The 63,200-nt window shown below is 37.6% G+C and overlaps 1 protein-coding gene across 1 annotated transcript; it reads left to right on the forward strand.

Annotated features, from left to right (window-relative positions):
- Positions 1–20,492: 20,492 nt before the first annotated feature.
- On the forward strand, positions 20,493–59,487 carry ACADL (acyl-CoA dehydrogenase long chain). The gene is made up of 11 exons (XM_067740718.1): positions 20,493–20,769; positions 24,830–24,985; positions 25,572–25,709; positions 32,967–33,131; positions 37,336–37,402; positions 41,611–41,775; positions 42,433–42,534; positions 43,488–43,601; positions 50,848–50,975; positions 53,036–53,122; positions 58,201–59,487. The coding sequence occupies exons 1-11, from the start codon at positions 20,693–20,695 to the stop codon at positions 58,292–58,294; spliced, it is 1,293 nt and encodes a 430-aa protein (XP_067596819.1). The 5' UTR covers positions 20,493–20,692; the 3' UTR covers positions 58,295–59,487.
- The last annotated feature ends 3,713 nt before the right edge of the window (positions 59,488–63,200 follow it).

A 63,200-nucleotide genomic window follows, 5' to 3' on the forward strand; every position in this document is an offset into this window, starting at 1 on the left:
ATCACCCTGATACCAAAATTAGAAAAAGATATCAGAAAAACAGAAAATTATAGGCCAATATTACTGATAAACATAGATGTAAAAATCCTAAACAAAATACTAACAAACAGAATCCAACAGCATATCCAAAGGATCATACACCATGATCAAGTGGGGCTTATCCCAGGGATGCAAGGATTCTTCAATATCAATAAATCAATGTGATACACCGTGTAAACAAACTGAAGAATAAAAACCATATGATCATCTCAACTGATGCAGAAAAAGCTTTTGACAAAATTCAATGCCCGTTTATGATAAAAACTCTCCAGAAAGTGCACACAGAGGGAACCTACCTCAACATAATAATGGTCATATATGACAAGCCCACAGCAAACATTATTCTCAATGGTAAAAAACTGAAAACATTTCCTCTAAAATCAGGAATAAGACAATGGTGCCCACTCTTGCCGCTATTATTCAGCATAGTATAGGAAGTCCTAGCTATGGCAATCAGAGAAAAAAAAGAAATAAAAGGAATCCAAATCAGAAAAGAAGAAGTAAAACTGTCACTGTTTGCAGATGACATGATACTGTACATAGAGAATCATAAAGATGCCACCAGAAAACTGCTAGAGCTAATCAATTAATTAGTAAAGTCACAGGATAAAAAATTAATGCACAGAAATCTCTTGCATTCCTATACACACTAACAACAAATGATCAGAATAAGAAATTAAGGAAACAACCCCATTTACCACTGCAACAAAAAGAATAAAATATCTAGGAATAAACCTACCTAAGAAGGGAAAAGACCTGTACTTTGAAAACTATAAGATACTGATGAAAGAAATCAAAGAGGACACAAACAGATGAAAAGATATACCATATTCTTGGATTGGAAGAATCAATATTGTGAAAATGACTCTAATACTCAAAGCAATCTACAGATTCAATGGAATCCCTATCAATTTACCAATGGTGTTTTTCACAGAACTAGAACAAAAAATGTTACAATCTGTATGGAAACACAAAAGACCTCAAATAGCAAAAGAAATGTTGAGAAAAAAAAAATGGAGCTGGAGGAATCAGACTCCCTGACTTCAGACTTTACTACAGGGCTACAGTAATCAAGACAGTATGGTACTTGCACAAACAGAGAAATATAGATCAATGGAACAGAATAGAAAGCCCAGAGATAAACCCACGCACCTATGGTCAACTAATCTATGACAAAGGAGGCAAGAATATGCAATGGAGAAAAGATAGCCTCTTCAATAAGTGGTGCTGGGAAAACTGGACAGCTACATGTAAAAGAATGAAATTAGAACACTCCCTAACACCATATGGAAAAATAAACTCAAAATGGATTAAAGGCCTAAATATAAGGCCAGACACTATAAAACTCTTAGAGAAAAACACAGGCAGAACACTCTGCCATAAATCACAGCAAGACCTTTTTTGACCCACCTCCTAGAGTAATGATAATAAAAACAAAAATAAACAAATGGGACCTAATGAAACTTAAAAGCCTTTGCACAGCAAAGTAAATCATAACAAGGTGAAAAGACAACTCTCAGAATGGGAGAAAATATTTATAAATGAAGCAACTAACAAAGGATTAATCTCCTAAATATACAAACAGCTTGTGCAGCTCAAGATCAAAAAAACAAACAACCCAATCAAAAAATGTGCAGAGGGCTTCCCTGGTGGCGCAGTGGTTGAGGGTCCGCCTGCCGATGCGGGGGACACGGGTTCGTGCCCCGGTCCGGGAGGATCCCACATGCCGCGGAGCGGCTGGGCCCATGGGCCATAGCCGCTGAGCCTGTGCGTCCAGAGCCTGTGCTCCACAGCGGAAGAGGCCACAACAGTGAGAGGCCCGCATACTGCAAAAAAAAAAAAAAAAAATGTGCAGAAGACCTAAATAGACATTTCTCCAAAGAAGACATACAGATGGCCAACAAACGCATGAAAAAAATGCTCAACATCACTAATTATTAGAGAAATGCAAATCAAAACTACAATGAGATACCACCTCACACTGGTCAGAATGGCCATCATCACAAAATCTACAAACAATTAATGCTGGAAAGGGTGTGGAGAAAAGGGAACCCTCTTGCACTGTTGGTGGGAATGTAAATTGATACAGCCACTGTGGAGAAGAGTATGGAGGTTCCTTAAAAAAGTAAAAATAGAACTACCATGTGACCCAGCAATCCCACTACTGGGAAGATACCCAGAGAAAACCATAATTCAAAAAGATACATGCACCCCAATGTTCATTGCAGCACTATTTACAATAGCCAGGATATGGAAACAACCTAAATGTCCACCAGCAGAGGAATGGATAAAGAAGATGTGGTACATATATACAGTGGAATATTAATCAGTCATAAAAAGGAATGAAATTAGGTCATTTATAGAGACATGGATGGACCTAGAGACTGTCATACAGAGTGAAGTAAGTCAGAAAGAGAAAAACAAATATCATATATTAACGCATATCTGAGGAATCTGAACAAATTGGTATAGATGATCTTATTTCCAAAGCAGAAATAGAGGCACAGACATAGAGAACAAACGTGTGGATACCAAGGGGGAAAGGTGGGGGTGGGATGAATTGGGAGATTTGAATAGACATATATACATTATTGATACTATGTATAAAATAAATAACTAATGAGAACCTACTGTATAGCACAGGGAACTCTACTCAGTGCTCTGTGGTGACCTAAATGAGAAGGAAATCCAAAAGAGAGGGACTATATCAATACGTATAGCAGATTCACTTTGCTGTACAGTGGAAACTAACACAACATTGTAAAGCAACTACACTCCAACAAAAAAGTAAAAAAAAAAAATTAAAAGGCAAAGAAACAGATTCTTCCCTAGAGGCTCTAGAAGGAACACAGGCCTTCCAACACCTTTGACTTTAGCCCAATGAAACTTATTTCAGACTCCTAATTTCCAGAACTGTAAGGTAATAAATTTCTGTTGTTCTAAGCCACTAAATTTGTGGCAATTTCTTATACCAGCAGTAAGAAGCTAATATAGAAAGACAGAAGGTGGGTGCAGTAAACCACTGGCTCTCAATTAGGGCTCTACCTTCCAGCGACTGATTTATGAAATCTGATATGGGAGCAGGCTATTTTTCTTAATGTTCCTCATGAGTATCTAGTAGTAATAGTCAACTCACAGTTGGATGAAAGCTTTTGGTAGATAAATGAGAGACCAGAACTCTCTCTCTTAAAGTGTCACACAGGAGGCAGAACTTGCAGGCAGAAACTACATTTCAGTGCATCATGGTGATTAGTTATAATTTTTTTAAGTTGTTAAATCCCTCTGCCGTTTGAAGTTGAGTATTGTAACTAAATACGTTGTGTATGAGGTCAAAATCAAAAACAGTATAATCTTGTACTCACAGAAATTTTACTCATAAAAGTACAATTTTGTGAAGAGCATTTTACCTCTTCAAATAATTACCCTCTTCATAAATTACAGATGGAAGCACTTTGCCAATGTTCTTTAAGACTTTTCAGCGATTTACCTTCGTACATGCCTAAAACTGTCATTTAAACTTTTTGTATATTTTTTGTTTGATATTTAATTATGAAAAAACAAAACCCCTTTCTGCATAAGTCCCTCTACACTCTACCTCTATATATCTCAAATGTATTCATCCTTTCCTTTTTAGCTCACTTACTTATTGGTATTCACTCATCAAATAGAATTAAGTGGGTTTTTTGTTTTTGTTGTTGTTGTTGTTGTTGTTTTGCGGTACGCGGGCCTCTCACTGCTGTGGCCTCTCCCGTGGCGGAACACAGGCTCCGGATGCGCAGGCTCAGTGGCCATGGCTCACGGGCCCAGCCGCTCCGCGGCATGTGGGATCTTCCCGGACGAGGGCACGAACCCGTGTCCCCTGCATCGGCAGGCGGACTCTCAACCACGGCGCCACCAGGGAAGCCCTAGAATTAAGTGTTTAGCATGTGCGAGACTCCCCTATACATTCCTTGTACTTGTGGAGACACACAGACAAATAAGTTGTAGTCCCCACCATCGAGAAACTATTTCCTCTACTTTATTAGCAATTTGTAAGTACCTTTATAGCTGTGCCTTTTACATAAGATTATGGTTGTTTATGTCTATGTCTCTCCCATGACAGTGAGTTCTTGTAAGCAGTGAGCAGGTCATGTTCACCTTTGTGTCTGTGGAATTCAATAAATGTGTACTTACACTTAAAGGAGAAGAAAGTAAACACACAGAAAATTCACTCTACAAATCAAATTTTTAAAATGAGAATATGGAAAATCGCATTCTTTTGGGAGTGTTTTACCAGATGGAGATGGCAGATATGGCAGAGTCAGTGCTATATGATCACCAATTATTTCTTTTTCCTCCTGAGCACAAAGGAAAAACATATTTTCCAGCCTCCTCAATCTAGCCAAGAAAGGCCACCTGGGATCGTGTGACTAGTTATGACCCATGGAACATGGGTCAAAAGAATGTTGGCTACTTCCAGCCCTGGTCTCTAAAGTCAGTCTCCCTTTAGACTTTCCCCTAAAGTCCTTAGACTTTCCTATCTTTTCTTCTTTTTTGACAACCCTAGAGGCCGCAAGTCAAGGATATTAGTGTTATAAAATTAAAAAGTCTGGCTACCTAAAAATCTGCATGTAGTCAACCCCCTCTCCCACTACCAATTGCAAGAAGTGTGATAAAAGCAAACAATGAACTTTTATTGTATGAAGTCCCTAAAATGTTAGGGTTGTTTATTACAGCACTTATGCCCTGGCTAATACAGAAGAGGATGGCTTTCCAGGCAAAGAGGGCCACATGAACAAAAGCAGAAAGTCAGGAAAACACATAGAATGGATGGAAAACATAAGGGAGACAAGAATCAGAAATCAACCCTGATGAAAAACTGAGAGCCAGATGCCAGGAAAGCCTTGATTGATGAACTAATCTGAAGGAAAATGAAGAGCAATAATTTTCTAAAAGTGACACAATCAAAATATTTTTGAATATTTTAGGAATTTAATTTTAGTATATTAGGAAGTATAGCTTGGCAGAAATGTGATCTGGACAAAAATTTAAGTTCTTTTAATGGGATGAAATCCCAACGTAAGTTAGGCTATTAAAAAAAGATTTTTTTATCACTGACTCACGTAACTAAAAAGTCAGGCGTAGTTGAATCCAGAGGTTCAACTCAGGACTCAGGACTCAGTCGCTCTCTCAGTTACTCAGCTTTCCCCTGTAATGGTTTTATTATCAAGCCATGGTGATCCCAAGCAACTCTGATCTTGCTTTCCATTAGCATCAAGCCCAGCAGAAAGAGATTCTTTCCCAACTCTCAGAATTGAGTTGATTTTCATAGGACATGATTAACATGTGCAGCTCTGAAATAATCACTCTGCTCAGGTCCAGGTCACATGCTCTTGGATGCAAGAGAATAGTAAACCTATTGTATTCATTACCCATTGCTGTAACAAACAACCACAGAGCTTCAAGGGCCTATAATGATAAGCATTTATTGCTCACAGGCCTGGGGTCTGCAGGGAGTTGGCTAGGAAGTCTCTAGTCCTTCTCATGGCTTTCCATGGAATGCAAAAGAGGAAAGCTTCTTGAGGCCTTGATTCACTCTCACACAATTCTGTTGGCCAAGGAAATTACATCAGTCAGGGAAATAAATTCCAACTTTAAAAGAGAAACCCCAAAGGTACATACTAAAGCGTGTGATGCAGAGAGGGATGAAGAAATGGGACCATTGATGCAAACAATCTACCACACCCATCAAACTCCATGGGCAGAGTGGGAGAGGGATGTTTCTTCAAAGAAAACATACATCCTGTTAATGGAAAAAGTGATGAATAGATTCTGGTTGGCAAAGTCAACAGATTGCTACTTCTAACAGACACATTGCAGTGGAAAACAGAGTGTCTGAAAATAGATGCGATATTAGTTTCGTAGGGCTACTGTAACAAATTACTATAAACTGGTTGGCTTCAAACAACAGAAATTTATTCTCTTACCGTTTTAGAGGCCAGAAGTCTGAAATCAAGGTGTCAGCAGGGCAATGCTCTCTTCAAAGGCTCTGGGGAGAATCCATTCTTTGCCTCTTCCAGTTTCTGGTGGTTCCTGGCATTTCTTGGCTTGGGACTGCAGAACTCCAATGTATGCTTCCGTCTTCTCATGGCTTTCTCGTCTGTATATCTTCTTTTCTTATACAGTAAGCCCCCTACATATGAACCTTCAAGTTGCAAACTTTCAAAGATGCAAACATGTGTTCTCATGTCCAATCACGTGTTATTTCACGTGTCTGGCCTGCATTGTCACACGCATGCATCCTCTACAAGTGGTTGTGCTTTTGTGTACTTTACAGTACTGTATAGTGTACAGTAATACAGTAACTTTATTTCAAGCCCAGTATGTCCGGAAGCAAGTGTAAAAGCAGTGGTGATGTAGCTGGTACTGCTAAGAAGTGCCAAGCGATAACAGTGGAAACAAAAGTGAAAATAATTGAGAGGGTGGAGCGAGGCGAAAAGATAGTAGACATCACTCATTCTTGTAACACGAATCGTTCAACCATTGGCACAATTCTAAAGAACAAAGACAAGATCTTGGAACGTGTGAAGTCTGCTGTGCTGATGATTGTGATAATAATATCAAAGAAGCATGGAAAAGTGATGGAGGAGATGGAGAAACTTCTCAGTGTGCGGATGCAGGATCAACATCAGCGCTGAGTCCTGCTCAGCTTAATGCTGATGCAAAAGAAAGCTAAAAGCCTTTATGAAGACTTGAAGAAGAACCATAGTGAAGAATCAGAGGGCATATCTTTTAATGCCAGCCATGGCTGGTTTCATCATTTCAAGGCTAGAGCCAACCTTCATAGCGTAAAGGTAAGTGGCGAGGCAGCAGATATGGTAGCTGCCTGGGAATTTCCTGAAATTCTTCGAGAAATTATTGATGAAGGCGCATATTTACCCAAGCAGGTTTTTAATGTGGATGAGACTGTACTGGAAGAGGATGCCAGACCAAAGTTACATCAGTAAGGAGGAAAAGTTGATGCCAGGCTATAAAGCAGCAAAGGATAGGCTAACTCTGTTGTTTCGTGGCAATGCTTCCAGCGATATGAACCTGAAGCCTCTCTTAGTTTATCATTCAGAGAACCCAAGAGCCCTTAAAAACATAGCCAAGGGCTCCCTTCTTGTTGTGTGGAAGAGTAACCCTGGGTTACACAGGCCATTTTCCAGGACTGGTTTTTCACCACGTTATCCCATAGGTAGAGAAATACTGCTTGGAGAAGGACATCCCATTCAACAGTCTTTTGTTGGTCAACAATGCTCCGGGCCACCCCCATTCATGGATGACTTTCATCCCAACGTCAAAGTAGTGCATCTGCCACTGAATACTACGTCGCTCATCCAACCTATGGACCAGGGAGTTATAGCCACTTTCAAGAAATATTATTTACGTCACACTTTTCATCAGGCAGTAAAGGCGAGTGACGAATCAGGAACAACCTTGTGACAATTTTGGAAGGACTATAACATCTACAAGACCATAAAAAACATTGATTTTGCTTGCCGTGAGGTTATGGCCGTCACCACGAATGGGGTTTGGAAGAACCTTTGCCCACAGTTTGTTCATGATTTTCGTGGATTTGAGAAGGTGGATGAGGAGTCCAAAGGGGTCTTCAGCAACCGCGAGAAGCTGGAGCTAGATACGCAAGAGGACGACTTCATTGAACTCTTTGCTGTGCAACACAAGGAGCTTACTAACAAAGACCTGATGGAATTGGAGGCTCAGAGAAAGGACAAAGAGAGACAAGAGGAGGAAGAAATAACTGAAGAACAAAAGAGATTCACGACGCGGGAAATGGCAAGGAGATTTTCTTTATTTGAGGAGGCACTGTTAGTTTTTGAGGCACAGGACCCAAACGTAGAACAGTACACGAAGTTCGCAGCAGCTGTTCAGAATGCAATCCAGTGCTACTGTGTCATCTATGATGAGAAAAAAAGGGCTACTACCCAGACGTCACTGGATCATTTTTTAAAGAGGGTAGATAGAATTGAATCCAGCAAGGAACCAGAACCGGTGTCATCAACATGAGGTGTGAGTGAAATTGCAGCTTGCCCTCCATCTCATTGCTGATGAACCTTCAACTCTACCATCTCCCACCTCATCTCCCTCTTCCAGTCAGTAACTCTTCTTGCCTGTTCTCTCGATGCCAGCCCCTATATGCCAGCTAGTGTACTGTACTACTGTACTTTTCAAGGTACTGTATTGTGAGATTAAAAATGTTTTCTATATTCTTTATGTTTGTTTTTATGTATTATTTGTGTGAAAAGTATTACAAACCTATTACAGTACAGTACTATATAGCCAATTGTGTTAGTTGGGTACCTAGGCTAACTTTGTTGGACTTACAAACAAATTGGACTTACAGACGTGCTCTCAGAATGGAGCTCGTTTGTATGTAGGGGACTTACTGTACAGACACCTTTTTGAAAAACGAAAACAAAAACAATGCTTTAGAGCAGTTTTTAGGCTCACACAAAACTGAGAGAAAGGTACAAAGAAAAGTACATATACCCACTGCCCCCGCACATGCATACCCTCCTGCATTATCAACAACCTGCACCAAAGCAGTACATTTGACAAACGCACATTGACACATAATTACCCAAAGTCCATAGTTTATATTAGGGTTCACTCTTTTTTTAAAATTTTATTGGATTATAGTTGATTGACAATGTTGCATTAGTTTCAGGTGTACAGCAAAGTGATTCAGTTATACATATACATATACTCATTCTTTTTCAGATTCTTTTCTCATATAGGTTATCACAGAATACTGAGTAGAGTTCCCTGTCCTTGTTGGTTATCTATCTTATGTATAGTAGTGTGTGTATGTTAATCCCAAGCTCCTGATTTATTGCCCGCCATGTTACCCCTTTGGTAACCATAAGTTTGTTTTTGATATCTGTAAGTCTGTTTCTGTTTTGTAAATAAGTTCATTTGTATCATTTTTTAAAAATTAGATTCCACATATGAGTGATATCATATAATATTTGTCCTTCTCTGTCTGACTTCACTTAGTATGATAATCTCTAGGTCCATTCATGTTGCTGCAAATGGCATTATTTCATTCTTTTTTATGGCTGAGTAATATTCCATTGATTGTATATATATATATATATATATATATATATATATATATATATATATATATATATATATATATATATATATATATACACACACACTACATCTTCTTTATCCATTCCTCTGTTGATAGGCATTTAGCTTGCTTCTATGTCTTGGCTATTGTAAATAGTGCTGCAATGAACATTGGGGTGCATGTTTCTTTTCAAATTATGGTTTTCTTCAGATGTATGCCCAGGAATGGGATTGCTGGATCATATGGTAGTTTATTTTTAGTTTTTTAAGGAACCTCCATACTGTTCTCCATAGTAGTTATACCACTTTACACTCTCACCAACAGTGTAGGAGGGTTCCCTTTTCTCCACACCCTCTCCAGCATTTACTGTTTGTAGATTTTTTGATGATGACCATTCAGACCGGTGTGAGGTGATACCTCATTGTAGTTTTGATTTGCATTTCTCTAATAATTAGTGATGTTGAGCATCTTTTCATGTACTTTTTGGCCATCTGTATGTGTTCTTTGGAAAAATGTCTATTTAGATCTTCTGCCCATATTTTGATTGCGTTGTATGTTTTTTTTTGACGTAGAGCTACGTGACCTGTTTGTATATTTTGGAGAGTAATCTCTTGTCGGTCACTTTGTTTGCAAATATTTTCTCCCATTCTGTGGCTTGTCTTTTCACTTTGTTTATGGTTTCCTTTTCTATGCAGAAGATTTTAAGTTTAATTAGGTCCCATTTCTTTATTTTTGTTTTTATTTTCATTACTCTAGGAGGTGGATTAAAAAAGATATTGCTGCAATTTATGTCAAAGAGTGTTCTGCCTATGTTTCTTTCTGAGTTTTACAGTGTCCAGCCTTACATTTACATATTTGATCCATTTTGAGTTTATTTTTGTGTATGGTGTGGGAGAATGTTCTAATTTCACTCTTTTACATGTAGCTGTCCAGCTTTCCCAGCACCACTTATTAAAGAGACTGTCTTTTCTCCATTGTGTATTATTGCCTCCTTTGTCACAGATTAATTGACATAGGTGCATGGGTTTATTTCTGGGCTTTCTATCCTGTTCCATTGATCTATATTTCTGTTTTTGTGCCAGTACCATACTGTTTTGATTACTGTAGCTTTGTAGTATAGTCTGAAGTCAGGGAGTCTAATTCCTCCAGCTCCATTTTTCTTTCTCAGGATTGCTTTGGCTAGGGTTCACTCTTTAAAAAAAATAAATAAATAACATAAATTGTTTATTTATTTGTTTACTTGGCTGCACTGGGTCGTAGTTGTGGCATGCAGGATCTTCATTGCTGCATGCAGGATCTTCGCTGTGGCATGCGGGGTCTTTTTTTTAGTTGCGGCATGCAGGATCTTTAGTTGAAGCAAGTGGAATCATAGTTGTGGCAAGTGGGATCTAGTTCCCTGACCAGGGATCAAACCTGGGCCCCCTGCATTGGGAGCATGGACTCTTAACCTCTGGACCACCAGGGAAGTCCCTAGGGTTTGTGCTTGATGTTAAACATTCCATGGGTTTGGACAAATGTATAATGACATGTTCATCATTACAATATCATACAGAATATTTTCACTGTCCTAAATATCCTCTGTGCTCCACCTATTCATCTCTACTTCCTACCAATAATTACTTTTCTTGAGATCATATACTAGAAGAAAATTTTTTAAGGATAACATGAGCCAAGGGGTTTACAAACATTACACTTAGCTTCACAACAATCCTCTGCAGCATCCCTATTTCCCAGTAGAGAAATATGAGATCTGAGATAAGCAACTTGCCCAGGGTAGTACAAATAGTATTTGGTAGAGTAGATAGAGCCCGTTCACTCTTCTATAGCAGCTCTTTACTTAACATACTTTCTGTCTCTTTCTCCCCAAGTTCCTGCCTCTGTCTTACGCTCCCTACCCCTGCTTATCTTCTTTTCAAGATCAAAATTCAAAATAATTGGAACAGTGGATAATTAGCTCGTGAACAGACACATGACTTATCTTCACTGTACTATCAGCATCTGACTTATGTTTATTTATCCATTGTCTGCTTCCACAGACAAGCTCCACAGGGTCAAAAAACACATTTTGTTCATTTTTGTCTCCCCACCTGGAAAAGTGTCTGGCATGTAGGCAAGTATAAGGCTTCTCCAAAATATCTGCTGAATAAATGAATGCATGGATAAACAGATGAATGGAACAGAAAGTCTAGAAATAGGTCCAGATATATTGGGTTGGCCAAAAGGTTCGTTCAGTTTTTTCCATAAGATGGCTCTAGTAGCATTTAGTTGTCTTTAACTTTATTCGAAACAATAGACTGTGACAGATTTCATATCAGTGTGCGTTTAAAAAAAGACATCAAAATTGGTGAATTTTTTGCAGCCATTTTAATATTGAAGACGGAAGAAAAAAAGCAACATTTTCGGCATATTATGCTTTATTACTTCATGAAAGGTAAAAACACAACTGAAACGCAAAAACAAAATATACGTGCAGTGTATGGAGAAGGTGCTGTGACTGATCGAACATGTCAAAAGTGGTTTGCGAAGTTTCGTGCTGGAGATTTCTCACTGGACTATGCTCCATGGTTGGGTAGACCAGTTGAAGTTGATAGCGATCAAATGGAGACATTAATTGAGAATAATCAACGTTATGCCACGTGGGAGATAGCCGACATACTCAAAACATCCAAATCAAGCGTTGAAAATCATTTGCACCAGCTTGGTTATGGTAATTACTCTGATGTTTGGGTTCCACATAAGTTAAATGAAAAAAACCTTCTTGATCATATTTCTGCTTGTGATTCTCCACTGAAACATAATGAAAACATTCCATTTTTAAAACAAATTATGACAGGCAATGAAAATGTATTATGCCATTTATATATTGTATTATACTGCACAATAATATAGAACATGAGACCATGGGGCCAGTGAAACGAACCACCACCAACCACACCAAGGCTGGTCTTCATCCAAAGAAGGTGATGTGTGTACGGTGGGATTGGAAAGGAGTCATCTATAATGAGCTCCTCCCAGAAAAACAAACGATTAATTCCAACAAGTACTGCTCCTAATTAGACCAACTGAAAGCAGCGTTCGACAAAAAGCGTCTGGAATTAGTCAACAAAAAATACATAATCTTCCATCAGGATAACACAAGACCACATGTTTCTCTGATGACCGGGCAAAAACTGTCACAGCTTGGCTGGGAAGTTCTGATTCATCCGCCGTATTCACCAGACATTGCAACTTTGTATTTCCATTTATTTAGGTCTTTACAAAATTCTCTTAATGGAAAAAATTTCAATTCCCTGGAAGACTGTAAAAGGCACCTGGAACAGTTCTTTGTTCAAAAAGATAAAAAGTTTTGGGAAGGTGGAATTATGAAGTTGCCTGGAAAATGGCAGAAAGTAGTGGAACAAAAGGGGGAATACATTGTTCCGTAAGGTTCCTGGAGAAAACGAAAAATGTGTCATTTATTTTTACTTAAAAACAGAAGGCACGTTTTGGCCAATCCAGTAATGCATAGGGGAATGCAAATGATAGAAGTGGCATTTTAGATCAGTAGAACAAATGGATTATTCAGTAAAATGTTGCTGGGAAAAATGGTTAGTCATCTGGAAAAAAAGATGTATCACTACACCAAAATAAGTTTCAGAGAGATCAAAGATTTATATATAAAAGATCAAAGAGAGATCAAAGATTTATATATAAAAAAATGAACGGAAACAAGCATCTGGACAGGCTGACGAGCTCCAAGACCGAGTAAGTCCAACAGTGTGCACTGGGCAAACCTCCCTTTTGAGCATGAAGTGCTATTTGGGCATTTTGCCAATTGGTTCTGAGGTAGGAGATAGATGGGCCCCTGGGCTGGACAGCTGGTGTTTGTCAAGTGGAGTGAAATTGAAGCTTTGTTCCCACTCCAAGGGCAAAGATAGTGACAGAAGCTTAGCTCTACTGAAGTAAAGAGATAAAATATGCTCTCCTGAGGTCAAGGAAAACTTCCCTGTCTGCACATGCGTAGGAAGGCTCCTTGGGGGTCAAAGAGGGAGGGGGTGCCACCCCATAATAAGTGCGGACATACACCCACAGGCCTGGGCGGTGGGATCCATCTTAGCAAAAATTACGCATGCATGTTGGGGAGGGTCCTAGGACCAGTCAGGTGTGAAAACAGAAACAAGATAATGGCCAAAGGTAAACAAAAAGCTGGAGGGACTATCCTATATAAGGGATTCAAATCACCTCTTTACTGCGCTCCTCCTTATTAGCGGGGATGCCCATACCCCTTCTCTCTGGGTGTGTATTTCTGCCTTGCTTCTGTCTTAAATAAACTGTTTCTCTGTGTGCTCTCCCATGTGTTGTGCCTGTTTATTTTTTTACAGTGTTTGTCTCCTTGAAACTTTCTTGCTTTCAAATGGGGGAAAGAGCCAGGGCCACTTTGCTTCTAGCCTCTAGCCCCTGGTGGTCTAGTGGCTAGGATTCCTGGCTTTCATCAGGCTACCCAAGTTCAATTCCTGGGTAGGGAACTAAGATCTCTCTTCAGGACCACTCAACGGCTGTCTCTCCGAGATCAGTTCTGATGTGTGTCTGCCAGTTGCCGGCATCCAAAATAAAGCAAATTTTCCTTACCACCTACCTTGCCTCTCTATTGGCTTTTGAGCAGTAAACAGCTAGACCCCACTTTCGGTTACAAGAGGACACATACACTTCTAATGAGCTGTATACAAAATAGATATAAAAGACACAGCAACCCTAGAATATAAGTTTTATAATCCTCTTTACATTTAAGTGATGATTTATTTTTAAGAATGTGTACAACTAATATTTTTATTATGAGTATGGCCTAGAGGAAAGCAAGTTAGAAGTAGGTCAGGGTTCAAAGCAAGGTTTAAACAAATCCATTTTTAATCCTGACAATTAGATTTTCTATAAAAATTATGTTCGTTAAAATAAATTGCTTTTTTTTTTAAGAAAAATGTTATGAAACATAAAACATCAACTAGTTTTGAAACTATTGTCCTCTGTAAGGAAAAAAAAATCAGACAAATTTAGAAAAACAAATTCCAGATCAAGTTTTCTTAATGTGTCAAGATATTCTTCAAATCAATAGCAGATAATAAAATAATAGTTCCCAATCACTCAGTTTTTGCACATTTATAAACAAATACCTAGTGACTACAGTTAGAGAAGCTGGCATTTTCATCAGTAAATAACATTTATTAACACGTATCAGAGGAGAAGCATAGCAGTCCCTATCTTCAAACATTTACCCTCTAATTAAGAGGCATGGCATACACAGACAACAGTTGTTAAACACACAAGGTAGTATATCTTTGTATAATATAAAATAAGTACTATAAGAGTCAGAGAGGGAGTGCGAAATATGGTTAGAAGCTGTTTATTCCTTCACATACTCCAATGTGTTACTCCAAGGATATTTATATTTCAGTTGGGGAACTAGGAGTAATTTATTTTCTTCTTTGAACTTGAAAGTTTTTTTTAAATGTGTTTTTTAAAAGTTGCTCTTCTTTTTTTGTATTATAGGGATATTTCTGGGAATTTCCTGGTGGTCCAGTGGTTAGGACTCTGTACTTTCACTGCCAAGGGCGCAGGTTCAATCGCTGGTCGGGGAACTAAGATCCTACAAGCAGGATCTTTTGGCCACGGCGTGGCCAAAAAAAAAAAAAAAAGGTGTGTGTGTGTGGGGGATATTTCTCAATGATAACAATAATAATTACTATTTATTGAGTACTTATTATAATCTTGTCATTGCTCTAACCATTTGACCCCCATTATCTGAAAAAATGCTCACAACAACGCCATGATATGAAACTTCTTCATTTACAGGTGAATAAATGGAGGTTCAGAGAGCTTATGTTGTAGCTATGAAGTCTGTACCTCCTAGTAGCTGGCCTGTTCCAATCAGTCTGTTGTGTACAAAGGGACCTTCAGAATATTCAGACGAGCCAGAGTAGTTTCCCAACATTTGGCAGATTCCAGCTGAGCCCCGCCCTTGCCTCACCTTCCCTTTTCTTTGTCTTTTAATTATGAGATAAGCTCTTAACTTTAGCTCACTTCTTGGCTCTATTTTCCTTAACTTTCCAGCTGTCTGACATATGACCCTGTGACACTGCCCTATTCATCATCATAGCTAGATGAATGTTAAAGCTTCCAGAGTTGGACAACTCTGTCCCTTCACGGTCTGGAATCATGTGTTCTCCTTTGAAGAATGAGTGCTCTGCCCTCACAAAGGTAAAGAAAGCTTAAAGTCAAACATTCACAGAGATTGCCTATACTAGACCAGAACATTTAGCCAGAATTAATACTTAATTTTAGAACCTGGACAAATAAACTCTTTTGCACCTTAGCTTATATTGGTATTAGTTTAAAAAATCCCTAGTGTTGATTACAAACTCCTTGGAATGAAGGACAAGCAAGGGCAACATTTTCTTAAAAGATATTAATCAAGTGTCTTTGCTTTCTCTAAAATGGGAAGAACACGCTACTGAAAGAAATGAACAGAGAAGAGAGTTAAAGCTAACACTGGGGCTTCCCTGGTGGCGCGGTGGTTGAGAGTCCACCTGCCGATGCAGGGGACACGGGTTCGTGCCCCGGTCTGGGAAGATCCCACATGCCGCGGAGCGGTTAGTCCCGTGAGCCACGGCCGCTGAGCCTGCGTGTCCGGAGCCTGTGCTCCGCAACGGGAGAGGCCACAACTGTGAGAGGCCCGCGTACCGCAAAAAAAAAAAAAAAAAAAGCTAACACTGGTAACCCTTCCTAACCCTGGGGGAAAACCACAACACAAGGATGATCTGACGTGTCCAATAAAGATATTGGCATAAATATTGGGACCTAGAATGAGCAACTGCTGCAAATCCGTTTTTGAATAAATGACAGCTAACTAAGTCTGTAGGATGGGTCAGGTTCTATCGGTTTTATTTGTTTCCCTGGCAATTCGGGAAGCATATGGCCTCTCCTAAGAATTAAGGTAAGGAAAAATATTGAATGGTAGTAATGATGTTACTATATACTGGGCTCCTGCTGCTGCCAGGCTGGATGCTTTACATATTTTGCCTTGTTTTAGCCTCACAATAACCCTGTGAGGTAGATCCTGTTAATATCTCCATTTTACAAATAAGGGAACAGAGACATGGAGAGATTTAGTAACTCAGAGAGAGGTTTCCAACCTTGGTCTTGGTCTGTGGAATTCTATAGCCCATGTTTTTTCCACTATTCCCTAAAAATAAAGTGGGAAAAAGAAGTAAGTCAAGTTGGTCACCCGAAGTGTCACTTCCCTCCCTGGAGCTGCTCCTACGTTTATCATACTCTGTCTTGTATTTTAAATCACCTCATACAAGTCTCATTTTCATAACTATATTTCAATCCCTTTGAAGGTAGGGATTTTATCTTGTATGACATTGTATCCTCAATTTTAGGAGGAACTCAATAGGTATTTAAGAGATAAGAGAATGAATGAATGAATGAATTTCACTCTCCTAGGCTTTAAGAACAAAAGAGTACTTTTATCTCTTACCATATCAAATCTAAATTCCCTGGTGTAATTTTTTTTTGCCACTCTGTGTGACTTGTGGGATCTTAGTTCCCTGACCAGGGACTGAACCCTGGGCCTTGGCAGTGAAAGCATGGAGTCCTAACCACTGGACCGCCACGGAATTCCCTCCCTGGTGTGATATTTAATAATAATAAAAATATTGGCCAATAATAACTGAATAGTTCCTAATTTTGTTTTACGCTCTTCTAGATCCAAGTTCAAGATATATATGCATCAACTAGATAGGGCCCTGACTATTCTGGCCCTAATTGACCTTTCAGTTAATAATAGCATGCCTTGTAGAACTCTCAGGTAAAAGATGTGACTTATTCCTGCCAGGGAGATATAAATGGCTCAAAGAATTTGTGGAATTCTGGGTAATTTGCCTGAATTATCTCGGTAGTTTGTTTAACCTTTCATTTCATTTTAGCCCAGATCATGCTACATTCAGAAGCATATTGTTCTTATTTCACAAAAGGAAACATAGTAACTTTACAACAGACAAATCTGGTGGACACCATCTTAATGAAATTAAGAAATTAAAACTAAGGTGGTTCAAATTTACCTCACCAAGAACGGGATAATCTAGCATGAAGGGCAGTCTGATGCGATGTACTGAGAGGGACATCATGTTACTGAAGTACCAATTCTCCTGTGAGCAAACCTCAAAAAACCCAAACTAAGTTATTCCTACAAAATACCTGGCTTTTACTCCAAACAATGTCAACGCTACGAATGATAAAGTCAGAAGGAACTGTGCCAGGTTAAAGTATACTAGAGAGACATGGGAACAAAAATCCTAGACTGGATTTGTCAAAAGTTCAGAAACAGCCAAAGTAAAACCAGTTAATCACCAAAGCAGTAGTTAGTAGAAGTTTATTGTGCACATACCAAAAAGACAGTTCTCGAACCAGGAGCATTCCAACCAAAATGGGGTGTGTTGTTATAAGGCATCTCATATGGTTGTTACGGAATGTAAGTTTGTGTGCAGAGAAAGGTTTATTGTCCTGCTCGTTTTCACCATTCCTGCCCGCAGAGGCACTGCCATCACCTCAACCCCTGGGCCCCAGAAGCTGCTGAGGATGACTGCTATATTACTGCCACATAGGTCAGAGGCTGCACTGAAATCCTAGGCAACTTCACCAAGGCCAGCTTTGATGTCATCTCCAAGATCTACAGTTATCTCACCTCACCACCTCTAGAAAGAGATCCTGTTCTCCAAGTCTCCCTATCAGGAATTCACTGATGTTCTAGCAAAGTGCAGAGGACCCAGGCTCAAGCTGTGGCCACCACAGAGTATTTTTATATGAGAAAAGTAAAGTGAATTAAGCCTAATTTTTAAAAAAATCACTGGTGAGACATATTAAGAAAACAGAACCCTGGACCTCATCATCAGATATTCTGATGCAACAAGTGGTGCTGCTGTAGTGATACTCAGACCACACTGAGGCACACTGAAGCAGTGTTGTATTATTATTCTCACTTTTCAGAGGCTCAGCAAGACCATGCAGAAAAGGGTCTCATGGCTCCATACTAGCAGGTTACTTGATCAGCTAATTATCATTTTGAAAAACAAGTTTGGCCCATGAAGCAAGTAAATACCCTGGCGCAGACTGCTAATGGTTGAGGTGGCTTAAGAAGGCTGGCAAGTCCAGAATTCTAGCAAGTCTACATGGAGTCCTGTGCTTCCCCGGCCAACTAATAATATTCACATGCTTCTGTATGGAATTAAAACTTTCTTTTTTTTAAACTTCTTTATGCTGCGTTCAGTTAGTTCTTGATTTCTAACACAAGTGTCTCTTTCACTTGTACCATTTCAGTCCCTTGATAACTGGCCTCGATTCTTAGAATGGCCTTAATGTTTTGCTTTACCTCCTTAGAAATCCACTCTGCAAACTCTTTAGAGTTCAAAAACTTTCACAGATTTCCTATTACCAAAAAACCAAATCCATAAATTTCAAAAGCTCAGACTTCATTAAATTGAAATGTAGATTATTAAACAGTATTTGATGACTTGAGGTAAAAGGAAATGGCAAGACATGAATTCAAATAAAATACTATTGGAGAACTGAACTAAAGGTTTTTATTTGCATACTGAATATATTTTAATTTTTTCCAGGAAGTGGCTACTAATTTTTGTAAGAAAAAAATGATAACGCCACACTTCTTTAAAAGTAGTATTTGCATAGTCATATATACGAAGTAAATCAATCTCCAGTGTTAGAAAATAAACTTCATGGAACAGTATGGAGGTTTCTTTAAAAACTAAAAGCAGAACTGCCATATGATCCAGCAATCCCACTCCTAGGCATATACCCGGAGAAAATCATAATTAGAAGAGATTCGTGCACCCCAACGTTCATTGCAGCACTGTTTACAATAGCCAAGACATGGAAGCAACCTAAATGTCCATCGACAGAAGAATGGATAAAGATGATACAGTACATATATACAATAGAACATTACTCAGCCATAAAAAAGAATGAAATAATGCCATTTGCAGCAATATGGATGGACCTAGAGATTATCATACTAAGTGAAGTCAAAGACAAACATCATATGATATCACATATATGTGGAATCTAAAAAAACGGTACAAATGAACTTATTTACGAAAGAGGAATAGAGTCACAGATGTAGAAAACAAACTTACTGGGGGGAAAGGGGAGAGGAAGGATAAATTGGGAGATTGGGATTGACATATACACACTACTATATATAAAATAGATAACTAAAGAGAACCTGCTGTATAGCACAGGGAACTCTACTCAATACTCTGTAATTACCTATACGGGAAATGAATCTAAAAAAAGAATGGACATATATAACTGATTCACTTTGCTATACAGCAGAAACTAACACAACATTGTAAGTCAACTATACTCCAATACAATTTTTTTTAAATGGAGTACAAGCTATACAACTTTTGAATTGGTATGTTTTTCACCTGAAACTAATATTGTAAACCAACTATACTTCAATTTAAAAAAATAAAGAACTCCCCCCACAAAAAAAGGAAAAGAAAAGAAAAGAAACTTCACGTAAGTTTGTGCGTTTGTGTTTGGGTCCATTTTTGAGGCTCCATAGCTTAAACTCATTCCTCAAAGCGGTTCAGAATTCTGAAAAGAGCAGAGTTACCAGACCCTTATCACTCTGTCATGCAACAACCATTGCAACATCTCTGAGCGTTCCCAAGCAGCATGCCTTGCTCCTTTTCCATACCATATACAGAAAGGTATTCATCCCACTGGAAACATGCAGATCCTACCCAATCAGCGGGTGACAGAAGTCCGTTTGCTCTCTGGCTATAAAAACAGACAAGCAGGGTATATGCCCAGTAGTGGGATTGCTGGCTCGGATCAGCTCGCTGCTTTGTGACCACCTAGAGGGGTGGGATAGGGAGGGTGGGAGGGACGGAGACGCAAGAGGGAGGGGATATGGGGATATATGTATATGTATGGCTGATTCACTTTGTTATAAAGCAGAAACTAACACACCACTGTAAAGTAGTTATACTCCAATAAAGATGTTAAAACAAACCAGACAAGCAACCCACGCTCAGGGTCGGCTTTCCCTGGCTACCAGGAAGTCGGCCAGCTGTTCTTGCAGCGACCCTTCTCTTTAATAAACTCTATCTTCCTCACAAAAAAAAAAAGAAAAACAGAAAAGAAAAAAAAAAAAAGAACAGCTTAGATATACAAAAACGCCGCAGGGAAAAGTTGAATCGTTTTGCGTTCAGAATCTTTCCATTGGTAAGATTCTAGAGAGGGGCGTGTCCCAACGCTCGGCGACACGCCACCCGCCGGACCACAGGGGATCGCGGCTCCGGGCTCCGGAAGGGCGCCCAGGGTGCATTTACTAGAGCGGCTGCGCGACGTTTTTCCGGCGGGACTGCACGGAGGAAGGTTCAGGGGACAGTCCGCTGGCCCGGCGCCTGGCCTTGCGCGCTCGGAGTCACCGAGAAGGCGAGTCCGTCGCCCCTGCCGCCCCTCGCTGTCCCAGCCATGGCCACACGCCTCCTCCGCAGGGCCCTACGCTTGTGGGGCGGCCGCTGTGCGCCGAGCATGCCGCCGGCATCGAGGTGAGTGCCCGCCCCGCTTCAGCTGCTTAGGCCGGGAGGCTGCAGGGCAGGGCTGCGACACGCACACCGCTCCTGGGGGCTGGGAACCAGACGGCGCGCGCTCAAGCGGCCGGCTGCATCGGCCCCCGGGACTTGGGCTGAGCTGTTGGGGCGAGAGAGGGTGGGAGAAGGCGCTGGGCCTCGCCCCTTGGCTCCCAGAACCTGGGTCGGACCCACTGGCGCGAGCGCGTGGGCGCCGGCCTAGGAGCTTCAACTTGGTGACAGCCGAAGTCGGGGGGGGGGGCGGGCGTCCCTAAATTCTGCCTCTCTGGCCCCAATCCAACCCGTCTGGTTCTGAGGCCTGTGGTCGGCACCGTGAGTCTGCATTTCGAAGAGTTCCTGCGAGGCGAGGGCGGGGAGTCACCCCTTGGCCACAGTTGCACGAGTTGGAGCTACGACCTTTGGCCCAGTTAGATCTGTGGCAAAAAGGCACCGCCCTATAGTGAACTTGGGAGCTGGTATTCCACCGCCTCCCAGATCTTGAGAAAAGCACTTGCAGCGACGCTGACCTAGAGAAGTGCCATGGAGAAGACATCCTGGAACAGGAAAGACCTGGCGACAGCCCGTTAGACGATGAAATTAACTTGAGATTTAACAAATCCTTTAATTAAGTAAATGCAGAGGAATTAATGGAGAGAGTTTCTAAGTGGCTCAGTGACTATTAAGGTAGTGTTTATAAGATCAAAAGCTTCCTGTACCGTCTGACACCTCAAATACAGTCATTGGATAAACAAGCTGGAAGCACCGAGGATTCCCTATTTAATGAGAGTGACAGGATGGATAAATTAGCTCATGGCGGCCTTATGGTAACTCTAAGATGCTATGGGAGCAGGAAACAAAACTGCTGCTCGTGAGGAGGGCTGCGAAGGCTTCACCGAGGAGTGACTTTACATTCAGATACACATACTTTTCTAAGCTCTTCCCCGAACTTCATAAGACAGTGGTGCTCAAATTTTTTGGTATCAGGACTCCTTTGTGCTGTTAAAATTAGAGGACCTCCAAGATCTTTTGTTTATGTGAGTTTTATTTATGGACATTGATGTCAATAGATATCTACAAAACTGGGAAATTTTACAAATATTTAGTTTACATAAAAGTAACTCATTACATGTTAACATAAATAACATCTTTAAGAAAAATAACTTTTCCAAAAAAAAAGTGAGATGAGTGACATTGTTTTACATTTTTGTAGATCCCTTAATGTCTGGCTTAATATTAGACAGTCTGATTTTCATACCTGCTTCTGCATTGTCAATTGTGATGCTTTTTTCGTTGAAGTATAGGAAGAATATTGGAAAAAGGAGGACCTGAGGGACCCTCTGAATAGGTCAGAGACTCTAGTTTTATTATAACAGACTTCTTAAACTTTAATGTGCATATGAATCACTTAGGAATGTTATTAAAATACAGTCGACCCTTGAACAGCATGTATTTGAATCGCGAGGGTCCACTTACATGGGAATTTTTTTCCATCGTAAATACTCCAGTACTACACAATCCATGGTTGGTTGAATCTGAGGATGCAGAACCGTGCTTTGGAGGAAGCACAAATGTGGAGGGCTGACGGTGGGGTATACATAGATTTTCAACTGCATGGAGGTTGGGCGTCCCTAACCGCTGTGTGTTTCAAGTGTCAAATGTACAGACTGATTTATTTGGCCTGGGATGAGGCCCAAAATTGTTTCTTTATAACCAGCTCCCTACCTGAAGGTGCTGGCAGAGACTGTCTCCCTTTTATAATGTAAATGAGGTTTTAAAAATAATGATAATAATAATAATTAGAGCCTAGCCTGTTAGATGAGTAGCAGTTTAATGCTTTCGGAAAACAATGGACAATTTATTCAGTACAGATTTCCTGGTTTTTATGGGGAGAAAAAGGGCTGATTTATTTTGTATGGGTTCCTTAGTCTTGGCAAAAAATAGATATTCCAACAAACTTACTGCCAAGTGTTTTGATTTTCTTCTCTCTACATGTTCTCTCTTGAACACTTTTGACTAATCTGAAAATCTCTGTTCTTTCTGGCACTTGTTTCACTTTCCTTTGTCTTGGTGTGTTTTACTTAGAAATGTTCCAAAGATTTCTTTAATGTTACATGGGATATAAAATTTTAAGATCCAGGCAGACTTGGATATAAGTTCCACTCTATTATTTACTAATTATGTTGACAAATGATTCAGTGTCTTAGAGCTCCAGTTCCCTAGTCTCAGCACATTTTTTTCCTTGAGGAAAAATCCCAAGTATGGACCAATGTGTGCATTATAAAGAAACTGGAACGAGTCATTTCAATATAGGATGAAGTAGATTTTAGTCTCTTTTACTGTAACATTACAGTGGTGTGCAAGGCCCTTGCTCACTGTTGTATCCCAAGTTACCTGAATTGTTCCTAGTACATATTAGGCACTCAGAAAGTATTTGTTGGCTGAATGAATAAATAAGCTATTAAAAATGATGATTTGGCTGACAGAGTAGCAAACCAGAAAAACGTGAAGATAAAAGGCAGACCAGGTATAAAAAATGTAATATTAAAAGTTCTCAGCTAAAGGTTACCACTTAAAAGACATTTCAGATTGTATTAACAAATAAAACTCAACTAAAAGTTGTATATAAAAGATAAGTCTAAAGCAAAATGACACAAAATACATATTAAGTGTATTAATCAGCTCAGGCTTCCATACCCAAATACTATAGACTGGATGGTTTAACAACAGAAATCTATTCCTCATAATTCTAGCGGCTGGATAGGCCAAGATCAAGGTGCTGGCCACTTCATTTGCTGGTGAGAGCTCTCTTCCTGGCTTATAGATGGCCCCCTTCTCCCTATGTCCTCACTAGGCCTTTCCTTGTTGTGTGCACACAGAGCTATATCTCTCTCTTCCCCTTCTTATAATGTAAGCCAAGCCTCTTGGTTTAGGACTCCACACTTATGACCTCATTTAACTGTAATTACCTCCTCAAAGCCATATCTCCAAATACCATTACATTGGGAGTTTGAGCTTCAACATGAATTGGGTTGGAGGAGGAGGCAGGCACAATTCAGTCCATTGCATTAAGGAAAGATATATAAACTGGAAAAAAATAATACATTTCAGGGGAAAAAAGATTGAAATAGCCTAATTGCCAATAAACAAGACTGGGTCTTTTCTGGACTAAGAAGAAGAAGAGGAAGAGAAAGAAAAGGGAAGGAAAGGACAGGATAGGATCAGATCAGGTCAGGGTCCAACTAAGGAAGAGAGAAACCCAAAACAATATGATGCAAAACAGAAAAACATCTTTTGGCGATATTAATATATATGATAAAAAGTTTTTTTATATGTGAGCTTAAAAATGTACAAAGTGGTACACAGAGTTTCAAAATCTTTTCAGGCGTACCCCCGGCCGGGGCAGGGGGCGATCTGAAGACCATTGAACAAAAGGAACTACAGAGCAGTCTCTTTTTAAGCTTAATATGGGGGGTGGGGGGGGTGCGGGGAGAGAAAAGGTCAGTTTCCAAAGATTTTGAATAATTCTGGACTAATCCCTACAGAGACTGGTGGGCACTTTGATTTTGCTTTACACCCAGATTGTAATGTGGCAATAAAAGTCAACACAGTTTGCATCCTATACACCTGCCATTTGAAATTGTATGATTCTGGATAAACTATTAATGGAGGGGGTTACATTATTTTAAAAACTGTACATTACATGAAAACTTATCAGTATTATTCTATTGTACTATTTGAATTTTACATTATTTAATCGGCATCACCATACAGTACTATGCTATATTCTACTTCAGCTCAAACATGTGATTAGTTCTGGCATGACATTCTCTTTAGGGATTTGGAAGTAAAGACTGAGTTGAATAAGGGTAAAGTACTTCTTAGTCTCATCCAATCGAGATAGATCCTAAAGTGCTGCTGCTCAAATTTGAACCAGTTTGTCAAATTGCAGACTCTTTCCTTCATGTTGTTCAGTGACTTTTAATTTGGATGTGAAGAGTAACAATTCACTTAATTTTCTTAATGTATGTATATTTTTAAGATGTTCTCATTCTGGAGGGGAGGAACGTCTAGAAACTCCTTCTGCTAAAAAATTAACAGATATAGGAATTAGAAGAATCTTCTCTTCAGAACATGACATTTTCCGGGAAAGTGTAAGGAAGTTTTTTCAAGAAGAAGTGATTCCTCATCACTCAGAGTAAGTCGCACATTTTCTTTGAAAGTAATGCACGTTAGAAGTCCAAGAAGGACCATTTCCTAGAATGCTCTTCGTTGTTGTCTAGAAAAAGTACTGTGTTCAGGGCTTTATTAACATTTTTACCACTCTTCAGTATAATACTGTAAGATTACAGGATTCTTAAACTAGTTCAAAGCTTCTTAAATGAGTTTTAAAATATACAATTAAAAAATATGTTGACCTAATCGACTGCCAGTTTTTTCTCCTGCAAAAAATGGGTTTATGGTCCACAACCATGGTGATCTATGTGCAAGTCGCTGCTCAGCAAGGGAAGGAGAGCACTTTCATAGAGAGGAAAAGGAAGTTGGGAGGGCTAGAGTAAACAAAGAGTCCAGGGCTTTTCAATGACTGAGTCTTTCCTGGGAAAGAGGAATCTTTCTTTTACTTGTTGGGCCCTGCTATTGTCACAGTGTGTGAGAGCACCCCCTTTTTAATTACCTTAAATTAAGGGACCATTCCTGAACAAAATCATTCATAAATTCAAAATGTGGCCATTTAAATAATATGAAAAACATTTTTCTGATTTTAAAATGTTTGTTACTTGCAGATGGGAGAAAGCTGGAGAAGTGAGTAGGGAGCTTTGGGAACAAGCTGGAAAACAAGGACTGCTTGGTGTCAATATTGCAGAGCGTCATGGTGGCATTGGGGGGGACTTGTACTCGTCAGCTGTTGTTTGGGAGGAGCAGTAAGTATGGAAGCATTTGAAGTTGAGTCTTGTTTCGTCAGTTCACTTTTCTGAGTGATGATTTTAAACAGTTTTCTAATCTTCTTATAAGATTGAAAATCGTCTTTTAAGTTGTTAAAATAGGTGCTTCATTTCTAATTGACCCATGTGTCTGTTTCATACATGAGAACAAATGAAGATTTCAGTTGATAAATGGGCAAAAGATTTGAACCAGCAATTCATCAAAAAAGAAATGAAAATAGGTTTTTTAGATGAAAAAAGTTTATCCTTACTACCAATCAGATGCAAATTAAATTAATCTGGAGGTATCATTTTGAGTACAAAAGTTAGTGAAAATGAAAAATCATAATAACCAGTGCTGACAAGGTGGCAGTGAAAGTGACGCATTCATATACTCTTGGTGATGTTATATATTGGAACAATAAATGCCTTGGAGATTAAAAGCATGGATACATAAAAAGTGAAAGTATTTCTGCTCTTAAATATTGGGTTGGCCAAAAAGTTTGTTTGTTTTTTTTCCATAAGATGGCGCTAGTAGCACTTAGTTGTCTTCAACTTCATTCAAAACAATTTTGTTAGATTATATTGTGACAGCTGTCATATTAACGTGCATTTAAAAAAAGACATTAGGGCTTCCCTGGTGGCGCTGTGGTTGAGAGTCCGCCTGCCGATGCAGGGGACACGGGTTCGTGCCCCGGTCCGGGAAGATCCCACATGCTGCGGAGCGGCTGGGCCCATGAGCCATGGCCACTGAGCCTGCGCGTCCGGAGCCTATGCTCCGCAACAGGAGAGGCCACAACAGTGAGAGGCCCACGTACCGCAAAAAAAAAAAAAAAAAAAAAAGACATTAAAATTGGTGAATTTTTGTGTAGCCATTTTAATATTGAAGGTGGAAGAAAAGAAGGAACATTTTTGGCATATTATACTTTATTATTTTATGAAAGGTAGAAATGCAACTGAAGCACACAAAAAAAGATTTGTGCAGTGTATGGAGAAGGTGCTGTGACTGATTGAATGTGTCAAAAGTGGTTTGCAAAGTTTCGTACTGGAGATTTCTCGCTGGACGATGCTCCCTGGTTGGATACACCAGTTGAAGTTGATAGTGATCAAATTGAGACATTAGTTGAGAACATTCAATGTTATACCACCTGGGAGATAGCCGACATACTCAAAACATCCAAATCAAGGGTTGAAAATCATTTGCACCAGATAGCCTCATCCACCAGAGGGCAGACAGCAGAAGCAAGAAGAACTACAATCCTGCAGCCTGTGAATCAAAAACCACATTCACAGAAAGATAGACAAGATAAAAAGGCAGAGGGCTATGTACCAGATGAAGGAACAAGATAAAACCCCAGAAAAACAACTAAATGAAGTGGAAATAGGCAACCTTCCAGAAAAAGAATTCAGAATAATGATAGTGAAGATGACCCAGGACCTCGGAAAACCAATGGAAGCAAAGATCGAGGAGATGCAAGAAATGTTTAACAAACACCTAGAAGAATTAAAGAACAAACAAACAGAGATGAACAATACAATAACTGAAATGAAATATACACTAGAAGGAATCAATAGCAGAATAACTGAGGCAGAATAATGGAAAAGTGACCTGGAAGAAAAAATAGTGGAATTCACTGCTGTAGAACAGAATAAAGAAAAAAGAATGAAAAGAAATGAAGAGAGCTTAAGAGACCTCTGGGACAACATTAAATGCAACAACATTCGCTTTATAGGGGTCCCAGAAGGACAAGAGAGAGAGAAAGGACCCGAGAAAATATTTCAAGAGATTATAGTTGAAAACTTCCCTAACATGGGAAAAGAAATAGCCACCCAAGTCCAGGAAGCGCAGAGAGTCCCACACAGGATAAACCCAAGGAGAAACATGCCGAGACACATAGTAATCAAATTGGCAAAAATTAAAGACAAAGAAAAATTATTGAAAGCAGCAAACGAAAAATGACAAATAACATACAAGGGAACTCCCATAAGGTTAACAGCTGATTTCTCAGCTGTTAACAAGCCAGAAGGGAGTGGCATGATGTACTTAAAGTGATGAAAGGGAAGAAGCTACAACCAAGATTACTCTACCCAAGGAGTAATCTCATTCAGATTCGATGGAGAAATCAAAAGCTTTACAGACCAGCAAAAGCTAAAAGAATTCAGCACCACCAAACCAGCTCTACAACAAATGCTAAAAGAACTTCTCTGAGTGGGAAACATAAGAGAGGAAAAGGACCTACAAAAACAAACCCCAAACAATTAAGAAAATGGTAATAGGAACATACATATTGATAATTACCTTAAATGTGAATGGGTTAAATGCTCCAACCAAAAGACACAGGCTTACTGAATGGATACAAAAACAAGACCCACTTCAGACCTAGGGACACATACAGACTAAAAGTGAGGGGATGGAAAAAGATATTCCATGCCAATGGAAATCAAAAGAAAGCTGGAGTAGCTATACTCATATCAGATAAAATAGACTTTAAAATAAAGGCTATTACAAGGGACAAAGAAGGACACTACATAATGATCAAGGGATCAATCCAAGAAGAAGATATAACAGTTGTAAATATTTATGCACCCAACATAGGAGCACCTCAATACATAAGGCAACTGCTAAGAGCTCTAAAAGAGGAAATCGACAGTAACACAATAATAGTGGGGGACTTTAACACCTCACTTACACCAATGAACAGATCATCCAAACAGAAAATTAATAAGGAAACACAAGCTGTAAATGACACAATAGACCAGATAGATTTAATTGATATTTATAGGATATTCCATCCAAAAACAGCAGGATTACACTTTCTTCTCAAGTGCACATGGAACATTCTCCAGGATAGATCACATAGTGGGTCACAAATCAAGCCTCAGTAAATTTAAGAAAATTGAAATCATATCAAGCATCTTTTTTGGCCAAAATGCTATGAAATTAGAAATCAATTACGGGAAAAAAACTTAAAAAACACAAACACATGGAGGCTAAACAATATATTACTAAATAACCAGGAGATCACTGAAGAAATCAAAGAGGAAATCAAAAAATACCTGGAGACAAATGACAATGAAAACATGACGATCCAAAACCTATGGGATGCAGCAAAAGCAGTTCTAAGAGGAAAGCTTGTAGCTATACAAGCCTACCTCAAGAAACAAGAAATATCTCAAATAAACTATCTAACCTTACAGCTAAAGGAACTAGAGAAAGAAGAACAAACAAAACCCAAAGTTAGCAGAAGGAAAGAAATCATAAAGATCAGAGCAGAAATAAATGAAATAGAAACAAAGAAAACAATAGCAAAGATCAATAAAACTAAAAGCTGGTTCTTTGAGAAGATAAACAAAATTGATAAACCATTAGCCAGACTCATCAAGAAAAAGAGGGAGAGGACTCAAATCAATAAAATTAGAAATGAAAAAGGAGAAGTTACAATAGACACCACAGAAATACAAAGCATCCTAAGAGATGCTTTGGCAACTCTGTGCCAATAAAATCGACAACCTGGAAGACATGGAAAATTCTTAGAAAGGTATAACCTTCCAAGACTGAACCAGGAAGAAATAGAAAATATGAACAGACCAATCACAAGTAATGAAATTGAAACTGTGATTAAAAATCTTCCAACAAACAAAAGTCCAGGACCAGATGGCTTCACAGGTGAATTCTATCAAACATTTAGAGAAGAGCTAAGACCCATCCTTCTCAAACTCTTCCAAAAAATTGTAGAGGAAGGAAAACTCCCAAACTCATTCTATGAGGCCACCATCACCCTGATACCAAAACCAGACAAAGATACTACAAAAAAAGAAAATTACAGACCAATATCACTGATGAATATAGATGCAAAAATCCTCAACAAAATACTAGCAAACAGAATCCAACAATACATTAAAAGGATCATACACCATGATCAAGTGGGATTTATCCCAGGGATGCAAGGATTCTTCAATATACGCAAATCAATCCCTGTGATACACCATATTAACAAATTGAAGAATAAAAACCATATGATCATCTCAATAGATGCAGGAAAAGATTTTGACAAAGTTCAACACCCATTTATGATAAAAACTCTCCAGAAAGTGGGCATAGAGGGAACCTACCTCGACATAATAAAGGCCATATAGGACAAACCCACAGCAAACATCATTCTCAATGGTGAAAAACTGAAGGCATTTGCTCTAAGATCAGGAACAAGACAAGGATGTCCACTCTCGCCACTATTATTCAACATAGTTTTGGAAGTCCTAGCCATGGCAATCAGAGAAGAAAAAGAAATTAAAAGAATCCAAATTGGAAAAGAAGAAGTAAAACTGTCACTGTTTGCAGATGTCATGATTCTATTCATGGAGAATCCAAAAGAGGCCGCCAGAAAACTACTAGAGCTAATCACTGAATTTGGTAAAGTAGCAGGATACAAAATTAATGCACAGAAATCTCTTGCATTCCTATACACTAATGATGAAACATCTGAAAGAGAAATTAAGGAAACACTCCCATATACCTTTGCAACAAGAAGAATAAAATACCTACGAATAAACCTAACTAGGCAGACAAAAGACCTGTATGCAGAAAACTATAAAACACTGATGAAAGAAATTAAAGATGATACCAACCGATGGAGAGATATACCATGTTCGTAGATTGGAAGAATCGATATTGTAAAAATGACTATACTACCCAAAGCAATCTACAGATTCAATGCAATCCCTGTCAGATTACCAATGGCATTTTTTACAGAACTAGAACAAAATATCTTAAAATTTGTATGGAGACACAAAAGACCCCGAATAGCCAAAGCGGTCTTTAGGGAACAAAACGGAGCTGGAGGAATCAGACTCCCTGACTTCAGACTATACTACAAAGCTACAGTAATCAAGACAATATGGTAGTGGCACAAAAACAGAAACACAGATCAATGGAACAAGATAGAAAGCCCAGAGATAAACCCCCGCACCTGTGGTCAACTATCTATGACAAAGGAGGCAAGGATATGAAATGGAGAAAAGACAGTCTCTTCAATAAGTGGTGTTGGGAAAACTGGGAAGTTACATGTAAAAGAGTGAAATTAGAACACCACACACAAAAATAAACTCAAAATGGATTAGAGACCTGAATGTAAGACCGGGCACTATAAAACTCTTAGAGGAAAACATAGGAAGAACACTCTTTGACATAAATCACAGCAAGATCTTTTTTGATCCACCTCCTAGAGTAATGGAAATAAAAACAAAAACAAACAAATGGGACCTAATGAAACTTCAAAGCTTTTGCATAGCAAAGGAAACCATAAACAAGACGAAAAGACAACCCTCAGAATGGGAGAAAATATTTTCAAATGAATCATCGGACAAAGGATTAATCTCCAAAATATATAAACAGCTCATGCAGCTCAGTATTAAAAAAAACAAACAACCCAATCCAAAAAATGGGCAGAAGACCTAAATAGACATTTGTCCAAAGAAGATATACAGATTGCCAAGAAGTACATGAAAAGCTGCTCAATGTCACTAATTATTAGAGAAATGCAAATCAAAACTACAGTGAGGTATCACCTCACACCAGTTAGAATGGGCATCATCAGAAAATCTACAAACAACAAATTCTGGAGAGGGTGTGGAGAAAAGGGAACCGTCTTGCACTATTGGTGGGAATGTCAATTGATACAGCCACTATGGAGAACAGTATGGAGGTTCCTTAAAGAAGTAAAAATAGAATTACCATATGACCCAGCAATCCCACTACTGGGGTGGTGGGATGAATTGGGCGATTGGGATTGACATGTATACACTGATGTGTATAAAATGGACAACTAATAAGAAAAAAAAATACATTAAAGCCGAGTGGAAATGTAAAGAAAATTCCTAGAAAAAAGAAAAATCATTTGCACCAGCTTGCTTATGTTAATCACTTTGATGTCTGGGTTCCACGTAAGTTAAGCAAAAAAAACCTTCTTGACCATATTTCTTCATGTGATTCTCTACCTAGACGTAATGAAAACATTCCGTTTTCAAAACAAATTGTGACGGGCGATGATAAGTGGACACTGTACAATAATGTGGAATGGAACTGATCATGGGGCAAGCGAAATGAACCACCACGAACCACACCAAAGGCCAGTCTTCATCCAAGGAAGGTGATGTTGTGTATATGGTTGGATTGGAAGGGAGTCATCTATTATGAGCTCCTCCCGGAAAACCGAACGATTAATTCCAACAAGTACTGCTCCCAATTAGACCAACTGAAAGCAGCACTTGACAAAAAGTGTCTGGAATTAGTTAAGAGAAAACGCATAATCTTCCATCAGGATAACACAAGACCGCGTGTTTCTTTGATGACCAGGCAGAAACTTTTACAGCTTGGCTGCGAAGTTCTGATTCCTCCACCGTATTCACCAGACATTGCACCTTCGATTTCCATTTATTTAGGTCTTTACAAAATTCTCTTAATGGAAAAAAATTTCAATTCCTTGGAAGACTGTAAAAGGCACCTGGAACAGTTCTTTGCTCAAAAAGATAAAAAGTTTTGGGAAGATGGAATTATGAAGTTGCCTGAAAAATGGCAGAAGGTAATGGAACAAAAGGGTGAATACGTTGTTCAATAGAGTTTATGGTGAAAATGAAAAATTTATCTTTTATTTTTACTTAAAAACCAAAGGAACCTTTTGCCAACCCAATATAAAAAATAATATCTAGTACAAACATCATTGCCATGTTAGATCATAATCCCCCAGGTTTGGAAGCAATCTAAACGTCCAGCAGTAGGACAATGAAAAAGTATATTGTAGTACATAAGCAGTTTGTAATATTTTGCAGCTATTTATTGTGATAAATTTTGTAAGTACAAAATTTATACCATGACTGCAGTTATATTAGAATACGTATATCCTTATGGCAAAGGTCATTTGCTAAAATGAAAATAGTTACTATGTTAGGGTAATACAGTTATAGGTGATAAATTTTTTAAAATGTTTTGTCTTTTATTTCATTACATACGTGATCATTGAGCTCTGCTAGAGCACTGTTACTATGTTAGAACCAGAAATTAAAAGGTTAGTTAAAACAAAAAAAAGAGAGAGAAAACCTTCAGAAACTTCATAGGTTTGCAAGGAGACAATCTATTACCACATAATGTGATAGGACCTTTAGTACTTTGTTGTTGTTTTCTAATTGAGAAATCAAAGAACTGAAAAGAGAACAAAATAACTATGTTGTGCCTTAAACTGTCTTCTCTTTTTTCTTTCTAAGAGCATATTCGAATTGCACAGGCCCAGGTTTTAGTCTTCATTCGGATATTGTCATGCCCTATATTGCAAACTATGGCTCAGAAGAACAGATTAAGCACTTCATCCCCCAGATGACTGCAGGGAAATGTATTGGTGCCATAGCAATGACAGAGCCTGGGGCTGGAAGGTAAATCAACATTTGGTTGGTTTTGAAATGCTGGAAGCAATGCCTTAACAGCAAATGTTTTCTCAGTACCTGCTTTATACAACACTCTGAGTGATATGCTAAGACAGATACAAAGATGAACACATTGTCATTTCCAACCTTAGGTAACTTCAAATTCCAGTAGGAAAATAAGGCCTTATCATATACAAATAACAACACAGCAGATTGTATTTTATGTTGTATGTGAGATATTAACATAGTGTGATGTAAATAAAATGTTAGAATGTGTGTTGAATTGGGGGCATGTTGAATTTTAGATGTGGTGTGACATTTCACATGGAAATGTCCAGCAGGCTATTAAAAATATGGATTTGGAAGTCTGGATACAGGCTGGGGGTGGCAGTAGGATTTAAAACCATTCATAGATAAGAAAGAATTGAAGCAATGGAAATGAATAAATCATTTAGTCATTTGATGGTTACTTAATAAGTGCCTTCCGTGTGCCAGGTATACAGTGGTAATCAAACCAGATGTGGTCTGTGTGCTTGTTGAGGAGAAAGACAAGAAACACGTAAACAAATATATTTAAATTATGATAAGTACTATGAAGGAAACAAGGTGCTGTGTTAGAGACTCATGGTGCATGTGTGTTTGGTGGGGAAGGGAAAAACTCATATTTAGATATGAATGCTAGGGAAGACCTATAAAAAGTGGTTATATTTAAACTGAGATCTGACCATTGAGAAATTTGCAAGAGCAGCCAGGTGGTGGGACCTGATCCTCAAGGGGTAAAGTGAAAGGATGAAAAGGAGACCAAGAAGGAAACCTTGGGCATTGCATTCCATTTGGAACTGTACAGAAGATGTAGTGACAGAGACAGAAGGATTGAGTTTGAAGGAAATCTAGACAACTGCTATTTCATGAGCTTGAGGGGAAGTGAGTTTGAAAAGGCAGTAGGAGAGGAGTGAGAAGTTAGTAATGTCAAGGCCACAGAGACGTTGAGAATTGAGAAAGAGTCATGGCAGCCAGTGGTGATCTTTTGATTGTGATTTCAGGAGAGAGGAGAGGCAGAAGTTACTTTCGAAGGGAATGAGATGGGTATTGAGAAAACAGAGGCAGAAAAGACAGACTGATTTTTTTTTCCAGAGTTGTGTGTTATATGGCGAAAGAAAGTGGAGAGAGGGGACAGTAATTTGACAAGCCAGCATGGTCAGGGAAATGGCTTATGTTGAAGAGAGCAGTGACTAACAGGCCAATGGGAAACAGGCAGTGCAGAGGAAGAACTTACAGATGTGGCAGAAGCAGTAATTGAAAATTCAAGACTTGTTTCTGCAAGATCAGGCCCCGATATTTAAAAATTTTTGTCAGTGCTGTTTATTTATTTATTTATATGGCTGCGATGCGGCATGCAGGATCTTAGTTCCCCGACCAGGAATCGAACCTGCACCCCCTGCAGTGGAAGTGCAGAGTCTTAACCACTGGACGGCCAGGGAAGTCCCAGTGCTGCTTATTTTTAAATGTCTTAGTATGCCATAGTGTTACTTGGCAATTTGCTTAAATTGTACTTATCTTTCCCAGATATAAATCTATAATTGAAGGCCAATATAGAAATTTAATTTTGCCAAGATAAAAGGTTTTTTTGGGAATTCCCAGTGGTTAGGACTCCGCGCTCTCACTGCCAGCGGCCTGGGTTCAATCCCTGGTCAGGGAACTAAGATCTCACAAGCTGCACGGTGAGGCCAAAAAAAAAAAGTTGTGTTTACTTTGTTGCCTAAAAATGTGACCTGAAAGAAGTAGGAGTTTAATCGTCTTCCTTTGCTTTTAAGATAACTCTCTAAGATAACTGGCCTAATGACCAATATTCTGATTGCATCTTATTAGCTCACGATCAGTATGTTTTAGTTCCAACCCACTGTATGTCAGCTCTCACCTAGAGGCAAAAGTATCAGTGAGAGATCTTGATTTATCCCCAACTTAAACACATACCCACATGCTTGCTTGATTTGTGTTTTCTTGAAAATTCTCTGTGCTTCTGTAACAAATTACACAAACTGGGTGGCTTAAAACAACAGAACTTTATTCTCTCACGGTTCTGAAGGCCGGAAGCACAAACTTGGTATCAGTGGTCCCAAATCAAGGTATCAGCAACCCCAAATCAAGGTATGAGCAAGGCCACAGTCCCTCCAGAGGTTCTAGGGGAGAATCCATTCTTTGATTCTTCCATCTCCTGGGGTCTGCCGACATTCCTTGCTTTGTGGCATCATGACTCCAATCTCTGCCTCTGTGGCCATGTTGTAATGTCCCTCTTTAGTCTGTGTAATCTCCCTCTGCCTCTCTCTCACAAGGACACTTGTGATTGCATTTAGGACCCATCTAGATAATCCAAAATTATCTTCCCATCTCAAAGTCCTAAATGAATCACATCTGCAAGACCCTTTTTCCATATAAGGTAACATTTAACAGGTTCCAGAGGTTAGGACCTGCTATCTCTAAGGGTCATTATTTAGCATGATACAGAGAGTGATAAAGTGCCATGGGATATATAATATAAAGTCCATGTACAAAAAGGAGAATCAGAAAATTTTCACAAAATAAGTGATGTGGACTATTTAATATATGATGCTCTTCATTGTAGGATATCTTTGAAAATTGGAAGTGGAAACTACCTAAGTCTTCAACAATAGCAGATTGCTTTAAAAGATTCGTGATGAATCCAATGCATTTGGTTTCAGGTCCCTTCCCTGATCTTTGGTCATGATTGAGTTTGTCAATGTCCCCCTTAATTTCTAGTTTTAGAAATCATACTTCATTACTTTATAGTGTATAAGAGAAGGATATCAGATATCTACCCCCTTGAGTTCTAAGTGGTTGTATCACCATGGCATGAGGTCTAGAAAGGCATGAGGCAGTAGTCACAAATGGGGCAGTTCATGGGACCTATGGAAGCCCTGGGACATGTTTAATTTGGTTAATCTATTTAATTTAAAAACAAACCTTGAATCAACTTTAAAAGCCAGAAAAATGTACATAAACATCCATATTCCTGGATTTTCTTGAAAATTTGGAACATCTGACAATACTATGTTTTTCTTATTTCTGATTCCTTATTCCTGTTGGCTGGGACATAGCCCTTTAGATGGGATATGAGTTCTCCAGTCTTTTAGATGCACCACCACTTCCAGTTGTCTCCCTGAAACCATCTATTTTTGAATCCTACCTGCTGGATTTCCTACTGTAAAAAAATCTCTCTTAAATCTCTCTTAAAAGATAAATGAAGAAGGCTGTCAATGTTTCCAAAAAGTGAGACGGAATACTTATTTGTGGAAATAAAGAATATTCTTGTGTGTTTAAAAATATATATCATAACAATAATTCATATGATGAAATTCTGTGCCACTAATAAAAGTTTTCTTATAGACAAACATTAGATATTATTAAAAGATCAGGATCATATGTATGGTTCCAATTTTATAAAAATACGTATATGTGTGTATCTGTTTCCATAGAAAAATACTGGAAGGTTGTATTTTTTAAATGTTTATTACAGAAGGTAAAATTTTTTTTTAATTTTTTCATTTTTCTCCTTTGTTTTGAATATTGCCTGTATTTTTCATATTTAAATTATGAATATTTGTTTAGTTTATATCTAGAAAAATAACCTATTCTACTTGTAGAGCAGGCTTGGTAGAGGACGTGGCATTTGAGACATAGCTGCTGGGTGGCTTGTGGGATCTTAGTTCCCTGACTAGAGATTGAACCTGGGCCCTCAGCAGTGAAAGCATGAAGTCCTAACCACTGGACCACCAGGGAATTTCTGACATAGTCTTTTAAATAGCTAAGCTGTTGAACAGTAGAGATAGGGGAAGGAACCAAAGTGAACAAAGGCAGGAAAGGTACATGGGCAAATAATCTGAGGTATATAGTAGGCATTGAAATGTCTTCTGAGTCCAGTTTGAGGGTCTTGGATGCTAGTTGGGCCTTGTTATGCTCTATAAAATCTGGTCAGTCTATGTAATCTCAATAAAATATTCATTTGTATAAATAGTTTAGCATATGTCAGACATGACTTTTCAGTGCATTTGTGTGAACGTTCCTAATATTAGTTAAATGTCAATTTTTATAATGGTGTAACCAGTTTGAATTATCACAATAGATACATACTTACATAACATTTGCATAGTTCATTTATTACCAATTAATGAATTTTTTATCCTCTCAATTATAGTGATTTGCAAGGAGTGAGAACAAATGCCAGAAAGGATGGAAGTGACTGGATTCTCAATGGAAGCAAGGTGTGTAAAGGTGGGCTTCCATAGCCCTCCTCCCCGGAGTCATGCTGTGGGTAACAAGGCCTCAAAAACTACTCATCATTGAGTCTCTCAGATCTAGGGACTCACTCAGGAATTGAGTTTACTTGAGTTGGCACAGGAATTGAACTGCTTTGTTTTGGAGACAGTAAGAATTGTACAACATTTATGTTACGTGAGATCTATTCCTCTTCTATGTTCCTTTTGCATGCCCCCTCACTAACATGAAAAACGTTTTAGCTTCCAAACAGCCCTTATCAAACCAGAAAAGGAAAAGGTGAGGTTCACATTGTCCAAATAGGGGACAAACAGTTAATAGTTAATGAATTTGATGTTGATAAGAAGTGGAAGAAAAGACTTATAAATAAATATCAAGAAGAGTTTCAAAAGATTTTAGGAAAGATATTTCTGATGGAATTTGAGAGCCCTTCAACGCTTCTGAGCCTCACATCAACCCACTGATAAGATTGGAGAGCACCTCTGATTAAGGTTACAGACAGGCTCAGAAGTAAATATATCCTTCAGAATCTAATATCACTGATGGCAGAGGTTTTTGTTTACCTAAAACTGTGTCTGGTATACACTCAGTAACTATTTGTTGTTGACTGAATATTAAGTGAAGAAAAGATATTCATTGTCTACACTAAGGAAATCTTGCTAAAAATGTTTCAAAGCCTGGTGAAGAGCTAATTTTTGTTTTTTTTCTTCAACGTTTAAAAAATATTTCTTATTAGTTTTAGACTAATACCTTTGCATTTGCAAAATCACAAACTTGAATGTTGTGACACTTAAATTGCTATGAAATTTTCTAAACAGTCACTTTCCGTACTTACATTGTTAAGGACTAATAACAGTTTGTGGACTGACAAACTGTTCATCAGTCTGATGAATATGTTTTGAGTAGCCCAGTTCTAAAGACCATTCCATTATCTAGTTTCATAGTTATTATACAGAAAAACAATGTCTGTGATGTCAAATAAATTTGGAAAACATGCTCTACTTCTCACTTTCTGAGAGGCTGATACGCATCATGAACTTCTAAGAGTTGGATATAGTATGTCATTTGCCCTAGGAAATTCTCTTTTTATAGACTTATCTTGAGTTACTGTTGTTTTTCAAATATACTTTATGAAATATTCATCTACATTATTCATACTAAGGATTATAATAAAGCACTAACTGTGATATATAGTCAATTAACTCTTTGCACACAGAAGGCTTGTTTTGACAGAAGAATAGGGTATTTGGTCAAAAGTGAAATGGGAACTACACTCTTCTATGACTCCAGCTTTCTAAGCAGGCCCAGTCTGCTCAATTAGACTCTTCAGTGGGAACCACCCAGGAAAGTACCTCTGATTTTCAAAAATTCTGTTAGGAAAAACAAAAACTTTAGAGGAAGCAAAAGTAAAAGAATGAGTGAGTAAATATACTACATCAATAAGATGATCTAATATGCACTCATTAAAGCATCAACACAAAATTTTTAGTGGTATAGGAAAATAATTATATTAAGTGAAAAGATGATACTAACATTTAAGTGAAGTATGCATATAAAATAATTTCAACTATATTAAAAGAAAAAAAGGCCAGAAAGGAAGTTCACAATGATATTTATATGATGGACTCATGGAAGATTTTTTTTCCCTTTTTCTTTATAACACTTTTTCTTTATGTACTATTTACACAACATCTACAAAGAGCGTATGGCATAGGCATTCAATACCAAAAAATAAAATAAAAATAAAAAAAAATTGACCTCAGTAGGGTTAATCTCAGCCCTATTAAAAGTTTTGACTGTCATAATTAGGAAAGAAATCAAGAAAGCCCTTTCTTACAAAGAGAATTCTCTTATAATTTTATTAGGAAAGAGGATCAGTCATGGTAGAAATACTCACATTAGATATTAGTAACATAAAGGTACTAATTCCTGGGTGCTCTGTGATTAAAAACAAACAAAAAAGCACTATTTCAGCAATTCAACTGTGGCAACTACACAAATGGTCATTATTATCTTAGACAGTTAGGAAATTGGGAGACCTGAATGGTTTTTGAGGAAGAGAGTGGTGTAATGGAGAAACACTGTAGAAAAAATTTTTACCATAATTTTTTTTTTTTTTTGGCCCGCTGTGTGGCATACGGGATCTTAGTTCCCTGATCAGGGAACACACCTGTGCCCCTGAAGTGGAAGAGCAGAGTCCTAACCACTGGACCGCCAGGGAATTCCCTAGAATTATTTTTGAGGAATATATTTTTCTCATTTATTCAACAAACATCCTTGAAGGCCTCCTATATGCCAAATACTATACTAAGCACTGAGGATAGATATATGAATAGGAAATAGCCCCCGCCCTCAAGGAGCTCCTAGTACAGAGAGATGTTGAGAGTCTTTTATTATTGTGTCACTTACAACCATACCATCAACATTGCCTTCATTTGCTGTCATGTAGATAACACTAACATCACTGGCCCACTTCCCATTATTTGTAAGAATCAGTGCTCTGGATTTTAGAGCATAAATCTTATTATAAAGGACATGGATGGTAGGTGATGAGAGTAACCAACACCATTTTATACCTGTACTATTTCAAAGGGACAGAGACAAAATTAGATCATTTGAATATAGCTTGGAAAATGCTAAGATGATGGTAAATTCAGGATGCTATGGGAACACTTAACCCAGCTTGGGGAATTTGGAAAGACGTTTTGTTTTTGTTTTTTTCAGCCGCGCTGCGTGGCTTGCAGGATCTTAGTTCCCTGACCAGGGATTAACCTGCGCCCTCGGCAGTGAAAGCGTGGAGTCCTAACCACTGGACCGCCAGGGAATTCCCTGGAAAGACTTTTTGGAAGAGGTGATGTCTGAACTTTGTCCAGGTTGAGTAGGATTCATTGTAGCAGAGTTGGGAAAGAGCCCCCCAAGTAGAGGAAACAAGATTTCCAAAGACCCATAGATGAGGAAGAACTTAGAATATGGGGGACAGCAAGTAATGCAGTAGAGTTAATCTACAGAAAACAAGTGAGGGGAAAATTGGATAAGAGATAAGGCAGGAATGTAAGCTAGTGCCAATTTGTGATGAGTTTTATATGCCCTGCTAAGATTTATAATTTATCCTGAAGCTATGATGAGGTATTCAAAAATTTTCAGATGTGAAAGTAGTATGATTAGATTGCATTTTTGAAAGATCCCTCTGACATCATGATGGATAATAGAGTTGCACAGAGATCAGTTGTAGGAACTTAACCAGGAAATGATGAGGCCCAAAATAAGGTAATGGCAACAGAAGTGAAAGGAAGTGAATGGATTTAAAAAGTGTTGAAATGGGTTAGAGAGAACTAGATGTCAAATTGAATACGAAGCAGGATAATAATGTGATTTACCGTTCACTGACACAGGGAAAATAGATTGATACTCAAGATTAAATAGGAGTAGGGGTGATTAAAGAGGAGTAGGGTATTCCTTGAGTCATCAGGTGGAACTATCCAGGAGCAGGTATGTATACAGGTCTGGAACCTAGCAAGAAATTTGGCTTAGATAAAGATTTGGAGTCATCAGCATATGGATAGCAACTAAAGCCATGGAAAGTGGCTGAGAGGACCCAGGAAAGATACAGAGTGAAAAGATAATTATTCATATTTGCTCTGTGTATATTTGTTTTCTGAATAAATATTATCTGATAAACTAATATCTCTGTTATTTTATCCCTTCTTAATCAGCATCTTCCTTATTTAGGCCATTTGGAAAGAGGTAGGCCATCCATCATGAAATCGAAACTATGCCTTTTCAAAAACGGATAAATCTGAAAGTACAAATACTTTAATAGTATCGTGCCATTCAAAGGAGATTCTGTTTTCTCACCTGAAACTTCTTTCTAAAATATGGTTTATCATTTTTATAGGCAATTTTGTTTTAATTGGAAAAGAACATAATAATGTTAATTATTATTATTATTTACAATACTAATAGTGGGAAGAAAATGAATAGAGTTCATTCTTTGAAGCATTGGATAATTTCCCCCTACTCTTTACTAACCTCATGTATGAATAATCAACACTGCAGATATTCAGAGAGAGTACAGAGAGGGGTATGAAGCATGTTTTGTCCGGTTTAGTCTTATTGAGTATACTTTCCCCTGATCATGACTTACACATGGACCTGAGTTATTGTGGAGCATCACAGTATACTTGGGGTTTTTCAGGTATTCATCACTAATGGGTGGCTAAGTGACGTTGTGATCGTAGTGGCAGTCACAAATCGTGACGCTCGCTCTCCTGCCCATGGCATTAGCCTTTTTCTGGTGGAAAATGGAATGAAAGGATTTGTCAAGGGACGAAAGCTACATAAAATGGGACTAAAAGCCCAGGTAAGTCATAATGTAAATTTGTTTTCATAATATAAATCATTTATAAATATAATTCATATTTATTATTTATAAATAATTGAGTTTACTCAATTATGCTTTATATATGGAACTACATATAGCACAATCATACCTTCCTTCCTATGCTGGATTCTTAAAATATGCTTTTCAGAAATGATTATGGAAATTTATTCCACTGTTTATGCAACTGTGGTCAGCAATTGAAGTGAATCAGGGTAGTTTGAAAATCTGCTTTAGAAAATTAACTGCATGATAATACCCTCTATTTTTGAAATTGAAGAAAATTATGAAATAAGAACAGAAAATATTTTTTCTACTATTTGGTAATTTTTCATTACCAAAAAGAAAAACATCTTTTACTTGATATGCATTAGAAATCCTTAGTCCTCAGTACCTGCAGAATTGGACGGTATTAGAGCTAGAATGACAGTGTATTGCAGTGGGAAAGCCACTTTTGGAATCAGATAGACCTGGGTTTGAATCCCTGGTTTACGACTTACCGGTTGTGATCATTAACCACTCCAACTTGGCTTCCAGTTTGTTTTGTTTTTGTTTTTTCAATGGAAATAATAATCACCTCATCAGGTTATTGGGAGATTTCAGTGAGATAATTCTGTATTCAATTGTATGATCTCTTAGGATACTGCAGAATTATTCTTTGAAGATGTACGTTTGCCAGCGCGTGCCCTACTTGGAGAAGAGAATAAAGGCTTCTATTACCTCATGCAAGAGCTTCCACAGGTCAGAAGTATTAAAGAGTCCGTCTTTTGATTAGATAATGGACTGGAATAGAATAATACAGAGCTATATAAATCCATGCATACAAAACTTGTGATATAGCCAGTCATTTGAGTATAACTTGAAGTTGTAAAAAAACGTATATGACTTTTTTAGGCTGGACATGTGAATAACTGAACTCAGGGATATCCAATCAAAGCTTATAAGTGAATCAGGAAAATAAGATTTTCAGTTCTATGATTCCTTCTTGGAATGATTTTAGTGGCTTAACTACAAATCAAGAATTTTTAGCTCCTGTAACGAAATATCAGCCAAAATATGTACCAGGTTTTTTTTGGGGGGGGGGGGTTGTTCCTTTTTAATAATACCTGGGAATCAAAGGAAGCTGTTAAGTTCAGACTAAAAAGTTTTAGCCACATAGGGTCAGCCCTCACTTCCGTGTTTTTTGGAGTGTCAGCATAAGCATGTCTGGTGACAATCTCAGCATGCACTAAACATGAAATGGGACAAGGACTAGGGTCACTGGCACAGGATAGAATGTGAAGATCACCAGCAAGAGGGAATTAAACTGACTCTGGATGCTTTGCACTAATTCAACCTATGCCCTTTAAAAATGTTGATTTCCTCAGGTATATCAGATGTGTGGTATGCAGAGATCAATAAATAAAAATCGACAACTTTGGAATTTCTTTTCCCATAGATGAGTCAAGAGAAGAGGAAAATAAATTACTTATATACCTATATAAAGACAGTCATTCATAAAAATAAAATTTTTTTTAGAGACATACATGTGTCAAAATAGTCTTAGAAATCTCAGGGGGAGTCTTTTCTTATAAAGAGTTAAGAAATAATCTTTAGGAGTTTTATAAAGATTATGCAATTTATTTTCATTGAAATCATGTGAAAATCACTTGTGTAATTAGAATAATGTTCAAGACCTAATTTTGGGGTTCTAGGAAAGGCTACTGATTGCTGAGTTGGGAGTTTCAGCCAGTGAATTCATGTTTGAAGAAACCAGGAACTACGTTAAACAAAGAAAAGCTTTTGGGAAAACAATCGCACATATACAGGTAAGCTTGTCATTAGTATTAGATAGTATCAATTTACTCATCTGAAATGGGTCTAGGCTAAACATGAATATGGAGTAATTTTCATACAGGTGGTATCGACTGAAAAAATATGCACAATTTAAAAGTTGAGAATTATGTTTTATTTGGTGCACAACACTAATCATGTAAGCACGAAATACAGCCTCTCAGATAGCTCTGAGGGACAGTTCCAAAGAGGTAAGGGAGGAGCCAGGGTATATAGGAGTCTTGCAACAGAAACCCGGTGGTCGGAACATCAAAAGATCACTGTTAATTAAAGAAAACCAGGCTTCTCAAAGTAATGAATTTATCACTTTTCTATGTATGGGAAGATCCAAGAGTCTGTGCTCACTGAAATCACTCCTCTGATATGCACCTTAACTATCTAGGGCCAGTATCCTGCTTTTCTCCATCCTGACTCCCCTCAGGGTGCACATTTGGGGGCTGCTGCAGTGGCTGCTGGCTTGATGGCTGCAACATCCATTGTTTATCTATGTGGCAGGCAACATTTTTCATCCACGGTGACATTAGAATCCATGGAAGTGGATGAGATCACTTAGGGAGAGAGTAGAGATTAAGACAAAAGAGATCCTAGGACAGAGTCCTGAGAAAAAAATTCCAAGATTTAAAGGTAGAATAGGAAACTAAGAGCCTACAAAGAAAACTGAGACAGCTAGAAAGGAGAAAGCAAATCGGGCAAGTATTGTCGTAGAAATCAAGAGAAGAGAGGATTTCAAGTGGATGGAAGCTACTTAGAGGGAAAATGAGATGAAGGTCAAAGAGTGCGCATTGGACATAATGATATGGAGGTTATTTCATAAGAGCCATTAATGGACTGGTGTGGTGCCAGACCCCAGTGAGTAGAGCAGTGAATGGAAATGAGGAAGTCAGGATACTGATGAGTGGCAACTCTTTCCTGAGTTTGGCTGTGAAGTAGCTGAGAGAAAGGATGGTAACTAGAAGGCAAGAAGAGGAGGGTGAGGAGGGAGGGAGGGAGATATTTGGAGATCAAGTGAAATATTTGGAGATTATTAATTTTTGTTATTATTATTAGGATGAGAATGCTAGAGCATATTTTAATACCTAGACAAAGGATTTAGTAAAGAGGGAAAGATTGTAGGTATGGAGAGCATAATTAACTGCATATGATCTTTGAGACAGTGTGAAGGTGTGGATGCCAAAGTTTCAATACATGGAAAGACAGGCCTTCCCATCCTGACAGGAGAGGAAGGATGAAACAGGAAGGAAGGAGGAAAGGATGAGCAAGGGTTCAGCTCCGTTGGTAGAAAATTGCAAAAGCTCTCTTCCAGAGACTTCCGTATCTTTCCTTATCAATAGGGAAGAAAGAGATGTGAGTGAATGGGGCATGGAGGTAAGGAAGGTTTGAAATACCTTCTTCAGAGTGAGAGACTGAACTAACTAGAGACACTTACAGTAAGCTTCCTGGCAGTATTGAGGACCCAAATCAGGTTAGTGATCATGCACTTATAGCGGAACCTCCTGCTTTTTTGTGTATTAGCTTTACTAAAAGGGTTTTGCTCCCCAGGTTCAAGCACAGAGAAGGTGGATGATTGTGTTTAAACTTCCTGGGTTTTGCCGAGAAGTTTAAGTTATTTGCAGAAGAACTCAGTATATGGTAGCCATAATCACTAAAATATCAATCAAATTTTAGACCCTCTAGTCTCTCCTTCAAATGAAGGAACAGCTTTTAAGTAATGCAGTCATCAAAAAAACTGGAGTTGGAAGTCTAATTGAAAGTTTCTAAGTGGAATGTCTTGGCTGAAAGGTGTTGTGAAGGGAAAGGGAAAGATGAAATACTTTGGTAACTTTTTAGGACAGCATTATAGAAGTTAAGTTCAGGTGTGGTTTAACTCCTAGTACAGCTACTTACGTCTCTGTGGTCTATGCAAGTTGTATTATCTCTCTCAGAAGTACTTTCTTATTGTCAAGATGTGAGTAATATGAGTAGCTACCTCATAGAGTTGGTATGAAGGTTAGGTGAGATAATACGCTTCTAATAAAGTGCTTAGAATATTGCCTGGCAAAGCGAGCTTTCATTAAAGTTAGCTATTACAGTTGACCCTTAAACAACACAGGTTTGAACTGCACAGGTCCATTTACATGTGGATTTTTTTCAATAAATACATTGGAAAAACTTTTGGAGATTTGTGGCAACTTAAAATGTGCAGACGAACTGTATAGCCTAGAAATATCGAAAAAATTAAGAATAGAGGTATGGCACGAATGCATAAAATATGTGTAGATACTAGTCCATTTTATCATTTACTACCATAAAATATACAGAAATTTATTGTGAAAAGTTAAATTTATCAAAACTTATGCACACAAACACTTATAAATCATATGCAGTACAACTGATTACACTAGGCTACCATAAAGCAATCATATTTCTGTTTCTTTGTTATCGATGCATGAATCTTCTTACTGATAAATAAATCACATTTCTTTTTCATGTAATTTTTTCAGTTTGAGAAATGTTGATATACATGATTTGTTTCACTGAGCAAGTATGTATTGATTGCCTTCTGAAGGTTGTGTGTTCAAATGTAATTTGATAGGCATGACTCTGGAAATACACATTATAACCTCCTAGCAACACAAAGAGAGTGATACTACTTGGTATCACTCTGACTTTCCCAGCTGTATCCGAAGTGGAATTAATGTCATTTGCTTCTCAAAATATTTATTAAAATACTCATGCCTTTAGCCCTATTCTGGATACTATAAAAAGTGAACCAAACAAACATATTTTTCCATCCCCTTGGTAATCTACACTTCCTGCGTTTATGAACTTCATATAAAATCACAACAAAAATGACTATAATATTACCGAGATTGCCTGTATAGCTCAGAACATTAAATGTTATTTGACATTTAACCATGAAAAAAAACTAGAAAATCGGTATAATATTTACACATAGGAGAAAAAGTTTCTTCCAAAATATTTATTTATTTAATAATATATATGTGTGTATATGTATTTTGATAGCAAAAAGAAAAGAAATATTCTTAATCCTTTTCAAAGCAAGTGCCGTTTTATTGCTGCCTTCTTTCAAAGGTAGTTTACTAAAATTTCACTAGGTGGCAGTAGCATTCTGCTTCCACACGTATCTATAGCATTGGCGGGAGCCGTATTGTTTTCCAAGTAAATATGTGGTTCTGAGATTTCTGAGATATTTCTTCTAATCTTCTTGTTTATATAAATAAGTATCTTTGAATAATATTTTCATATTCAATCTAGATATGTATTCAGAGAAGATGAATAACCAGTAAGTGCTTATACCTCCTGTTACAGAGCTGGATATACAATGGTTCCAGTATTAAATTGAAATAGGAGACCTTTAAATGTTATATATTATATTTGGCCAAATCTCATTTTTATGACCATATAACGATTCAGTTTCCTTTCTCTTTGATATTCTTGAATTTTGAGCCTTTCTGACCACTTGGATGCGTTTCACGAAATTTATTTTCTTTTTTTTTTCTTTTTTTTAGTAGAGCTTGAGTTTTTAACTTAATTGTGATGCTATTTATTTATTTATTTGCGGCTGCATTGGGTCGTAATTGCTGTGCGTGGGCTTTCTCTAGTTGTAGCGAGCGGGGGCTACTCTTCATTGCGGTGTGCGGGCTTCTCATGGTGGTGGCTTCTCTTACTGCGGAGCACGGACTCTAGGCACGCGGGCTTCAGCAGTTGCGGCTGGTGGGCTCTAGAGCTCAAGCTCAGTAGTTGTGGTGCGTGGGCTCTAGATCGCAGGCTCAGTAGCTGTGGGCCACGGGCTTAGTTGCTCCGCGGCATGTGGGGTCTTCCCGGACAGGGGATCAAACCTGTGTCCCCTGTATTGGGAGGCAGATTCTTAACCACTGTGCCACCAGCGAAGTCCCTAAAATTTACTTTCTTTTTAGAACGGAGACCTACCATACTTAAGCTGCGATGGTTACAGGATTTTCATGTTGTCTCACCCATACTCTCCATAGCTGCTGTCAAGTCTCACGATTTTCTATGGAATGGGCAATACAATAGTAAAATTCAGATATTAAATAATGATAATGTCTGTCATTGATTGAGGTTCCCTATATGCCAGGCACTGTGCCACATGGATTGTCTTTTTTTCTTCGCAACTCCATATAATAAATATTATATTTATCCTTATTTTACAGTAAGGATATTGAGGCATGAAGAGGTTAAATAACATGCACAAGATTAAAAAAGTGTTTGAACTCTGGAACCTACACCCTTAATGCATTCACTAGTTTTACTACCCAGAAATCTAAGGTAGATAGACTTTTTCTGTTCTCGCCTCTTTCACCCATGGACAATGAAGTGAAAGTTCAGTGTTCTTTTCTAACACAAGCTTTAGTTATTTCTTGTGTGGTATGTGCTCTTGATTCTAAGGGGACAAAGTATTAGGAAAAAAATAGGAGAGGCAACAAATAACATTTCTTCTTTACATTTCTCCAAAAAGGGAATATTTCGTTCTTAGACCTTGAGTGTGGGGTTAATTAACTATAAAATCAGGTAGCAAACCTAAGTTGTTGTAGTTTATACTTGAGTTGTAATATATTAGAGTACACCTAATGGTGATGTTTAAATGGAATACTGGGCTCAATAACTTCTCCAAGGGGTCTTCCAATTCCATAATTCTATGATTCTAAGAACTGTGTTATTCAGAGCTCTTAAAGAGATGCCATCTGATCCACTTTGCAACTTTAGGGAAACTTTTATAAATAAAATGCTAGCTGCAGTATTATCTATGAGTGACTATTAATGAATGTTAAAAAATGTTGCTGTGAGCATGCTGATCGTTCGCCAAAAGCACCTGCTAATAATGTGTGGTACAATTATTACCTACCATTCATTAGAGAACAGTTTCTGAAAGCATGATGCAGTGTTTGCAGTGAAGAGCAAAGACTAAATCTGTTTGGTAACACCCAACTCAATGCCAAGAGTATGTAACTATTTTATCTCTTATCCCCCCGAGAGTAACTTACGCACTCTTGCTGGCATTAATTCTGTCAAACCTGTTGACCTGAATGCACTGAAGCAAGAATTTTCTAAATGAGCCCATTCTGGTCTGAAATTTAACTTCAGCTTCTAGAAGCTCCTAGCATTTCCATAGAAACACCTCTCTTATGAGATAATTGGGCTTAGAGATCTTGAATCTCTCATATTGTAAATAGTAATTTCTCAAGTGTGCCATCGCAGGGTGGGGAGGCGGTGTGCAATAGTATCTTGAGACTTGTCAGATTCCCCCGTATGTTCCAAATGAAGTGTCATGGGCAGTGTCATTGACCTACACCAAGAGTAAGCTAAGACCTCAGTTTCAGGGATTTTCATGGACTATATAGTCATCTGTGTTCAATATATGGAAGGGTATTCCCCCGCTTTTTCATTTCCTGTTACATCTTCAGATTCTTCTGTGACTACACTTGGATGTGTGGGGTGGGGGTGGGAAAATCTGTGCTGATTAAAGGTTAGAGATTTGGCCTCATTAAATAGAAATGGATAGAAAGGGAGATAGAAAAAGTAAGAGAAAGTATGCGAGAGGAAGAAAGTTTTGGTAAACGTGGCATGTTCTAAATTAGAGGCCAGGATACAAGAGGTGGAAAAGTGTGGTGCCAGCCTCCCCACTGCTTGGCTTTAGAATCATTAGATGCCAGTCACATTGTCTATTTCTAGAACAGGATGGAGTAAGCCCAAGGGAAAGGCAGTCAGTTTGGGTTTTCCATCAGCGTAGTAGTTATGTTGATACACATATGAGGAGTCTGTCCCTCAGAGCTCCTTCTCCAGCTGACAACACCCTGGTCTTGCCTGGTCCTGGGTCTTATTATACTCCTTTTCTACTCTTTTCCAGAAATGGTATGAACCCAGACTGTCTCCACTACAATGATGCTTTTAAGGGTTTGGTTTTGTGGTTTGAGATTGCTGTAACAAGTAGCAAAGGCAGGTCAACATCCTCTGAATATCTGGTCCAGGAAGCCTTCTTTTGAGAATGCAATCATGGCTTTGGACTTGCCATTGTGTACGTTGGGTGCATTCATAATTTCTAGTTTGAGTTTCACTGTGCCACCAAGTTAGTGCCACTGTCATTAACTTCCATGCCTTTTATTAGCCACAGTGAAGGTCTCACTCATAAATTCCAAGCAGAATGATCAAAACTCTGTTCCTATCTGAATTTCCACAAGGAAGATAGAGCCAGCTGACCATAGCTGAGCCTTGAACTTGAGATCAACTAGAACGGGGTGTATTTTTGGAGGTTACCCAAAGTGGAAAGCCAGTAGTATTTCAAATTCAAGCCAGTTTCCTGAAGGTGGTTCAAGAGTTGGTGCCAAAGAGACCACATGAAAACTCAGAGTTCAAGGTGTGAGAGCCAAGAGTCAGGAATGCAAGAAAATTTGATTGAAGTTAGAGCAATCAAGAACAATTGAGGATGGTCTAGATAGAATGATTTCCAAGAATGCTATTGGTTGTCTGTGGCCAGCAGGAGGAGGTATATGTATATGTTATCGCTGACAATTCCAGACCGTTCAGTTCAAGTTAGAGACTGTGCAAGCTATTGAAAGAGATAAGAGGGAGGGCAGGGAAAGGTGGAAGAGGTTGGGGGGTACTGGACTTTGATGTCATGAGTGTTCTAATTCTGTTATTCTCCCATTGAATTCTACAGATCTAGATTAAATACTTTGCAATATAAAATAATAATGTCTAATAAATATTTTTGATGTTGTCCCTCCAGCTTGTTATTTTATTACTTTACTCCCAGACAAAAAAGCAGAAAATGTGTATACTTAATTTCATTAATAGAGAAAAATTCTTCATGGATTTAGATTCTGGACAAAAATAGGTGTTTTCAACAGCTGTACCTAAAGGACTGTACCTCAAGATGGTGTTCACCCATTAAAGTCATGCTGTTTTTCGAAAAGTTCCCTAGATGGTCTAAATTTTTTAACCTAAAACATGAAATGTTATTTATCTATTTATCTACTTTTGCATCTTATCTTTTAGTACAAGTTTTCTCAGCAATGAAATATAGTGGGTTTTTAATTTGAGCAGTTTAGTTAACATATGCCTCTTTTTGGAGGAAAAAAACAGTAATTCCACTTTTGTTTTGCTCTAAAGATATTTTACTGTATAATTTTTGATATGCTAAATGACTCAAAATATGCTCTTCTCCTATGCTCATCTTTTCCTTTCATTTCCTTTAAACTCAAGACAGTGCAGCATAAGCTAGCAGAATTAAAAACACACATTTGTGTAACCAGAGCTTTTGTGGACAGCTGTCTCCAGCTGCATGAAACGAAACGTCTGGACTCTGCCACTGCTTCCATGGCGAAATATTGGTATGCGTGCTATGGTAATTAAAATGTGGTGTTTGCACAGATTGTTATGGAATTCTTCCAACTTGACACTCAGCCTTGAGGGTCTTAAAGGAAGAAGGCTATGTAAATGAAAACTAGCAATAAGAACCACCTTTTTAAAAAATGCTGAAGGGCCCCATTAAACATATAAATTTATAATGTGCTAAAACTTACTCAAGTTGGTTTTTAACTTTTAGCTTGCCATTGAAACTAAAATATTAAGAGACTAAAATAGGATGACTGATTAGTTCATTCAAATAATAGTTTAATCTCAAATTATCTGAAGAGTGTCAGTATAGTGAGATCACAAAATTACAGTAATACTTAGAGTCCTGAGATAGAGTCCCAATTCTTTCATTAAATAACTGCAATTAAATTAAATTATTTCTGGGCCAACATTTTGCTATCTGTGAAATGAGTAGATTGGGCAGGATTTTTCTATTTAAGATGTTTTCCATATCTAAGAAAAATTTCTGAAGATTTGACTGTCCAATCAAAAGTTGTACATGCTCTATTAAGCAAAAGGAAAAAAAAATGTAGTATAGAATGACTTTCATTTGTATTAAAGATGATTAGCAATGGTATTAAAGATGTGTTAATGAAAAAAGACCCCTATAAGGCTTTTGTGTATTTTAGGATTTAAGAACATAGTTTAAATCAAATTCTGGAAATGGATTTTGTTTCCTCTTTTAAAAACAAACATTCTCACATCTCATTAGCCCAAAAATAACCTGGAAAAAATTCCTGTCATTATTCATTAACTTGTGTTCAGTCAGAAGTAGAACGGGGAAATATGCAGAATAGTGGTTTATGTAATGATTCCAAAATAATAAAGTTGCCAGGTTGAAAAGTCATGTGGAATTACTAGAAACTTGCACTTTTGTGGGAGACATTTTGCATTTACATTTAGAGCAAGTTTTTTGACTAGTGGGAAAAAGAGTAAAAATATTTTAGATATTTTTGGTAACAGAGATATTTGGATATCTGTTGGCCTTTTTGTTTTTTGAAAACACCAGGTTTATAGACATACTGGTGTTTCATATTGGAGCAGAGGGAGCAAGTAGTTTTAACCCAGCAAATATTTTACTAAAATACTCGCCAAATACAAAAATGTATAGAATTCCAAATATCATTGCCCCCTGAATCTTGTCTGTTAATCATCATATTGTTACTGTATTTCTCAGGAACATCCTGACCTGTCCTATGGCTTGAGTTAAAAATTAGTTTTTATAGGAAAATGTGTCTATGCTTACCTTTTCCTTATATTTCCCACTGTTGAAAGTAAGTTGAAGAGATTTTGAACTAACTTGTATTTTATGTTAAGATGAATAAAGTTCCTACCAGCCATCTCATGGATTTTAACAATAGTTAAAATTGTTGTGATAAGATCAGAAAAGGGTATTTCTCAAGCACCTCATGTTAATATACATATACTTCAGGAATAATAATTCCCAAATAATCTTTAATAAGTTTCCTATATGATAGTAGGTACTTTAATAGAGGTCTGCCCTCTTAGGTTTTCACTTTTACTTTCAGTTTATTTCTGAAAAAAATTTTTTTTCAGTTACTAAAATTCAGAATTGCAACCTTTAGGTAGGAAGTGACACATTTGAAGAAAAAAACACATATTACACAAGGCAAAAGAAAATAGATGACTGTATAATTATTCAGTTAACTTAGATCACATAGAGAATCTGCATAAATTAGAACAAATTCAAGTTTTTACTATATTCTTTTCAGGCTTAAGGTAGCCAACACCTAATAAATAGTCTAAGCTTTCTACATTTTGTTTCTAGACTTAACAGAAACCCAGCCAGAAGTATAATTGATGAAGAAAGTGTTTGTTATATGAAAATTCTCTTGAGATTTATTTCACGTGGAATTTATATCAATCTTCTCTGGTTGGCTAATATGCCTAATTTTAATTGTTTGATAAATGTAAGCATTTAAACAATCATAAATAATTTGTTTCCTGATTGTAAAACATCTCATGAAAACTCATTTCAAATGTTCCTTTTCTGCTTTTTATTTTGGTCATCTAGGGCATCTGATTTACAGAACAGTGTAGCTTATGACTGCGTGCAGCTGCATGGAGGCTGGGGATACATGTGGGAGTACCCAATTGCAAAGTGAGTATGCCTGTTGTGTTACACTCTTCTGGGTGGTGTGAAGAGGAAGGAAAATTTCTTTAACTGTCCTTTGTCCATTGAGTACAAAGGGAAAGGAGGTGCAAAATCTTTGTATTTTTCAGCTGACTATGGAGTGTGTTCAAGTAGGTAGAAACAGCTTCATGTTATCAGCTCACCACTAGGATTTTGTCATATTTTTAAAAAGTGAAGATGTACTGCATTATACAATATACTAAATATAAATAAATATAAATATATAACATACTAAAGCTTTACTTGAATCATTATACAGAGGGATTAATATCCCTTTTTTATTGTTGAATAATATTTTATTATAATTGATTATGGTTAAGTATTCAGGTTTTTTCTAGTTTTTTACTGTGACAATGCCGCAATAAACGCCTTCATACATTTATCTTAGATACATGTGTGTTTGATTACAACAGGACAAAGTCCCAAAAGTAGTACTGCTAGTTCAAAAGTATGCATATTTTAAATTTTAATGCATTTCCAGATCATTTCCTCCAGTTTGAAGCAACTCGTACTCAAATGAACAAAGTCTAAGGATGACTTCTCCTCCTAAGCTATGAATGTTATTGCCCTTTAAACTTTAAGTGAATCTAATGGATAAAAAATAGGTTACTATTCTTCCTTTAATTTACATTGACTATTAATCATTTTATTTTGTTTTATTTTATTTCATTTTACTGTAGTAAGAGCACTTAACATGAGATCTACCCTCTTCACAAAATTTTAAGTGTTCCATACAGTATTGTTAACTGTAGGCACAGTGCTGTACAGTAGGTCTCTAGAACTTATTCATCTTGCTTAACTGAAACTTTGTGCCCATTGATTAGTAACTCCCCATTTCCCCCTTCCCTTAACCCCTGGCAGCCACCATTCCTCTTTGAGTCTATGAACTTGACTATTTTCGATACCTAATATAGGTGGGATCATGTAGTATTTGTCTTTCTGTGACTGGCTTTATTTCACTTAGAAGAATGTCCTCAAGGTTCATCTAGGTGGTAACATGTTGCAGAATTTCCTTCTGTTTAAGGTTGAATAGTATTCCATTATATGTTATACTACAGTTTCTTTATCCATTCATCTGTCCATGGACATACAGGTTGTTTCCACATCTCGGCTGTTGTGAGTAATATTGCATTGAACATGTGAGCGCTAGCATCACTTGGAGGTCTTGATTTCAATTATTTCAAATAAATACCTAGAAGTGGGATTTCTGGATCATATGGTAGTTTTATTTCATTTTCTGATGAATTTCCATACTATTTTTCATAGCAGCTGAGATGCACCACTTTGCATTCCCTCTAACAGTGCGCCAGTATTGCAGTTTCTCCATATCCTCGACAACACTTGTCTTTAGGCTTGTTTGTTAATAGCCATCCTGACAGGTGTGAGATGATATTTCATTGTAGTTTTGATTTGCATTTCCCTGGTGATTAGTGACATTGAGCATTTTTTCATATACCTTTTGGTCGTTTGTATGTCTTCTTTCAAATTATCACTTTTTTAAAACTAAAAAAAAAAAAAAATAGACATTATAGAAAAATTAACCTGCATATAAAAAGGATCTGAGTTGTCGTGTCTTAAAATTTTTATTGTCTATTTTGCTCTAAAAATAAATCAAAAGTATTATTTTTTTCTAAGTAGAATTTGTACTTCCTTCAACTTTAAAATAAATATAGCCTTTTTATTGTATTATATATGAATATTCTTGTTATCATTTCGAAGCAGTACCAGTTTGTCAGTAGGCAGCATCCTCTTCCATATTTCTTCCTCCATCTCCATAATTTCTTCTTTCCCTCTTCCTATAGTCTTTTGCCTCAGTAATCTCTCCATGGCATTTCTCCTCCTCATAGCAGAAGATATATTTTTCCTCTTACTTGGAAATATTTTCAGTTTATAAAATTTTCTCAGGGAAGTTTTTGCTATATAGAGAGAAGTCCAATTTAGTTTTGAATCTGAGAATGAGAATGCTATGAGCTTCCAAAAACTTCTTATAATTTTAATCTAAATACAGAGTATCTAAAAGAGAAAAATTATCAAACTAGTATTGAAACGTACTTTCAAATTTATCATTTTGGCAAGCATAATTGAAAACATTTGATTTGCTTATAGTCCTTAATGAGGAAAATAAACATTTATTCAAGTTACATTAAAAACAGAAGCTCCAGGGGCTTCCCTGGTGGCGCAGTGGTTGGGAGTCCGCCTGCCGATGGAGGGGACAGGGGTTCGTGCCCCGGTCCGGGAGGATCCCGCATGCCGCGGAGCGGCTGGGCCAGTGAGCCATGGCCGCTGGGCCTGCGCGTCCGGAGCCTGTGCTCCGCGACGGGAGAGGCCGCGGCGGTGAGAGGCCCGCGTACCGCAAAAAAAAAAAAAAAAAAAAATACAGAAGCTCCAGCATAGAGCTTCTATTAGGTATAATTTACTAATTTTCTGTAGCCACTGGGAAGCTCAGAAAGCTTTAATCACAGGGTGTATATAATTTATAACCTTTTATAAAAACTCAGCAACAAGTAGGGTTTTTCCTTCCTTCAGAATGCAGGCATGAAGTAGCTAAATGATTTCCTTTTCTTTATCAGTCCTTGGACTTGGATTTTGGTATATCCTTCCAGAACTACTTCAAACAGGCCTTAATCAAAAGCAGATTTATTTTTTTTTATCTTTGTATAGTCATGAAATCAAAGTAAACACTGAGTTATGCCAGCACAAATTAAATCATCTCTGGAATTTTTCCTGTGTGTTTTCATGTTTTATTCATAATATTAATCCACCTTATTGACAATATTCAAAATGCTAAGAAAGTAAAATAATAATGGGTGTTTATATTTTTCTACTTAACTGTGCTATTATAACTGCTGCAGGGTATGTAGACATGTCATGGCTCAGTGCTTGTCTAGTTTGGTTCGGTTCCTAAGAAAGGCATGTTAGGTGAAGAGGAGTCAACCATCTACATGGTCCAAGATTAGAGCGTAGCATAAGTCTTGGTCTCTGTTTTCTCAGAGGCAATTCCATCAGGTCAATAGCAAGCAAAAATTGTAACTTGATGGCTTATTTGAAATCCCTAGTTTCAGTTTGAGAGACTTGACATTTCCTTTCAGGAATAATAATGCCCTTGGCCAGCTTGTTGGTTTGAAGACTGTATGAATTTTTAAACTAGACTGCTATTTCTCTCCCCAAAGACATAGGGAAGGAACTTTTCATAAGATAACGAGAGAAAGTAGTAGGATAATATCAAAAAAGCTAATTAGATACATTAGGCAGTATGTGGATGAAGTGTACAGACTTTGATGAGATAGAAAAAAAAAATCATTCTAATTGTGTTTTTTTATCCTAAAATTAAGCTATGTGTGTGTTGCTGAGTCTTGGTTTCACAGATCAAAGAGGTGCTTTTTGCTTTTTGGTTTTGTTTTATTTATTTGTTTTCTGTTTGTTTAAAAATAACCAGTCTTAAGCATGTGAGTTTACTTCAGTCTTACTCATTAGGCTTGGGCCTATGACAAGTGAGGCTTAAGTTTTGCCATTTCAAGACCTGTCTGCAGTGTTAGGAAGAGCAGCCTGAGATAGCTTCATCACTGTGGGGTTAAACATTCCTTCTGCTGCCATTCTCTGTTAATATTAGTTGATGACTGAATTTAATTAGTAACCTATAAAAGGGCTACTGATCTCTGTCCATTACCTGCTCCATTGGAACTTCTTTAATGTGAAAAAAAATATGCCCAACCTGATCCAAAAATGTCTAAAAGCATTGAGATTGCTGAAGTAGGCTGAAACGCCAGGTAAGTCCTCTAAATGAAAGTGCTAGATTTTGTGGGCAACAATGGAATCTGTTCAAAAGAAAAAATATATTTGAAAACACATATGTCTCTAGATTTCAAGTTTCATAAGAAAGCAGCTATTGAGACTCTAAAATTCCTTTGTAATACAAGAAGTCAAATCAATAAATATTTACTGAGCGCTCACTGTTTGTAAGGTTCCGTGGTGAACGTGGACAAGGAAAAGTTCAGAATTGGTCATGTTCCTAGAGAGCTTGCACATTTAATTTGTCTCAAATTAAATTAAAAAAAATTTAATGCTTGAAAAAAATGCCTTTGAATTTGTCTACTAGAAAAGTCCAAAACTCAGTAACTAATCTTACATTTCTGGGCCAATGAAAATGTTGAGATGTAATAAAAAAGATACTTGCCAAAGTGGCAGGATACCTACCTTTTCATTCCAGGCTGCCAATGATCTGTTATGTGACCATTAAATAGCAACCATTAATTAGTATATGTATTAACTTTTCAGCATCTCAGTTCCTTTACCTGCAAAACAATAATAATATTTATCCTCCCTAATTCCAGAGCTGAGAGGATAAAATGACATGAGAAAAGGTAAAACCAACTATATAGTGTTATGGTTGCTGTCATCATTACCAAAAGTGAATTCCTTCTTGTTTTTTTATGGCAGTATACTCAGCCACTCAGTATTTCAACCTCATACATTACTGGAGTGACTGTTAATCATTTCCAAAAAATAAGTTACTTGTTAACTTTGTGAAGTAATATTTTCTGAAGCATCAGTTTATACTGCCGATGGCAGCAGTAGTGATGGGAATCTAAAGGATGTTAGAAAATATGTACTTTCTTTTCTCTTTTGCTTTTTATAAAACCAGTAGATTTCAGCTTTTGGGGAGAAACATTAAAGGTAACAAGATATTAAGACATTCCATCCATTTCTAAATTTACAATTGCCCTTTTTGGAATGTTATTATATGTGCTGAATTTTACAAAATTAAATCAAAAGAAACATACTTAGAAATGTTATTTTGAATTTGTAATCTCTTCAAGCAGGCTAAAACAAAACTATACAAATGATCAATATCTTAATAGAATTTTATAATTATACCAATCTAGGGTGGATGCCATACAGAAAAAAAAGTAATTTACAAAGAACTTTTATTGTTTGGATTTCATTAAATGAACACTTTAAAGCAATTAATAGTTACCTGGTAAGACAAAATTTATAATTTCTAATATCTTTTGTTTATTCATTCAATCTTCTTCTTATTTATCCAGAGCTTATGTGGATGCCCGAGTTCAGCCAATCTATGGTGGTACCAATGAAATAATGAAGGAGCTAATTGCAAGAGAGATCGTCAGTGACAAGTAGACATCTGCCCACATCCTGGAATCCTATTACAACTAATCTGGTTTTAAATCTACTCAAGATAAAATACAACCTGGAAAGGGAGGGAACACTAAACATGTTTTTATATGTTCTTTCTACAGAGAAAGAAATCAAATACAAGATTAACACAGTGGGAGGAGAAATCTTTGAATCGAAATATCCTAAAGTTTTCTATTATAAAGGTTGGTAGGATCCTAAACCTTTCCAATTAAAAGGTTTAACTTTTCATTTTTTCTATAGCTAAAAGGCAAAGATTTTCTGATTCTAGAAGCCTTAATGTTTCATTTATCCTTAAAATTCTAAGAGCATAGTCACTTAGATCTTTAAAATTGAGGCAGAAATAATTTTGTTATTATACTATAAAAATGGGATTAATAATATTTACAGCACATTGACTTTAGAAAGGAAAAATAAATATAATTTACAATGCAAAATATGTTTAGCTATCTCTTAGTCCAAATTCCCCCAAACAGTGGTTTCTACCACCCTATCCTAAACCTCTGTTTTTAAGTAATGAAACACTTTCTTCAAGCCAAAGCTTATGCCAAGTCCTTGTGAAATCCTGTTGTGTGAAGAGCTGCTCTGGTTGAAGCAGGAAGCCTTCCTACCTTATAGCCTTAGAATCACTAGACTCAGCGAAGCAAATCCCCGCTAGAGAATGCCACTGGTTGCCTCAACCACTGACCCCTGGGCTTTCAACAGATTTCCATCCCAGTTTAATTTCTAGGAGAACACAGAATAATCCATCATCCTTTAGTTTCAAGATATTGGTGTATTTATAGGTATCAAAACAGTGACTTTTATTTTGGAGCAGTGTAATTTTTTAATTAATTTAACAGATTTACACTTTGTGTCACCTATAAGCCAGGCTGTTAAAAATATGATGAGAAATATGATTTAAAAAATTGGCAAGATCCCTGCTAATAAGTGAATAAATAAGTTGTAATAAATAAGGTAAGAAGCAAGTAAATAAAATAATTTCAAATAATGATAAAGGCAGTAAAGGAAATAAAGTAAGCATTTAAAGTAGGAAAGTGAGGAAATGACGTTCGGTTTGAGACTATTATCAAAAAATAAGCCATTGATTTGTAAACTGCCAGCATCATTTTAGTACTTGTTTTTCTTTGCATATATTGCTGAGACAGTGAATAAAGTAGTTTTTAAATGGAAATAAATAGGTGTATTCTTGTTTAACTTAAAGAACCTAAACATTTTATTTGGTGTTGTGGGTATTAAGCATTTTTTTTTTTTTTTTTTTTTTTGCGGTATGCGGGCCTCTCACTGTTGTGGCCTCTCCCGTTGCGGAGCACAGGCTCTGGACGCGCAGGCTCAGGGGCCATGGCTCACGGGCCCAGCCGCTCCACGGCATGTGGAATCTTCCCAGACCGGGGCACGAACCCATGTCCCCTGCATCAGCAGGCAGACTCTCAACCACTGCGCCACCAGGGAAGCCCCTAAGCATGGTTTTTTAATGCAGTCTTTACAACTGGGTAGAGCAGAGAGTAGAGAAAATACTTTGATACCATTCTATCCTAGTCTTATATACCTTCAATTTGCTCTTGAGTTGAAGTTTGTATGATTGCCAACTTGAGTCCTTGCTCAGTAAATACCACGCAAAATTGGTTAAAATAAATTCTTATTAGATATTACTGTATTTGCCACTTTCACCTCACTCCTACTACCAGGAAACAATAGAGAATTAGACCAACCGCTCCAGCCCCAGCCCCAGCCCCTTTCCCAGGCTTACAGGAAACTAGATTTTAGGAATTAAACATCTGTAGGATAAACAGTAAAGTAACATAGTAGGAAATGCCTGCTACGTAGAGGTGGACAAACCTAGGTTTGAATGATGACTCTACCATTTAGCAGCCATTGGACCTTGGGCAAATTATTTAACTTCTCAGGATTCTTTCAGGTGCAAATGACAAAGAAACCCAATTCAGACCATCCTAGGCAAAAACTTTGAGTGTGCTAGCCAAAATGAATTGTAGAGCAGCTCATACACTCTAAAGAACTATAGGAACTCATGTCTCAAGGGCCTCATTGAGGTTCAGGACTGTCAGCACTTACACTATATCTGTTTATTTCTACTTTTCTTTGCAAATTGGCCTAATGCACACTGCAGAGAAATTTCATCATAGGGCCTGTAAAAATGACCTTGGGCTGCTCCAGACCTACATCCTTCAGCACAATATCATTATAAGGTGGGGAAAGGTGCACTATAATTGACAGTCTCATCAGGAGCACACAGACTGGGGGAAGCAGTTCCTGAAGCAGAGAGTGGTATTATCAAAAGAAAGAGAACAGAAAGTCTGCTGGGCAGCCCTTAATCACACTCACACACACGCACAGTTATTACGGTCCACTAGAGCTAGGAATAGGTTCTTGTAATTTTTCTATATCAGAAAGTGAAAGGATTTCTAAGGTAGGATATTTCTTGGAATGATCCCTGAGATCTGTTTTCTATCTCTTCTAAGCTAGTTGTTTATCTCGCAAATTCAGTCTTCTTTTGCACCCCCAAAAGAAGCAAGTGTTGTAGCATGAGCTTACAGCAAAAAGCAAAACAGGGAACTCAGAATGTGTTCCTTAACCTTCTATTTAGTTTTCATTTCTTAAATGGCTTATCTTCGTGTTTTGCTTGTATGGCTTTGATAGTTGTCCCCTAGGGAAGGAATTTATCATCTTTATCTCATGCAGTGCTAAGTGCTCAAGAAATGATAAATAATAATAATGCTCAAAGGAACAGACTGGACCAACACAGCAAGAAAGCCACACTGTGTAAATAATTAATGAGAATCAAAAACCTGAGTAATTTTGGATTTTGGCTGAGATTTTTAGAATCATAATTATTGCCTTAAAATTATTTTTGCCCTTTATTTCTTTGATGTTGTCATTGAAAATGACAATATATAGAAGAAGCTGTTTTGATTTGCTGTTTTAAAAATCTAACTGCAAATCTTTACTAATCTAGTAACTTTAGTAGTTTATTGCTCAAGGTATAAGATTTCTAGGAGACTGGCTTTTTTCATATGTCAGTATTATTTTTGGCACACACAGCATTTATTTATTTGGAGTCATTGGAAAGATTTGACATTGAGATAGAAGCCAACTGTAGGCCTATCATGTCTACTGCTTTATAATAAATGTTGAAAGGGAGTTTTACGCTATTTTTGAAATCTCATTATCATGAGAAACTTTGTTTTTTTTTTTTTAGATGTTGGGGCTAGGAGTTTATTAATTAATTTACTTATTTTTGCTGTGCTGGGTCTTCATTTCTGTGCGAGGGCTTTCTCTAGTTGTGGCAAGCGGGAGCCACTCTTCATCGCAGTGCGCGGGCCTCTCACTATCGCGGCCTCTCTTGTGGTGGAGCACAGGCTCCAGACGCGCAGGCTCAGTGGTTGTGGCTCACAGGCCTAGTTGCTCCACGGCATGTGGGATCCTCCCAGACCTGGGCTCAAACCCGTGTCCCCTGCGTTAGCAGGCAGATTCTCAACCACTGTACCACCAGGGAAGCCCCATGAGAAACTTTTTAAAAAATTACAGAAAAATTCAAACACACTCAAAAGTAATGAAGATAGTGTAATGAGCCTCTAGCTTCAACATTTGCCAGTGATCTCCCTCACGTTTTTTTCTCAATAATTTTTTTTTTTTTTTTTTTTTTTTTTTTTTTGTGGTACGCAGGCCTCTCACTGTTGTGGCCTCTCCCGTTGCGGAGCACAGGCTCCGGACGCACAGGCTCAGCGGCCATGGCTCACAGGCCCAGCTGCTCCGCGGCTTGTGGGGTCTTCCCGGACCGGGGCATGAACCCGTGTCCCCTGCGTGGGCAGGTGGACTCTCAACCACTGCGCCACCAGGGAAGCCCCTTTTCTCAATAATTTTGAAGCAAATCCCAAACATGATCCTATTTCATATATATATTTCAGAATATGTATCTAACTGATATATCTAACTGATGAAGTTTTTTTTTTGTAACCATAAGGCCATTATCATAATTTTAAAACTTAAATTTAAAATATAGTTCCAAATTAACAGTAAAGTTTTCTCAGTTGCGTCAAGAATGCTTTTTGTAGTTGGTTTGTTCAAATCAGGATCTAAGCAAGGTCCACAAATTGCATTTTTTGGTATTGTCTTTTATATCTTTTATAACAGTCTTCCCTTCTCTCTTTTTCCTTCTCCCTTTCTTTTAAATTTTATTTTTTTAATGAACATACAGCAAATTTGCTTGTTTTAGGTATATATACATATGATAAAATTGCCTTTTTTAGTACTCTGAATTTTAGCACATATATAGATTAGCGCAACCACCACAATCAGGATACAGAACAGTTTCATTAACCCCCAAAACTACCTCATGCCCTTTATAGTCACATTATTTCTGCTTCTCTAACCACTGGCAACTACTGATATGTTCTCTGTTATTATATTTTTATCATTTTGGAACTCACATAAATGGAATCATATAGTATGTAACCTTTTAAGAACAGCTTTCTCTTAGCAAAATGCATTTAAGTTTCATTCATGTTGTGTGAATTAATAGCTCATTCCTTTTTCAGTGCTAAATAGAGTCCAGTGTATGGGTGTACCACAGTTTATTCATTCACCTGCTTAAGGACATTTTGATTGCTGAGATTAAATACCCAGGCAAGGAATTTTGCAGTCATAAAGGTAAATGTATGTTTAACTTTATAAGAAACTGTCAAGCTGTCTTTCCAGAATTCCTGTGCCATTTTGTCTTCCCACCAGCAATGTGAGTTCCAACTGTTCTGCATCTTCTCTAGCACTTGTGTTTTTTTATTTTAGCCATTCTAATGGATATGTAGTGGTACCTCATTGCAGTTTTAATTTGCATTTCCCTAATGTCTAATGATATTGAACAGCTTCTCATGTG

Source organism: Pseudorca crassidens, chromosome 6, assembly GCF_039906515.1.
Source record: "Pseudorca crassidens isolate mPseCra1 chromosome 6, mPseCra1.hap1, whole genome shotgun sequence".
Taxonomy (NCBI): domain Eukaryota; kingdom Metazoa; phylum Chordata; class Mammalia; order Artiodactyla; family Delphinidae; genus Pseudorca; species Pseudorca crassidens.

What these genes read in the sequence shown, in the direction of transcription:
- ACADL (XM_067740718.1), top strand. Translation starts at nt 20,693, where the DNA reads ATGGCCACACGCCTCCTCCGCAGGGCCCTACGCTTGTGGGGCGGCCGC. An exon ending in GGATTCTCAATGGAAGCAAG is followed by an intron (nt 37,403 to 41,610) that starts GTGTGTAAAGGT and finishes GGGGTTTTTCAG; the next exon opens with GTATTCATCACTAATGGGTG. An exon ending in GCTTCCATGGCGAAATATTG is followed by an intron (nt 50,976 to 53,035) that starts GTATGCGTGCTA and finishes TTGGTCATCTAG; the next exon opens with GGCATCTGATTTACAGAACA.